The following is a 72089-nucleotide window of genomic DNA, read 5'->3' as shown; positions in this document are numbered from 1 at the left end:
ATGAATTGAAAATGGGGGACCCTGATGGAAACAAGACAAACGTCTTTCTCTGGTCTGCATCCCCTTAACAATTGTGTGTATTGAGCCGCACTGTATTGTACCCATTCTGCAATCTGTTAAATAAAGTTTTCATTCATTCATTCATTCATTCATTCATTCATTCATTCATTCATTCATTCATTCATTCATTCATTCATTCATTCACACAATAATAAATAATAATAACGTAGAACCATATCTGAATGGGGCAGGCCTCAAAGGTAGGCTACATATCAGCCTACATGTGGTGTTATTGACCATTTATCTTTTGTGAAATCTATAGATCTATAGATAGCAAGATAGGCCTACCTGCCCTATTAGTACATTTTACTCAAACGGAGTACATTTTACTAAATTTTTTTTGTCATTCTTATGTTGTGGCAGCAGCAGGGACGACGACTTCGTAACCTAGTTACTTTCAAAGTAACTAAGTTACTCTGATAATCAAGTAATCAGTAAAGTAACTAAGATTACTTTTTAAAGGAGTAATCAGTAATCAGTAATCGGATTACTTTTACAAGTAATCTGTGGCATCACTGGTTGTAGTCTTGTGCAGTAATTGACTGGGATCAAAAAACCTTCCTGGCATTTATGACATACAGCAGCTGCATTTTCAAACCGAACAGTAACCCCCATTTCTGACAAGCTACACCAAACGGGAAATCAGCACACAGCAAAATGATTGGTTGCCTCACAAAACAGATGAATCACTTTCAGTTATAAGGCTGGCAAAGCAAATGACTGGTACCCAAAACTGGCCTTGTATTGCCTTGAATGATTATAAGAGGAATGACCAACATAAACCTACATACTGTATGATAGAAACCACAAGCAGGGCCGCCTCAGGGGGTGTGCGAGCAGTGCGGTCGCACAGGGCCTCGCGGGAAGGGGGGCCTCGCAATTATTTTTTTATTTTTTTATTTATTATTTTTTTTAATTTAATTTAATTTTTTTTGCGAGGCCCCCCTTCCCGCGAGGCCCTTTTTCATCACAGACCTAAAATCTAGTTTTGCTTATATGCTTATATATTTCACATTAGACACGTTTGTAGAATGTTCCTGGCTCTGTGGCTCTGCAGCAGACATACTCACTATTGGAGCTCTGGGGCTCTGCAGCAGACATACTATTGGTTTCAACAAAGGGAGGGGTTACATCATGTGTACGCCGGCGTGCGTCAGCTGCGTTTGACTATTTCGCGCGTGCAGCTTTGGAGGTTATGCTTAGTTATGCCAGCCAAAACGAAGAGGACGGTCATTCAGCAGATGGACTGAAGATGAAAGTTGTTGCATGTTAGACAGTTCAGTCAGGCTAGCCATCCCGGCTAAAGGCAGGGACAGCTAGTTAGCTTTAGCTACGTTATAATATTGAGTGCTAACGTGTGGTTCAGTCGGGATAGCCATGATGATGTCGGCTAGTAGCTAGCTTAGCTAAAGGCTAACTAGCGTTAGCTAACCTAGAGAGAGCGCGTGCAGCATTGTTATGCCAAGATGAAGAGGACGGTCATTCGGCAGATGAACTTCGTCAACTCCACGCGGTTGTCTCCATCCTCTTGGACGTTTGGTGAGTTTTTAATGCACTCTATTCTATTCCCGCGTGGATATATCTCTCTCTCTCTCTCGGGAGCCAAACGGGCCGGCTAGCTGTTGTAGTAGCTAACGGTGTGTGGCCTGGTGTCAGCACCTGGTGCGAGGGAGGTGAGCTTGGTGTTTCATTATGAGAATATCTCCATGCTCAAGTCGGCTATAGTCCGCGATGGACTTGTTGCAGGCACCGCTATGGTAAACACCACTCTGTAGTGCAGGGCTGTACGTTAACTTTTTTTGCACATAGCACTGGTGCTACAGAGGTTGATCGTTTTGTAGCACAGGCCAAAATCTTGTAGCACAAGTATAAAATGTGTTATATTTGTAACAGTCACAAATGTGCCTATTGTATTTGTGTTATTTAGTTGCAGTGCCATGTTTGGCTGTCATTTTATGCTGACAAGTTGACTTCACACAGCCAGACACGTTACGTGTAAGGAATTATGGGATTTGGTGTTGGGTGTATGGACTCTACTAGGGGTGGGAATCACCAGTTTCATCACGATACGATACGATATAGATTCTTTGGACAACAATACGATATTTGCTGATATATGCCACGATATGATACGATGCAGGTGCCTGCAATCGATATGAGACGATATCATAACATAAGCCCATTTAACACAATCAGTAACATTTAGATCAACTCAAAAAAGGCAACGGAAATATCATTTGACATTTTTATTTTTGACCTCTTCCAGACTTTTAAAGGAAAAACAATCTATTGTTTTTAATACACATAGACCTCCTGTTCACTGTAAAGTGCCACGTTTTGATATATTGAGCTTTAAACTTTAAGTTAAATGTTTTGGAACTCGCAACACGCAACCGTTTTATGTTGCATGATCATGAATACATTTATTTTGTATTGTATTTTTTATGTTTAAATATCAACATTATCTGTCCACCCTCAGTACATTTACTATCAATATAATATACTCGTCTGACTTCATGTGATCTTTCCAAACGCACACACACACACACACAGAGAAGGGAGAATGTCTGCCCCCTCCTCCTCACTCTGCCCGTCTGCTGTTCTCTCTATATAAATATGGCTATGAACAGCTTGTTGTTAGCTCATGCTAACGTAACGTTCATTTCGGACTTTATGACGCGAGGATTGCAAAGCATGTTATATGCATTTGACCCGTTGCCGAATAAAACAGCAGGGATTTGTTTTGGGTTGCGACAACACTATCCACTAGCTCTGTTTCAATGTCCGCGTTCCAAACGCTGCTGAGACGAGTCCTGCTCACCTGCTGTGTTGTGAGCTGAGCCGAGCGGATATGAGTCACTGCTCGCAACTCGCGGGGATATTGTTCGCTAGGGATTATGGGATTTGGTGTTTGATATATGGAGTTTTACGCAGAAGGGACATTGTATTTAATCGCACAAGACTACAAGTACCAAGTGGATAGCGGGCCATCGCGGGCCATCGCACCAGTGCTATTGAAGTCAATCCTTTCATCGCACAGACTGACGTCAGTGTCGCACGTGCGACATATATATCGCACCGTACAGCCCTGCTGTAGTGGGACGTGTATTGCCTTCTTTTTCCCTTCTCTCTTCGGATGAGAAGAGGAAAACACAGCGGCTGTCTGAAGTGTTGGCCTGTATTGCTTTTCTCACGTTGTACAGTTTTTCAGTGGTAGCCGCATAGCTTGCTTCTGCGTTAGCTAGTGGTTAGCGATAGCTGGGTTGAGCTAACTGTTAGCCAATTAGCTGTTTAGCTACGACGTTAGCTGCTCGTTTTCGCTCGGCTGGGAACGTTAGCTTGATGCTATCAGTTAGCCTAGAGTTAGCTGTTAGCTTGTGCTACGACCATTGACATTAGCCGTGAGAATAGCAGGCCCTGGCACTCTGACTACGACATCATCTTTGACAGAAGATGTAGTCGGGCCTGCACCATGACAAGGCTCCGGCCATAGCTTCTTTTTGTCCCGCCAGCGAGAGGCCTTTCGTCAACGTGGAGACCTGTGTTGCGGCCTTTCGCCCTGCGTTCCTTGGTGCAGGTAAGATGTCCATTGGACATTACCCCACTCTTCCTTCCTTCCCCTCCCGAATGTTTTGTTAATAACAATGTTTTTTTCCAGGCAAAACATATGTTACTTCACAACATTTGGAGATACGACATGTGCTGTGTGTGAATTGTCTTGGTCGTTTGTGTAGCTTGGGTAGCGTTGGCCAAAGCTGTGTGTGGCCTGGTGTCAGTACCTGGCTACTCTATTTGCAGTTAGCCTATTTAGCTGATGTCGGCCATTGGCTCCTTGCTACTTTGTTTTCTCTGGTATAGACCCTCTTCTCTTTGGATTTAAGTGTTGATCTTTGTCCTTTTGGATCTATGTATATTCATGTTGCCTTTGTGAAGTTATCTTTTCCTTCTGTTTTGTTCTTCCATTAAAAGTTGAATATCCTTTAGGGGCTCATCTTTGCTTATCTCTCTCATACATGCTCTCTCTCTAACACACACACACACAGACATGCTCTCTCTCTCTAACACACAAACACACATGCTCTCTCTCTCTCTTTCTAACACACACCGACATGCTCTATATCTCTCTCTAACACACAAAATGACATGCTCTCTCTCTATATATTTCTCTCTCTTTCTAACACACATATACATGCTCTCTCTCTAACACACACACACAAACAGACATGCTCTCTCTCTATCTCTCTCTTTCTAACACACACAGACATGCTCTATCTATCTCTCCCTCTTCAATTCAAATGGGCTTTATTTCACATTCTTGTATTTCTCTCAGTAGGTATGTGAGTTTTGAGTTATTGTCGATGTTTTCAAAGTCTCTTTGGGTGTTTGCAATTTGTGGGAAGTATGTCTTGGTATAGTGGGCAGGTTGTTAAGAAGTGGAGCTCGGTTTCCACCTCATCTTGTGTGCAGTGGGTCTGTCTTCGCTTGGGAGCCAGGTCTGCCTATGGCGGCCTTTCTCGATGGCTAGGCTGTGCTCGCTGAGTCTGTACCTAGTCAAGGATCTTCAGTCACAGTGCTCAGGTATTCTGCCACTGTGTACTCTCTGTTTAGGGCCAAATAGCATTTCAATTTGCTCTGGTTTTGGGTTGTTTCTTTCCAATGTGTCTCTCTCTCTCTCTCTCTCTCTCTCTCTCTCTGGCCTTGCTCTGGTGGAGGGTCAGGGGCATTGCCGGGTCTGTGCAGCGATAACACTGTATATTGACTGTAGAACGGGAGCTCTCTCTCGCTCTCTCTCTTGCTATATGTTGACTGTATCATGCCCAGCCTCGGGCAGCGCTATTATTTAAGAATATGTTGACTGTATAAACTGTATTTTATGTATTCTCCCAGGCGGCCCTGACCACAATGACAATAAAACATGTAAACCACATGAGTGGAAGAGCAGGTGCACCTTTAATAGGGAACTGTGTGTGGATGACTAACATGTGTAATCTTGGAGGTGTTGTTACATTGTGACAACAGATGAAGGTATAACAGAGGTACATATTTATTTGGAAAATGTCATCACAAGTGAGAAAAACACTCCAGTGGAGGGGGGAACAGGAAATCTCCTAATTTCAGACTGCTTGCTGGTGGTGTGAACGCAGTGCAGCCTGGTGATGGAACAGAAAATCTCCTCATTTCAGACTGCTTGCTGGTGGCGTGAACCAAGCGCAGCCTGGTGATGGAACAGGAAATCTCCTCATTTCAGACTGCTTGCTGGTGGTGTGAACGCAGCCCAGTCTGGTGATGGGGGAAACCCCACATGGCTGCAGCAGCCAGTAGGATGGGTTGGGCGGGACCAGTCATGGGTAAAAACTTTTTTTTATAAATAATTGTATCATTTCTCTTTTAGTAAACATTGAAAACAGGTCCAACAGACCTGAACCCCACACAAGGGTTAAATTAATCAGTCAGGTCAGACTTCAATTCCTTATAAAATGTCAGATCAGATAGTTGGGAGAGGATTTTAGCTCGATATTTATCTGCATCCTGGACACAGCTGTCAGCAGGTTTGACAACCACATCTTTAGAATTCATTAGCTCTGTCAATTATCTTCTTCCTTTACTAGACAGGCAGTGGGAGACATGAAAAGGTTGAGTAGTAGTTTCCATTATGTCACGTTCTACCAGTGGCGGCCGGTGGGTACTTCGCCACTAGGGGCGCTATACCAAATATTTTGCAAACATGTACAGTACAGTACTGTACCACGCAAGACTCATGGCAAGACGTGAGCGATTCGACTCACGCTCACGGCAATGAATCGGCTCTTATGAACGAGTCGCTCAGCTGTTACTACAACAACACACAACCAGTCAAATAAAGTATAGTCTAGACTCTAATTCACAACTTGAAACACAATATAAATAGAAAAGTTAGAAACAAAACTCGCCCGTCTCCAAACACAGGCAGATCTCTCCCTCTCTCCTTCTCTCTCTCACACACAGCGCGACGTGGAATCGATTCGTTACACAATCAGACCTATTATATACCAAGAATAACTTCAGTATGAGTACAGGGCTGTACACATATTTTGCATATTGTTAAACGAGCCAAGGCTAGCTATTAAACTATCGATATGAATCGAAAATCTGGGACCCTGATGTAAACAAGACAAACGTCTTTCTCTGGTCTGCATCCCCTTAACAATTGTGTGTATTGAGCCGTACTGTATTGTACCCATTCTGCAATCTGTTAATAAAGTTCTCATTCATTCATTCATTCATTCATTCAAACATAGACGATATTGAACAAGCCATAATCCACGTATTTTCAATCCGAGAGAGCTGCAGTAGTTAAATCAATGAGCCATCGACATAGTCAGTGTGGTAAGTAACGTTATTATTGCATCCAAGATTGATACACGGCTGGCTAGGCAGTTGGTAGTCATAGTCTTGTGTTATAAAATAAATAAACAATCAGCAATGTCTCGCTTCATGAATGGCCAGCAGTAGCCTAACAGTACTGCTCCTAAAAAAACCTATTTACAAACGTTAACGTTAAGCACAGAGAGAGAGAGAGAGAGAGAGAGAGAGAGAGAGAGAGAGAGAGAGAGAGAGAGAGAGAGAGAGAGAGAGAGAGAGAGAGAGAGAGAGAGAGAGAGAGAGACTCACTGTTTAGTTGAAACGTCCAGGGCAGGAGAGCTTGATAAACGTGTATAATCCGCCATATAGCTTGTTAGCCAAGTGTTAGCTCGTTAGCACAACACTCAACAAGTACATTCCTTTGTCCATTTCCGCTCGAACAGACTGCAAACTACCTGGCGTTCTATCGCCATGCTCTAAGACAAACTCTAACCTTAACCAACTTTGAAAGAGTGCCTAAGCTTAACAGTCTAAAGAACTTGCAGTCACGGCACGCTACCTAGACCAACCTAGGAACCAACCTAGGAAGCTAGAAGCTAGAATTGGAACATTAGAAATTGGATTCGGCCAATCAGAGATCGTCTCTGTGAAATTCTGCCACGGAAAAAAATACTGGCGTCGGCCAATCAGAGAGCGTCTCCGCGAAATGCGGCTACAGATATTCTTGACGCTACTGGCTAGACCGCTTCAAATCGCGCCCGGATTCCAACATAATAGTCATATTTCAACGCACAACGCGTTATGCACTGATTGGCTGTGACGGATACAGCGATCAAACTGTGACGCGCACTCAGAGCGCTATCGCGTATAGCCCGGGCCGAGAAATACGAAAAAATAAAAAAAATAAAAAAAACGTGATGTCACTTCCTGCTCTGGAAAACGAGTGTTTTTTAATTGCGATAATAACGTTATATTGTGCATTGGAAATACAAACAATTATAGGGCTATAAAACAAAAAACAAAAAGATACCTTTTCTTGTTCTACTCTCATATAACCAGGCAGGGCCTGAAGGGGGGGGCGGCACCCTAGCGCCCCCCAGTGGCGGCCGCCACTGCGTTCTATTAGACGACCGAAAGTATTAATGGAAGCAATTTGACACAAAACCTGCTCTTGGGCCTAAAAGGGGGAATGGGGGGGGTTCTGAGGGAATAGACGTGTTTCAGCTTTATCTGTTGAAAACATTTAAAGAAATCTACTTTTAAAGCAAAAGCATTGATACCTCTTCTAGGGACAAATGACAGGCCCTTAGACAAAAGGTTCATTTGGTCGTTAGTCAGTTCTGTAGACAAAATATTGATTACCGCATCCTGGAAAGGCTGCGCCTCTGATTGATTAATGTGTCCTTTTGGTTTAAAAGTAGATTAATTTAAGTGTTTTCGACAGATAAAGCTGAAACACTTCTTCTCCCATAACAACGAGGCTGCAATTAGAACTCCTCCTTCCCCTCTTAGGGCCGACGGAAGGTCTTGAAGCCCTTAACGTCTCTTTACAGAATCAAGTAAATTATCCCAATGAGTTTGTCCGTGATTTGACAGGTTTTGTTATGAAATATAATTACTTTTGTTTGATGACTTCTATCTCCGCACATTTGGCATGAGCATGGCTTGTGCCTCAAATTATGCAAATTTATACATGAGTTTCTTTGTGGCTTTTGTCTTCCATCGAGACAAGAATATCCACTTGGATAACATATTGAAACTGTACCGTTATATTGATGATGTCTTCTGTATTTACCAGGGTAATATTGATGAATTCAAGGATTTTCTTACACGGTCGAACAATTTGGATTATAATATAGTATAGAAAAAGCAGTTTTTAGACATGTAAATGGACTGCATTCATAAATGGACTGCATTTATATAGTGATTTTATCCAAAGCACTTTACAACGTATGCCTCACATTCACTCACAGACGGCAGAAAAAATCATGCAAGGTGCCAACCTGCTCATCAGGAGCAGTTAGGGGTTAAGTGTCTTGCTCAAGGACACTTTGACACACCCGGAGGAGCTGGAACCAAATCAGGAACCTTCTGATTACCAGATGACTGCTCTACCTCCTGATCCACTGTCGCCCCTCATAACATGTGGGTTATGAGAAGCGGTGGTATGTTTATCCACAACCTTGTATAGAAGGTCATTATTCACCACCAGCTCCCACCCCACACCTCTGGGGAGGGGTCTCCCTAAAAGCCAGTTCTATAGGATAATTTGTCACATTTTATGGAAAAATCTAGTGAAATTAAATCAACGTTTGTTCAACGAGGATATCCTATGCCTTGGGTGGACCATGCTTGTACAACACAGCACTCCAAACACCTTGTACTTGAGAAACCGCAACTTGAGAGACCACTTGAGAATTAGACCTGCACAACCCATCCATACACTTCTCAGCCCCCTCCCTAATGGGAAACTGTGCACAATGTAGCAACACTTCCAAGATTACACATTGTCTTAGTTTTTATCATAATATTATATTATTATTATTATTATTATTATTATTATTATTATTATTATTATTATTATTATTATTATTATTATTATTATTATTATTATTATTATTATTATTATTATTATTATTATTATTATTATTATTATTATTATTATTATTATTATTATTATTATTATTATTATTATATTATGTAGGCTTACATGGCTTATTGTCCTCATGTTTTTATCATGTAGGTTTACATGTTGTGTTGTCCTTGTGGTTTATCATGTAGGCTTACAATTACATGTTTTGGGTCCTTGTGGTTTTTATATGTAGGTTTACATGTTGCATTGTCCTTGTGTTTTTATCATTATGTAGGTTTACATGTTGTGTGTCCTTGTGGTTTATTATGTAGGTTTACATGTTTTGTGTCCTTGTGGTTTATTATGTAGGTTTACATGTTTTGTGTCCTTGTGTTTTTATCATGTTGTCCTTGTGGTTTTTATCATAATGTTGGTAAAACCACTATAAAACTGAAGCAATGCAATGCATCAGTGAACACATCAGAGTGCAATATGCAGAAATGACCGTGACCATGGATTACTTTCTCTCTGGTCCCGTCCAGCAAGATCACTCTCTCCCTGATCCCACTGTCACACAGTTCTGATCCCAAGTTATGTCTCATTCACGTTATGTCTTATTCACGGAAGGCTACCTATTACACACAGTGGCGGCGCGGGGGAGGGGCTAGCAGGGGCTTAAGCTCCCTCTGAAAAAGTCTCAGCCCCCTCTAAGCCCCCCCTCCCCCCAGTAATGTTTTGATGAAAAATATTTATGGAATAAAAAATATAATAAATGAAGACATCCGACTGACTTATATGTAACAAAACTAAATCATCATATCATATTTTTTATTTACGCAAGTGATGATGACCGTTGACCTTTTCCGCTTGTTGTGTGATTTGATTGGTTGGTTCCTGCGTTAGATGTGATAGCTGCCGTCACTGGCGGAAAAAAACCTGGTGGTTTTAAACCAAGATCCAGCTGAGGGACAGAGGTGTTTAGGTATGATTTGTTTTGTCCGTGAATGTTTTCTTTCTGAAGCTCAGAAAGACTGTCTGAACTAGCTGCATTACCATATTCAACTCTAGCCAGTGCTAGTCATTTCTTTACGTGGGTAACGATATTAGAACTTGTTTGGCTTGTTAATGGCATGCTGCATTTTTAATGAGTGTTCTAGCAGCTACGATTCTGTGTGTGTCTGTCTGTATAGTGCTGAAATGTGCGTTTCGTCCAGGATATGGCTATAAGGTTTATCTTGGGCGTGGGGCATTCAATTGTTTTGAGCACGGCAGAAACATAAATTGGCGCCTATATGCTCACAGCATTTTGTAAATCCACAGATACTTTCTGTGGTGACTATGATTTGGATTGTTTGTTTGTGCTTGTGTCGCGGGTGGGGGTATAGGGGTATCTGTATGGGGGTGTGTATGTACCTGCGGGAGCCTAAGAGGAGGACGTGTCCCGGGATGTATGGAAGAGGACCTAAAGGCCTACCTGGCTGAGCCGTCTTGGGAGGATGGTGATTTTGTGCAGAAGACAGCTACAGCAGGCGAGTGCAGGACCACCAGGAGGGGGTAGCTTACATAAACGTCATACAGTCTACACATGTGTGCCCTCTTCTTCTTACGCAGCTGGGGAGCGGCGTTGGAGGGAGCGAGAAGTGGATTGGCTGGCTGGCGTGACGGGGGCGGTGCCCGGAAGTACTGGCGCTGCTGAAAGGAGGATCAATGACGGACAGTAGCAGAACGAAAACGGGAGTCGAGAGGACGGTAACAGAGGACGCGGGGCTGTAGGAGTACGAGGACACGCGACTCTTTTGTGTTGTGCTTTTTCCTCCAGTGGAACCAGTTCATATTGCCGACTGCGATGTTCCCCCCCACAGTGGAAACGGGTGGAGCCTCAGACAGGAGAGACATTATCGCCACACCGGCCGCCATGAGTAAAGGATGCAAGACATTATAATACGCGCCTGACAAGCGAACTGTTTCCAGAGTGGTAAATGAAGACATAGACGAACAGTGACGGCATTGGAATTAGGAATATTATTAGTAGCGTGAAGCTGAAGATTATCGGAATGGCATGCAGTAAGCCAGTAAAACTGTAGAAGATTTGAACCTAGTATTGTGGATACTCCATCCTCTGTGAACTACCTTTCTCTCTCTTTTCTGAATCATATGGAGGATATCTAATTTGTGCATTGTGACGAACCAGTGAATGGGGGGACCTTGCTATTACTGACTGTGCCCTCCATTGCAGGAGGGAGAACATTATTGCACGCCTGGTACGGACAGAACAGTTTTTAGCCCGAAGACGGGAGGGGCTACGGGAGCGGAAGGATGTGGCGTCCTTCCGGCCCTCACCTTCGGGCCCCGGTCATACTTAAAACCTTTGTTTTTAGTGTTTGTCAACTCAGCGCTTCCACTGCCCAAACCTAGGTTAGGGTATGAGAGGAGTATTCTAGGCCTAGGCCCTACCCCTAGCGGTGAGCAGCCCGTGCTATTTTATCCCAGCCCCCTTAGTTACTGTGTGACACTTAGTGTGTATTTACCTACCTATATTCTCTCTAATCATTTGCCGTGGCTCCCCGAGGGATGGTGTGATATTGTTGAATGTCGGATATTGCGTATTGGCTAGACATCATAACCTGGACTATACAGTATATAGAGAGAAGGAATAAAACGCTGTGAGACAGGATTCGTGTATCAAGGAAGCAACATTTTTATTTGTGAAGGTCGCTCTTATATACACACACTCAGCTGGTCGTAATGAGTCAATCACTCAGCTGGTGTCAATCAGTCAATCACTCTGAATGGATGACGGGAGAGCACACTCATTATTGTCAACACCCCCACTTGCTATCCTACTGACCTATCTAAACTGGAGAAGGAAAAATAATAACAAAAACAATTTAATAACAATCAGTTATTGTAACACTTTTACATTCCATTAAACAAACGAAGGCCGTCATTGATATGGTTCCTCTCCTGAGTGAAACAAGAACATAAGTCATTAGATTTCATTATTTACACAGTCCGTTTTTTCACTGGCACTCTTTTATAACTTTTGAAATAAACAAGAAAAACAAAAAAATGTGACCACTTGGTCACTACTCACACCAGTAGCGGCTGCTGGTTCTCTCTCCACTAGGGGCGCTACACCAAAACATTTTGCAAACATGTACAGTACCACGCAACCGACTCATGGCAAGACGTGAGCGATTCGACTCACGCTCACGGCAATGAATCGGCTCTTATGAACGAGTCGCTCAGCTGTTACTACAACAACACACAACCAGTCAAATAAAGTATAGTCTAATTCACAACTTGAAACACAATATATAAATAGAAAAGTTAGAAACAAAACTCGCTCCGTCTCCAAACACACGCAGATCTCTCCCTCTCTCCTTCTCTCTCTCACACACAGCGCGATGTGGAATCGATTCGTTACACAATCAGACCTATTATATACCAAGAATAACTTCAGTATGAGTACAGGGCTGTACACATATTTTGCATATTGTTAAACGAGCCAAGGCTAGCTATTAAACTATCGATATGAATCGAAAATCTGGGACCCTGATGTAAACAAGACAAACGTCTTTCTCTGGTCTGCATCCCCTTAACAATTGTGTGTATTGAGCCATACTGTATTGTACCCATTCTGCAATCTGTTAATAAAGTTTTCATTCATTCATTCATTCAAACATAGACGATATTGAACAAGCCATAATCCACGTATTTTCAATCCAAAAGAAAGAGAGAGAGAGAGAGAGAGAGAGAGAGAGAGAGAGAGAGAGAGAGAGAGAGAGAGAGAGAGAGAGCGAGAGAGAGAGAGAGAGAGAGAGAGAGAGAGAGAGAGAGAGAGAGAGAGAGAGAGAGAGAGAGACTCACTGTTTAGTTGACACGTCCAGGGCAGGAGGGCTTGCCTTGATAAAGTGTATAATCCACTGTTGATGTATTCCAGACCACTGTCCACTGTGTCCAGACTGCATCCGCCATATAGCTTGTTAGCCAAGTGTTAGCTTGTTAGCAGTTAGCACCACACAACACAAGTACTTCATTCCTTTGTCCATTTCCGTGTCGAACAGACTGCAAACTACCTGGCGTTCTATCGCCATGCTCTAAGACAAACTCTAACCTTAACCAACTTTGAAAGAGTGCCTAAGCTTAACAGTCTAAAGAACTTGCAGTCACGGCACGCTCTAAGACAAACAGCTGCATCTCACAACAACACAACTATCTCTACCACCAACGGACCAACCTAGGAATAACCTAGAATTGGAACATTAGAAATTGGATTCGGCCAATCAGAGATCGTCTCTGTGAAATTCTGCTACGGAAAAAAATACTGGCGTCGGCCAATCAGAGAGCGTCTCCGCGAAATGCGGCTACAGAAATTCTTGACGCTACTGGCTCAAATCGTGCCCGGATTCCAACATAATAGTCATATTTCAACGCACAACGCGTTACGCACTGATTGGCTGCGACGGATACAGCGATCAAACCGTGACGCGCACTCAGAGCGCTATCGCGTCTAGCCCGGGCCGAGAAATACAAAAAAAGAATAAAAAAAAAAGAAAAGTGAGTCACTTCCTGTTCAAGAAAACGAGTATTTTTTTTTTTATATAATAACGTTATATTGTGCATTGGAAACACAAACATACTTAAAATGAGTAAATAGTATTCATTTTAAACATGTTTATATTATTTATAGGGCTATAAAACAAAAAACTAAAAACTTATTTTTCTTGTTCTCTCATATAACCTGAGGGGGGGCGGCGCCCGAGCGCCCCTAGTGGCGAGCCGCCACTGACTCACACTGATGTGGTTTCTCTCCCAAACATAACCTTTGTGAACCTATTTAGTTTGTCCTTAGTTGCTGGTTTGGTAAATACATCAGCCACCATTTGATCTGTGGGACAGTATCGCAAACAGATCTGTCCATTTAGTACTGTAGATCTGATAAAATGGTACTTTATGTCTATGTGTTTGCATCTTTGTCTGCGGACTGGGTTCTTAGCTAATGCTATGGTTCCCTGATTGTCCTCATGGACAATGGGTGGTGCATATCATGCATCCATATGTGTCAGCAGTTGTACCAGGTGTAAACACTCTTGGGTGGTTGCAGCTAGTGCCATGTACTCTGCTTCACATGTGGACAATGCCACCGTCTGTTGCTTTTTGGTCTTCCATGAGACCAATGGACCAGTCTCATGTAGACTAACACAGTACCCTGTTGTGCTGCGTCGGTCTGTGACATCTGCTGCCCAGTCCGCATCACTGTAAGCCTGTAACCTCAAATCAGAATTACACTTCTTGTAACACAAAATGTTATCACTGGTGCCCTTTAAGAACCTCAATACATGTTTGACAGTAGCCCAATGTTCCTCAGTTGGTTTGTTAAAATGCTGAGACAGTTTACTCACTATGAAACACAGATCTGGCCTAGTACACATAGTAAGATAGATTAGGCTACCGACCACCTCTCTGTACCGGGTGACATTGTTCATTATTCCTGCCCCTTCAGTGTAATCGAGTGCCCGCTCACATGGTGTTGATCTGGGTTTACAGTCCTGCATGTCAAACCTCTCTAGCATGTTCTTTACACATTGTTTCTGTGACATTGTCACACATCCATCGCACTGTTCAAAGTCGATTCCTAGGAAGTGTGTCAATCTGCCCATATCCTTCATCTGAAATGTCTTTGTGAGCATCTCTTTTACAGCCTTCATTGCATTCTCATTACTGGCTGCAAGAACCAAATCATCAACCCATATAATCATGATTACCTTCTCATGCTCAGTTTCTCTTGTATATACACAGTGATCAGCAGGGTTTTGCACAAATTCATTCACAATTAGATAGTCATGTAACATGTTGTTCCAATTCCGGCCAGACTGTTTTAGACCATACAGTGACTTCTCTAGTTTACACACCAATGTCTCTGTGCCAGATGTCTGTTCATAACCCTCTGGCTGTTCCATGTATATCTCATAATCTATCGGTGCATGTAGGTAGGCAGTTTTAACGTCCATCTGATTTAAAATCAAATTTTCTTGTGCAGCTTTCTGCATCAATACTCTGACACTTGTCAGGTCGGCTGTGGGAGAAAAAGTCTCTCCATAGTCAACACCCCTTTTCTGACTGTAGCCTTTAGCAACATATAGTGCCTTGTATTTATCTGTACCATCTGCATTTTTCTTGATAGCATACACCCATCGACCCCCCACTGCAACTTTGCCCTGTGGCAAGTTGGTCAAAGTAAATGTACCGTTCTCTCTCAGTGATTGCATTTCATCCTCCATGGCACTGACCCATTCCTTTGATTCGGGTGACTTCACTGCATCACTGTAAGTTAAAGGTATGTTACACAACATTTTGTAACAATAATCAACATTAACCTGTGTCTGGGCTTGACTTACTTCATATACACTATCACCAAAATAATCTGGCTTCTTCCGGTCCCTAGAAGGATAGCGTGGAGACTCCTGTTTGACCTCCTGTTCCTCTCTAGCCTGATCCTGGCTGTTCTCTGGCCTGGTCACAGGAATCTGCTGTTTAGCAGTCTCTGGACTAGCATCCATTTGTTTGCTTGGGCTAGCCCTAAGTGGCCCACCAAAATCCTCATCATCTATGGATCTCTCAGTCTGTGTCTGCTGCTCACCTACTGTTTTTGGCATACATTTGACCAGCCTGTGCTTCCTCACCTTTCCACTGTCGGGGTAGAAAACCAGGTAAGCTGGGCTCTTCTTGTCATGCCCGACAAAGAAGCCCTTCTCACTCCTAGGGTCTAACTTTTTCTTGTGCTGTCTGTAGGCATAACACAGAGTTCCAAACTTATGCATCCTAGACATATTAGGACATTTCCCTGTCAGCAGCATGTGAGGTGTCTGTTTAGTGCGATTGTTAAAACATCTATTCCTTACTTGAGCTGCAGTCTGTACTGCATAAGGCCATAATGCTTTTGGGAGCTTGCTCTCTAATAGCATGCATCTAGCCATGTCGAAAATAGTCCTAAACTGGCGTTCTGCAGTACCATTCTGATGTGGCGAATATGGTGATGACGTCTCATGCTTTATACCATTTTTCCTCAGTAGCCCTTGGTACTCTTTACCAGTGTATTCTGTACCATTATCAGACCGGATACGTCTGATCCTCCCATATGAGGCGGTGTCAGCTATGAACTGCTCTGTTGCTTGCACAGTATCACTCTTATGCTTCAGATGATAGATAAACACAGTACTTGAGTAGTCGTCAGTAAACGAAAGTGTAAATCTATGCCCATCTATGGACACTGGATCAATAGGACCTGCTAGGTCTGTGTGCACCAACTCTAGAACCTTTTTGGCTCTCACATCAGGCTTCCTGTTGAAGCTTTGTACAAACTTTCCCTGAGTGCACACTTCACAGTTCAGTTTAGACTTGTCTATTTTCCCTTTAATAGTCATACCATCAACAATAGGCTGGAGTTTCTCAACATCAGCATAATTGCAGTGTCCTAGAATTTCATGCCATGTCTGTATATCAAAACAGCCCTTGCTCTGATCACATTGGTCATCCACCATGGGCAAATAATACAGCCTATTATGCTCATGGATGTGAAATTCAGTACCGTCTCTGTGCTGTAGGACGTATTCTCCTTGTCTGAAGATCACAGTGGCTCCAGTACCAGTGGTGGCTGCTCTCACAGAGAAGATGTCCTGCGGGAATGAGGGGATGTACAGCGCCCCTCTCAGTGTTGTAGTCAGTCGCCTGCCTCTGCTGTCAATCAAGTACACCTCCGCGTCCCCTCTGCGCTCTGCGACCCCGTTGCTCCTCGTGCCGTCAGCCAATCCGTCATCGAATACCTTGCACTTGGCCAGGTCGGACCGGTGTCCACCATCAGGCCCTTCTTCTTAACACCGCGTCCTGGATCGCCTTCCCTCGTCAGAAACGCATATGTGTTGTTGTTATGACAACTCACTTGCACAGACACGCCTCGCGCATCGTTCTGCTCCAGTCTCCGTCTGCAGGTCGCCCCTTGATGTCTGGAGCTTTTACAGTGGTGACACCACAGCTTGCGTCGACAGGTCCTTCTCATATGCCAACTTTGGCCACATCTGTAGCATATAATGTCTGTACGCTGTGCGCTCTGAATGCGCGCGCTCTGGGCATTCTGTGCACCCCGGTCTGACAGGGCTTGGGCTCGCATAACATTGTCATCCGATGTGGTAACGCGCATTTTCTCAGTGTCCTCAAAACTCCTGAGCTTAGTTTTAAACTCAGAAAACACTATAGTCTCATCACTCTGTGTGACATGTATCGCAAAAGGTTTAAATGCCTCGGGCAGTCCTTTTAATACCATAGCCACGAGTAGACTATCACTCAAAGTCTCATTTGCGTTTCTCAGTGCAGTTATTGCCCTTTCTGCCCGAATTACATATTCAGTCACCGTTTCACTGCTAGACTTGTGCAGTGTAGTCAGCTCTATATAGAGACTGATAATCCTTGGCTTCCCTGAACCCGCATAATAATTGCGCAATATTCCGATGGCTTTCCGTCCATCATCAGACGCTTCTCGCATTACCAGCGATAAACTCTTATCGTCCAGAAACTGGATGAGCTCTGCGTATATCAATGCGTTTTTCTCACCATCTTCTCTCAACTCGACAGCAGACGCCTCGTCAGGGAGATCCGTTTCGAGAGTGTCCTTTAGTCTCTGTAGCCGGAGATGGCCCATGAACTTAGTCTCCCACAGTTCATACTTTTGTTCATCTCCGTCAAACGCTAGACGAGACCAACGCGAATTCCCTTCCGATTGTCTGGTCGTCATGATTCTAGCGCTCTGGGCCCAGAACCTGTTGAATGTCGGATATTGCGTATTGGCTAGACATCATAACCTGGACTATACAGTATATAGAGAGAAGGAATAAAACGCTGTGAGACAGGATTCGTGTATCAAGGAAGCAACATTTTTATTTGTGAAGGTCACTCTTATATACACACACTCAGCTGGTCGTAATGAGTCAATCACTCAGCTGGTGTCAATCAGTCAATCACTCTGAATGGATGACGGGAGAGCACACTCATTATTGTCAACAGATATCGATACCTATTTCAGGCTGTTTGCAGTGAACCGAGTGGTGTGGTGTGATTCTAGACTAATGTTTGATAGTCATAGACCCGTGTGCAGGGCGGACCCTTTTTCTTTACGTGTGTAGTGCCTCAGGGGCGGGGATAGGTGGCGTGGGTGGGAGCAACAGTCTGGGGGTGGGTTTACAGGGCATTGAGCGCTTCCTCCTTTTAACTACCCTAGGCTTAGGAGGCGTGGGTCTTTTAAATAGGCTAACGACCAATTATTTATATAGAAGTATAACCCTTTTTTAAATATCAATTTTTCCTGCAATAAAAGCTTTCTTACTGTTTCTCGGCGCATTCTCCCGTGTCTGTTTGTGGTCCTGGGGAAATTCATGGTGGTAGGTCGGCTGGCCCCTTTGGGAAGAGTATCCGTGCATGTGCACACCTTAGCCTTAGACCTGGATACTTCCCGTGGGGGTCAGGTGACATATTTTGGCGTAGTCGGTAGGATTTCCCCATAGTCCACAGCAAACATGGTCGATGAGAATGTTAGAGAAACTGGGATGCAAGCAGTCATGATGCCCTGGTACTTGGGGTCGCATTGGGTTCCTAAGTTTAGTGGAGAACCGGGGACCACTAAATATAGTCAATGGCTAACCCAGGTAGAGGCCTTTTTGCGAGCACAGACTTTGCCCTCCCCACAGGGAATAGATTTCCTGTTTAGCTCCCTTGATGGCCCTGCACATAGAGAAGCTATGCTCCTCTCAGCCACTATTAAAGCTTCCCCTAAGGAAGTAATCAGGGCGTTAACCCTGAAGTACAGAGACCATAGGTCTTCTGATATCCTTCAGGAAGGTTTTTTTAGTTGTAGACAGGCGGAGAAGGAAGGGATAGAGGAGTTCACCCTGTGCCTTAGAGAGTGCCTGTACCTATGGAGGGTTAGTGACCCAGATGGGGCGGGGGAGGAGAATAAGAGGCTGAGGGCGCAGTTCACTAAAGGCCTACGGGAAGGCCCTATCAAGCGCGAACTCCTACGCCACCTGAGACGGAACCCAGAGACAACTTTTGAGGAGGTTCGGCAGGAAGCGAGCTCCATAGAGCGGGAGGAACGAGCTTCCACTGAGGTGGTGGCGGCTTGCCAGACCCGAGCTGCCCTAGCTATCCCACCTCCCGGCGTGGAAGCAGTATCCCAGAGCGGCCTACAACAGCTGAGAGACTCGCTACGGGTGGAGCTACAGAGGGAACTACGTGACCAGGTAGCCTATAGCTGTTCCGCAACCGTTCCTACTTCCGGGGTAGGCCTGATTGGCCCCGACAGGCACGTGACCATCCGCGGCCACGCCCCGCGGCAGCCCCAGGAGCAAGCGCGCTACTGCTGGAGTTCGCTTCGCCTTTCACATCGCTGCCGTTGGCGAAAGCAGACAAATGAATGACTAATTCGGTCAGAAATAACGTAACTAATAACGTTAGTAAGCACTGCTTATATGCTTATTATGTCTGCGGGGTACAGTAAACGTTTCTCCCGGTACATTCTGAAGAGCACACCGCTGTATGTTGGAGAACCAGCGGGCTGTATGTGCCAGAACCAGCGGTCTTCCTCACTCGAGTGAGACTAAAGCCGTGCACTGCACAGTCTCTAACAGTGTAACAGTAAGAAGCATTTTGGATAAAAGTATTCTGTACTTCTGTATGACAACAATGTATGCCTTTCAAATGTTAAATGATTAAATGATACACAGCGAAATCTACGCTCTCGCCTCTCATCCTGCTCTCATCCTGCTTTCGCCAACGGCAGCGATGTGAAAGGCGAAGCGAACTCCAGCAGTAGCGTGCTTGCTCCTGGGGCTGCCGCAGGGCGTGGCCGCGGCGGGTCACGTGCCTGTCGGGGCCAATCAGGCCTACCCCGGAAGTAGGAACGGTTGCGGAACAGCTACAGGCGACCAGGTAACACTGCTGGGGAGCACCCTTGCCGAGGAAATACGGAGCCAGATGTGGGGTTCTGGACCTGGACCCGAGTCAGCACAGAGGTGGGAACAGCCAGGCCCTTCAGCTAGACCCTCTGCCCGGCCGCGCCGACGCCCTGACAACCGGGAGCCGCGAAACTACCAGTGGGATGAGCAGGGTCGGCCCATCTGCAAGGAATGCGGGGAGGCAGGACATATTGAGAGGTACTGCACGCGTAGGACCACACTTCCCCCGGATTTTCAACAGTCCCGGTCACTACAGGGCAAGTGACCGGTTCAGAAGGTACGACGGAGGCCCTACAGAGACCAACCATGGTGGGTCGCTGTCCAGAGGTAGAGGTCCTGATTCGGGGCAAGAAGATACCCTGTGTGCTGGACACGGGTTCACAGGTGACTATGTTTGGCAAATCATTCTTTAAGCGCCATTTCGGGGGCGAAGGGTTCCAGGGGCCTGGAGGACTACCCTGGCTGACCCTGCGAGCTGCCAATGGGCTACAAATTCCGTTTGTGGGCTACGTGGTTCTGGACTTTACCATCGGCGGTATTGAGGTACTGGGTCGGGGAGTGGTGATTGTAAACGATGACTGTATTAGTACGGAATATGGGTTGTTGGGCATGAACGTTATCTCAGAATGTTGGGAGGGCATATTTCAGGGGGGACACCCGGGGCGGGAAGCTTTCACCTCCACTGTTCCTCCAACGGCCCGGAGGGTGTGGGAAAAGGCGTTTAACCTCTGTCAGCTGGTACAAAGCACCCCCCCAGCCGATGTGGCCAGTGGCACAGCTAGACTGCGGCGGCAGGCCCCTGTCCTGGTGCCCCCCGAGTCGGAGATCGTGGTATGGGCAGAGGTTAGTCCACGGATGAGTCGCCTGGACTGCCCGGTGTTGGTGGAAGACCACACTGACCTGGTGGTAGGAGAGCGTGGCTGGCGAGTGGCTCGGTCCATCAGCTGGGTACGGGGGGTAAGGTGCCATTGCGTATTTGTAACCCTCACCTCTCCTCTGTGCTGATCCCCCAGCGGTGCTCCCTGGCCACAGTGTCATTGGTCCCCCTGCAGGATATCCATGGGACCAACCAGCTGATTCTGAGGGACACCGGCCCTGGGGTGGTAGAAGTGAACGTGCGTCGAGTAGCTGAACCCCCCCTTGCCGACCACCCGGCCCTAGATCTGAGGGGAGAGGGACTGACCGGAGACCAAGAGGCTAAGCTCGCGGCCCTGCTGCGCCGATGGACCCATGTATTCGCTGCACATGAGGAGGACTTCGGACGTACCAAGGTGATTCAACATAATATCCCCACTGGAACCGCACCACCGATTCGGGAGAGGTACCGTCTGATTCCACCCAAGATATACGCAGAGCTGAGGACGCTGCTGCAGGGGATGGTCGACAGCAAGGTGGTATGCGAGAGCTCCAGTCCTTGGGCGGCCCCAGTGGTGTTGGTCCGCAAGAAGGATGGATCCTGGCGCTTCTGCGTAGACTACCGGAAGCTGAACGCTGTGACCCACAAGGATGCATACCCGCTGCCCCGGATAGAGGAGTCATTGACCAATCTGACCCAGGCGACCTGGTACAGTACCCTGGATCTGGCCAGTGGGTATTGGCAAGTGGAAGTGGCGCCGGAGGACCAGGAGAAGACAGCCTTCGCCACACCACTGGGGTTGTACCAGTTCGAGCGGATGCCCTTTGGTCTGTGCAATGCCCCCGCCACCTTTCAACGATTGATGCAGCGTTGCCTGGGTGGTCAGGTGAATGACCATCTCCTCATATACCTGGATGACGTGATTGTCTATTCCCCAGACTTTCAGAGCCACCTGGATCATCTCGAGATGGTGTTCCATCGCCTGCAGGAGCATGGTCTCAAACTCCAGCCAGGGAAGTGCAGGTTGTTCCACCGGGAGGTGAGGTACCTGGGACATATCGTCAGCGGCCAGGGGGTGGCGACTGACCCAGAGAAGACTCAGGCTGTCCGCAGCTGGCCTGTGCCCACCACGGCCAAACAGGTGAAGTCATTCCTGGGATTCGTGGGGTACTACAGGCGGTTTGTCCCTGGCTTTGCCCGGATCGCCGCCCCTCTTAACCGACTGCTCCAAGGCACTGCTGGACGACCGTCTGCGCCAGTGACCTGGGCGCTGCCCTGTCAGCAGGCATTTAAGGAGCTGAAGAGGAACCTGTTGGAGGCCCCCATCTTGGCCTTCGCTGATTACGGCCAGCCGTTCAGGCTCTACACGGATGCCAGCTTGGAGGGACTGGGAGCAGTCCTGTCCAAAGGTCCAGGGGGGCCAAGAGCGGGTCATCGCCTACGCCAGCCGTGGCCTGTCCCAGACCGAGCGCAACGACCAGAATTATAGCTCCTTCAAATTGGAACTGCTGGCTTTGAAGTGGGCAGTGACCGAAAAATTCAAAGATTACCTCTGGGGGGCCCAGTTTACTATCTTCACGGACAACAATCCGCTGGTGCATCTGGAAACGGCCCGGCTGGGGGCACACGAGCAGCGCTGGGCAGCCCAGCTCGCGAACTACTCCTACATAATCAAGTACCGGCCAGGGGCTGTCAATCAGAATGCCGATCTATTGTCTCGGTTGCCAGAGACGGGGAACACGACGGTCCAGGCAGTGGAAGGACGGGACCCGCTGGAGAGGGAGGCGGAGGAAGCTGTGGACACGGAGGCGGCAGCCACGGAGGCACGGGACTGGAAACAGAGCCAGCGGGGGGATCCGGACCTGCGACAAATCCATCAATGGCTGACCCAGGGGGCACCGCCACCTCCAGACCGCCGCCATCCCTTGTGTCCGGGCCTACGAGGTCTGCTGGCCGAATGGGAGTGCCTGAACCTCCACAGAGGGCTTATTGTGAGGAGAGGGGTGGAGCCTGATACCCACCTGACCACTGACCAACTGGTTGTACCCCTCAGTCGGGCCAAGGGTCTCTGGAAATACTATCATCAGGCCGCTGGCCATTCTAGTGCCGAGAAGGTACTCTCCTTGCTGCGCCGGCGGTTCTTCTGGACAGGCATGGGCAAGACAGTGCAGCTCTGGACCAAGGAGTGCCCCACGTGTGCAGTCAGCAAGGCCGGACCAGAACAACGGGCGCCTCTGAGCTCCATCCGGAGTAGCTACCCGTTTGAGGTGGTGGGTTTGGACTACTTATCCTTGGGGTGGCCGGCCGATGTCTATCCCTACATCCTGGTGATGACTGACCTGTTCTCTCGCTACGCCTTTGCCGTTCCCACCAAAGATCAGACGGCGTCCAGCACGGTCAAGGCGCTATGGACAACACTGATCCAACCCTTTGGGTGTCCAGAACGGTTTTTGACAGATCATGGGGCTGCATTTGAGTCCCGGCTGATGCAGCAGTTGTGTGACATGTATGGGTGCGTGAAGAGCCGCACGACTCCGTACCACCCTCAGGGCAATGGGGCCTGTGAGCGCGTTAACCAGACGCTGCTCTCTCTACTGGGCTCCCTCGACCCCAACATCCAACCAAACTGGCACCATCAGCTTCCATACCTCGTCCAAGCCTACAATAATGCCATACACGCAAGTACCGGTATGACTCCTCATTTTGTAGTGTTTGGTCGCCATGTCAGGTTACCAGTGGACTTGATACACGATGTCTCCCCCCGCAACGGAGAGCCACCCTGGAGGGATGGGTTCACGGCCATCACCAGACACTGACAGAGGCCTACGAGCGTGTACAGGCGAATGTGACCAAGAGGCAGCGGTGGGACCAAGCTCGTTATGACCGAGGGGCGCGAGCAGTACCCTTGCTGCCAGGAGAACGGGTCTTGATAAGGAACTTTCGTCGGCGGGCCCAGGGGAAGTTGGCACCCCGGTGGGTACCCAGACCCCATGTGATTATCGGACAGCCCCGACCCAACCAACCCGTGTATCTGGTTCGGCCGGAGGGCCTGGTCGCACCCTGCATAGGAACAATCTCCGCCCCTGTCCAGCGGGAGTGCCCTCATACCCTGATGAAGTACTGGAGGGACCGGCAGAAGGTAGTTCCCCCCTAGAAACGCAGGATCTCCGCTTCCCCTTCCTGCCGCCCCCAGCGACCGGCCAGGGCGGTTACATCCTCCCGGTCCCAGAGCTCCACTTTGGCCCCGCTGTACCGAGACCTGTGGAGGAACCCCGGTTACCTGTACAGCTGGAGGCAGCCGAGGCTGCAGTGGTCCCCCTGGAGGTGATACCGCCTCGACGATCCCGGCGCCTGGAGTCGAGTGGAATGCAAGGAGGTCCTGGAGAGATTGAGGTACCTGTCGATCCTGAGGAAGGAGGTCCTGGAGAGGTTGAGGTACCTGTCGATCCTGAGGAAGGAGGGAGCAGCCAAGGGAATGGAAGGGCCAAAGCCGGGCCTGCAGTGGTCCCCCTGGAGGCGAGACCGCCTCGACCATCCCGGCGCAGCAACTTGGGCAAACCCCCCATCCGCTTGGTCCAGCTGTGATGGACGGGACGGCCATCGAAATTGGGGGGGGGGAAATGTCGCGGGTGGGGGTATAGGGGTATCTGTATGGGGGTGTGTATGTACCTGCGGGAGCCTAAGAGGAGGACGTGTCCCGGGATGGTCTGGAAGAGGACCTAAAGGCTTACCTGGCTGATAGAACAGGCAAGTGAATATCGGCCTATGATGATATTTGAAGTACCGTCACTGTCCTGCACCATGCTGTCCCTGTTGTTTGTCTAGACGGAGTCCAGGAAGTCCCGGTGGGAGGGGAGAGAGCCGTCTTTGGAGGATGGTGATTTTGTGCAGAAGACAGCTACAGCAGGCGAGTGCAGGACCACCAGGGGGGGGTAGCTTACATAAACGTCATACAGTCTACACATGTGTGCCCTCTTCTTCTTACGCAGCTGGGGAGCGTCGTTGGAGGGAGCGAGAAGTGGATTGGCTGGCTGGCGTGACGGGGGCGGTGCCCGGAAGTACTTGATTGATTGATTGATTGATTGATTGATTGATTGATTGATTGAAAACTTTATTAACAGATTGCAGAATGTGTACAATACAGTACAGCTCAATACACACAATTGTTAAGGGGATGCAGACCAGAGAAAGACGTTTGTCTTGTTTACATCAGGATCCCCCATTTTCAATTAATCGTAACATTTATGACATACATGACATACAGATAAACAGTACTGTTACATCCAGACATTTATGACATACAAGATATACAAATATACAGTACTGTTTAAGAGACAGAGTTTCTAAAAGAGAGTATATACATTTGAGGGGGAAGAAACTGTACATTGGGGGGGGTTGGATGTTTACAGGGGCCAGTTTCTAATTGCTGCCTCCCGTAGGTGCTCTTTGAGAGCGGTTTTGAAGGTGGGTAGGGCGTTCCACATTGATGTGGCATAATTGCAAAAGCGTGTCACCCATTAGTACCAGGCTAGTGCCGTCTTCTGGGAAGGAGCTTAAAAGCATGTCCAGCTCATCTGGAAAGTGTCCGAGGGGACTTTCTCTGTTTGATATCCACAGTTTAAAACTTGACAGTCTTCCCTCCTGTTTGATACCCACTTTGACCCTTCGAACCTCCCACTCAGGGAAAACCTCCCTCTCAGGGCGCAGTTCCATCTCTCAGTTCTAGGCCTGGGTCCTACACAGTTTTATAAGTAAGGCTCTACGTCTGTATGTTGATTTCTCTGAGTAGGTCATCCTTCCTTGGGGAACGTTCAATGGCGCTGCTGAAAGGAGGATCAATGACGGACAGTAGCAGAATGAAAACGGGAGTCGAGAGGACAGTAACAGAGGACGCGGGGCTGTAGGAGTACGAGGACACGCAACTCTTTTGTGTTGTGCTTTTTCCTCCAGTGGAACCAGTTCATATCGCCGACTGCGGTGTTCCCCCCCGCAGTGGAAACGGGTGGAGCCTCAGACAGGAGAGACATTATCGCCACACCGGCCGCCGTGAGTAAAGGATGCAAGACATTAGAATATGCGCCTGACAAGCGAACTGTTTCCCGAGTGGTAAATGAAGACATAGACGAACAGTGACGGCATTGGAATTAGGAATATTATTAGTAGCGTGAAGCTGAAGATTATCGGAATGGCATGCAGTAAGCCAGTAAAACTGTAGAAGATTTGAACCTAGTATTGTGGATACTCCATCCTCTGTGAACTACCTTTCTCTCTCTTTTCTGAATCATATGGAGGATATCTAATTTGTGCATTGTGACGAACCCGTGAACGGGGGGACCTTGCTATTACTGACTGTGCCCTCCATTGCAGGAGGGAGAACATTATTGCACGCCTGGTGCTTGGAGTGCCTAAAACACCCCAGTACGGACAGAACAGTTTTTAGCCCGAAGGCGGGAGGGGCTACGGGAGCGGAAGGAGGTGGCGTCCTTCCGGCCCTCACCTTCCGGCCCCGGTCATACTTAAAACCTTTGTTTTTAGTGTTTGTCAACTCAGCGCTTCCACTGCCCAAACCTAGGTCAGGGTATGAGAGGAGTATTCTAGGCCTAGGCCCTACCCCTAGCGGTGAGCAGCCCGTGCTATTTTATCCCAGCCCCCTTAGTTACTGTGTGACACTTAGTGTGTATTTACCTACCTATATTCTCTCTAATCATTTGCCGTGGCTCCCCGAGGGATGGTGTGATATCGATACCTATTTCAGGCTGTTTGCAGTGAACCGAGTGGTGTGGTGTGATTCTAGACAAATGTTTGATAGTCATAGACCCGTGTGCAGGGCGGACCCTTTTTCTTCACAAGTGTAGTGCCTCAGGGGCGGGGATAGGTGGCGTGGGTGGGAGCAACAGTCTGGGGGTGGGTTTACAGGGCATTGAGCGCTTCCTCCTTTTAACTACCCTAGGCTTAGGAGGCGTGGGTCTTTTAAATAGGCTAACGACCAATTATTTATATAGAAGTATAACCCTTGTATTAAATATCAATTTTTCCTGCAATAAAAACGTTCTTACTGTTTCTCTGTGCATTCTCCCGTGTCTGTTTGTGGTCCTGGGGAAATTCATGGTGGTAGGTCGGCTGGCCCCTTTTGGAAGAGTATCCGTGCATGTGCACACCTTAGCCTTAGACCTGGATACTTCCCGTGGGGGTCAGGTGACACTTGTTGTCATAAACCTTTTGTATGCATTTGATTAGTTCATTCTAAATTCACGGAATGAATTGTGCTTGCATTGGTGTATAACGCTAAACATTTAGTAACATGCATTTTCAATTATGTAGCCTATATTAGCCTGGAATGATTGAATGCTGTTATTTAGTTTGTTATTGTTTGTTGCATTAAAATTCATTAGCACCTGCTATAAACAATCCAGCCCCCCCGTAGCTCCCCCAATCACAATTATCTGGCGCCGCTGCTGATTACACAATGCAACCATTTTGAAACAACAGAGAATGGCCAGAATTTCATTCAGAATCAAGAAAACATTGCATTATTCATGGTAAATTCAGAACAAAAGAAATACAGTATTAATATTTCCCATCTTGCCCATTCCCATGGATTATTTCCCCATTCCTGTCCTGATCATGGGATTGATCCCTATGTCACTCACTATGTCACTCACTATGTCACTCACTATTTCACTCACTATGCTCAACCATCTACCCACTCACTACTTTAAGTGTTTCTTCTCTAAAAGCCATGAAGCCTCTTAGGGATAACTATCTTTCAGTCTCTCACGGCACCCAGATTCCTGTGGACTCACCTGCTTCTACTCTCTAGAACATGGTTAGGTCACGCTACATTAGATTAGGTTTCTACCTTTGGAATTACATACAAAGGTTTTAAGATATGGAATTCACGTCGTTCTTACTTTAATAACCTTATTTTTGGCGCTGGGAAAGGAGGGGCCAGAGGACTTCGGGTTCCCCCCACTTTCAAGAATTATGGTAATTTTTATGATTATTACATTCCCCTCTATTAGATACATTAGTGGATAAACCAGTGGTTCTCATATGAGGAGCAGCATGGTTTTAGGCCTTGTCCACCAGTAAACATAAAACATAGTATTTTCTCTATGTTTTGGTCTAACTTCACTTCGACCTTAAGCCGAGAGAGTGTTTATATGAAAAGAACAGTCTATTCTTATTTCTGTCTAATATTATGTCAAAATGGTCAACATTTTAGTTAGCTAGACTAGATAGGTATCCAGTCTCTCGCAGGGGGAACAAATATAAGTGGACAGAGGTTGTGTTGAATTTTAAGGCGCCAGAAAGCGAGATAAGTAAGGAGAGATAACAAATGGCCATATTGTGCCAGAGAGAGAGAGATAATCTTGTTGTCTCTTTTGTATTTCACCTTGGAGGAGAGAAGGCTTCTTCAGACTCCTTCTTCTGTATTCAGCTCACACAGAGAGAACCTGAGAGCAACCTAATTGTTACTATTTTGCTGTTTATGCCAATCAACCTGTGTTAAGAAAAGTCTGCATGTTGTATATTATAGCAAGGGAAGATTTCATTCGAGTGACTTTACTTCAACATCCAACAACAGACGCAGAGTCTATCCTGAAGGAAGACAGGATAAGTAACAGTAATTGTCAACAAAATCTAACACTGTATACACGTGGACGGGTGAAACTGAGCTAAATCAGAGCTATTAGAAAACGTTAACAGCATGACCAATGCCCCTGTCTGTCATGGCTAGACGTACTGAACCCTGCAGACAGGTCTTGGTATAAGACAAATAACGGGTGAATTTATTATAAGAAAGGTCAAGTATACAGGTAGGTGTAGGTCATCGACGAAGGGGGTTCTCATACAGTCCAGGGCTTACGTGGTGGAGAGTAGTCAGACAGGCAGGGGTCATATAGGGAACCAGGTTCTCAGACAGTCCAGGCAGTAGGCGAGTAGAAGGGTAGTCAGACAAGTGGGGGGTTGTAGAAGGAACCAAGGGAATAATACAAGGACGAGCACTATAACTATGACTGACGATCTGGCAGCATGATGACATCTGCGCCAGGTCTACTGTATGTAGGAAGCGTAATCAGCAAACAGATGCCGATCAGCTGCTCCTCTGGCTCTCCCACACCTGACTTTGTGCCTGTAATTAGCGGAGGGAGAGAGAGAGTAGACCGGCAGTGATAGAGTGTGACACTGTCCACACGTATTACAGGTATTTTCTCTGCAATCAGGACCATGTAGAGATCCCTGCAGCCTGCCATCAGGTCAATCAGGACCATGGAGAGATCCCTGCAGCCTGCCATCAGGTCAATCATGCCCATGGAGAGATCCCTGCAGCCTGCCATCAGGTCAGTTCATGTGAGCTTATAGCGTAGTTGTTATGGTCGGAGAGATCCAGTTTGTGTGGACAGGAATTTCCTTTGAAAACGGAGGGGTGAAAATTGTTACGACGGGGTAAGGTGGTGAGGGTGGAGGTAGAACCCAGTGCAGCAGGCAGAGAGCGAGAAGAGATATGAGGCAGGAGACGACGGTCACGATTTAAAGAGCTTTACTTAGCAACGTGACAAATGTACATTGAAGCACAAACAAAAGGGTGCAGCCGAGCTGGCACTGAGAGAAAACAAAACCTAACCAGAAACCGGACTGAACACTCGAAATAAAAGAGCAATAAAACAGAACACTAATATACACTTACTTAGACAGAACACAACTACAGGGCAAGGACGACGTTGACAAAGACATCACAGGAACAGGTTTAACGGAGGAATGATGCCACAACCAAGTGAAGACAACCCACACTTAAATAACAGACTAATTACAAATTGACAACAGCTGGCAAGCCAGTCTAAAACAAATCATCAACCACAAGGACACAAAAGCATAATTACCTAAACATAACCAGACAGGGGAACAACATCAAACAAGGGGAGGGAAAGTTAACAACAACACAGACCATGAAACCACATTAATCATACTATTAATTATATTCATTACATTTGTGAACATGGTTAGTGTGCCGGCCTGCACCATCTGCTGGTGACCACTAGAGGGTGGTATGAGACCATTGTCCACTCCTTGTCTGTGGTGTTGACTCTCTCAGACTTGAGCTGGTCTGGGAGTGTAACAGTCCCCCCTCCTAACGGGGGGCTTCCAGACCCCCTAGAACATCGTCCGGACATGTGCGAAGCAGGAGGCCCTGGAAAAAACCGAGGATGATGACCCGGAGAACTGGGACCGGGAGTCCGAGGAACGAACCTAGGAGGGGCATAGCAGCCAGGGGGGTTGAAAACGGGTGCAGAGGCCCGGAGAGGGGGGGTGGGGATGGGGACAGAAGCCCGGAGAGGGGGGGTGGGGATGGGAACAGAGGCCTGGAGAGGGGGGCTGGACCCGGGGACAGAGGCCTGACGAGGGGGGGTGGGGACGGGGACAGAGGCGTGGAGAGGGGGGCTGGACCCAGGGACAGAGGCCCGACGAGGGGGGGTGGGGACGGGAACAGAGGCCCGGAGAGAGGAGGCGGGGAGAGAAACAGGGGGCCGGTCAGGGAACCTGGAGCCAAGGGGCGAGGGTAAGGACCCCGGAGCAGGATCCCGGATGAGGGACCCTCCCGTCGCTGGACTAGGAACCGGATCGGGAGAGGTGCGACGGCGACGGAGGTGCGACGGCGACGGAGGTGCGACGGCGATGGAGGTGCGACGGCGACGACCCCCGGAATAGGATCCAGCGCAGACCACGGCGCAGACCACGGCGAGGACCAGGGCACCGATCACGGCATAGGGCTGGACCAGACGGGGAGCCAGGACCAGTCGAGGAGCCAGGACCAGACAGGGCGCCAAGACCAGTCGAGGAAGAGCCAGGATCAGACAAGAAGCCAGGATCAGTTGGGGAGCACCTGAGCTGGGCATCCTGCCTCCTCTGGCCCCCTGCCGGGGAGCACCTGGGCTGGGCGTCCTGCCTCCTCTGGTCCCCTGCCGGGGAGCACCTGGGCTGGGCGTCCTGCCTCCTCTGGCCCCCTGCCGGGGAGCACCTGGGCTGGGCGTCCTGCCTCCTCTGGCCCCCTGCCTGGGAGCACCTGGGCTGGGCGTCCTGCCTCCTCTGGCCCCCTGCCGGGGAGCACCTGGGCTGGGCAGAGCGTGGAGACTGGACCGGTCTCGGCGGCGAGACGTGGCGTAGGGGCTGGAGAAGGAACAGTAACAGCCGGAGTTGCCCTAGCAGGAACCAGGCTGGCAGTGAAGGTTTGGTTAGCTGCCTGTGCAGTGCTCTGTACCTGCACTGTGCTACCCGCAAGGGCTACGCTAGCCGGGGCTAAGGAAATAGCTACCGGAGCTACACTAGTGGCAGGAGCCAAACTAGCTGTAGGGCCAACGCTAGCTGTCTGGGTTGTGCTAGCTGTGGGAATTTAATTTCTGCTAGCTGCAGGAGCTATGCTATCTATCAGACGGGGCGCCAAGACCAGTCGAGGAGGAGCCAGGATCAGACGAGAAGCCAGGACCAGTTGAGGAGCCGGGACCCGGCTTAACAGCCGGACCAGGTGTAGAGGCTGGGCAGAGGCGTCCTGCCTCCTCTGGCCCCCTGCTGGGGAGAACCTGGGCTGGGCGTCCTGCCTCCTCTGGCCCCCTGCCAGAGGAGGGGGCCAGAGGCTATAAGCTAGCAGCTCCGGTCATAATAACCCTTTTAGACTTGCTAGCCTTCGGAGGCTGACTAGCTGCACATGCTACGCTAGCCATAGAAACAGTAATAGCAGTATTCTTATTTCTGTCTTATTTCTTCTTATTTCTTATTTCTGTCTAATATTACGTCAAGGGTCAACATTTTAGTTAGCTAGACTAGATAGGTATCCAGTCTCTCGAACAGACCATGTTGAATCAGAGAAAACCCGAACAGCGGGTATATTTATTAGGAAAAGGGAGAATACGGTAACCAGATTATCAGACAGTCCAGGGAGTAGGCGCATAGATTTCCTTTTTCATTTCAACCTTTATTTAAAATCGTAAGCTTCTGAAGTTTCCCTCATTTACAGAAACGACGATTGTACAATGTAAACAGTACATAATACAAGCAATATTCACAAAAATATCAGCTAAAACAGTTACAGGTCTGAACACAATGGTCTGAAATCATACGTTTAAACATACCAAGGGAAGGGAGAACCTCCAATTTCAGAGAGAGTTGGAGGACATTCCATGAGTTAGAGGCATCAAAGGAAAAAGCTGACTTCCCTAGATCAGAACAAACTTGAGGGACCCTTCTTCTTCTGGCGTGTGTCTTTAGAAAAATGTCATCAATGACAAAACTGAGGAAAACAAAAATAAACCATGTGAACTTTGGAAATTACTCAATAATCAACTAGGCTGCAGTAAAAAACTTAAAACCAGGTTCTCAAACATAAACATAAAGACGGACAACACGCTCATCACAGACAAACTGGATGTAGCCAATTACTTAAACACTTTCTTCACAAACATAGCCACAACACTGGTAAACAAACTACCCTCCCACTCAGGGCAGTATGGGGTAGAACACATCCCACTCCACTGACACATGCCTTCTCTATTTGAACGACCACATCAAGCAAGAGGTGGACGCGGGTAAATACTGCGGCATGGTCATGCTAGACCTACAAAAGGCCTTCGACACTGTCAATCACACCATTCTGATTGACAAGCTAAAAGCAATTGGTTTTGATAGTTTATCAGTGAGCTGGATACAATCCTACCTGGAGGGGAGAGAACAGATGGTGGAGGTAAACGGTACCCTATCCCCCCCCCTCACAGTGAACTGTGGTGTTCCACAAGGAAGCATACTAGGACCACTACTGTTCCTAATTTATGCAAATGACATGTCGTCAGCTTGTGACTGCAACTTGTTCCTGTTTGCGGACGACTCAGCCCTGCTGGTCTCTGACAAGAACAAGTTACAGGTTGAAAAAACCCTCAGCTCGGAACTAGGCAAAATCTGCATATGGCTCGCCGACAACAAACTATCATTACACATGGGCAAAACAGAGTCCATTCTCTTCGGTTCAAATAACAAACTCAGCAAGACCGACGGCTTCTCAGTTACAGTGGGTGACAATATTGTCACAAGGAAAGATGAAATTACCTACCTGGGTTCCATCCTAGAGGCTAATCTTTCCTGTGACAAAATGGCATCCAATGTAATAAAAAAAGTCAATCAACGAACTCGATTCTTGTACCGGATCTCCTCCCTGGTAAACAAGAATAACCTGAAGACTCTGGCAGGAGCACTCATTCAAGGGTACTACGACTATGCTTGCACCTCATGGTACCAAAGCACCTCAAAGGCACTAAAAACCAAATTACAAACATCTCAAAACAAACTAGTCAGACTACTGCTTGACCTGACTCCTAGAACCCACCTCACCCCTGCACACTTTGCCAACCTAGGATGGCTTAGAGTAGACGACAGAGTACAGCAACTTGCAATGGGCTTGGTCTACAAGATACACTACACGACCAAGGTGTGGGACAAAGTGAGACTATAGCCTCCAATCAAATACCATGTATGTAGATATTATAATTACTATGTTTATATTAGCGCTGACCCCTATTAGTCGAATAGTCGATTAATCGGTCGAAAGGAGCCGTAGTTGACTGCCAACCTCTTAGTCAAATACAAAAAAAATTTAAAAAATTAAAAATAATTATACATTTGTTTTCATTCTTTCCAAAAGAAAAGAGGCCTAGAAGCGTGGCTAACGCTAATGGCACGCATACCAGAGGCTAACTGCCTAAGAAAACAGGCACAGAGGCACTGAAAGAGGATTTCACCCATCTATATGATTATGCATGTACGTACTGGTAGGCCCTATAGTGGTGTTACAGTGGAAAGTAAACACAGGCTACAAACCAGCCAAAATAAGACCATACGATTGGTCCTAAATCTGCTACCTCGAACCCATATTGAGCCATGTCACTTCAATGAGGTGGGATGGCTCCCTGTGGAGCAAAGGGTCTCCTTTCTGAAACTGGGACATATAAATCTTCTTAACCCTTTCTTTGTGATTTATTGTATTCTTCTTGGGACCATGTTGGAAACAAGTCGACAGACTTTCACATGTTATCCTTGTACCCCTTGTTTTTATACTATTGTATAAATTGTATGTACTAAATAAAAATCAAATCAAATCAAATCTAATGAACACACTAGACTAGACAAATATCAAGATGTATCCATCAGTGGACAAATTGCATGCTTTTGCAGAGGACAAGAAGCCTTCAGTCGACTCCTTCAGACATTAAGCACCCCCCACAGCCCAAATGGAATGATACAAAAAAATAAACAAAAAATATATATATATTATATATATTTTTTTTTATAGTCGACTAATAATAAATTTCGGCCAATCATAGTCGACTATCCAAATCCTTAGTTGGGGACAGTCCTAGTTTATATAGTGGATCATACAAATACAAACACAATAGATGTTTTGGAACTTTTGATATGTATTGCTCCTCAACAGGCCACAACTGGGCAACATTAAATTATGCTTGTTAAGCAATATACCAAAAATAAATAACAAATATATACTGATTGATTGATTGATTGATTGATTGATTGATTGATTGAAAACTTTATTAACAGATTGCAGAATGGGTACAATACAGTACGGCTCAATACACACAATTGTTAAGGGGATGCAGACCAGAGAAAGACTTTCGTCTTGTTTACATCAGGGTCCCCCATTTTCAATTCATAATGACATTTATGACATACACAACATACATACATACATATAAGAATCTAATCTAATCATCTAAACTAATCTAATCATGACATTTAAGACATACATGACATACAGATATACACTCTTTGTAGTGCAAATAAAACAAAAAAACAAATGTCCACAATGCTATTCGCAAGAATAGTAATCTCAATCTCTCTCCATCAGAGCTCTCTCTCTTCCGGTAAACTAGAGCAACGGCATCACTGACAGCAGCGCTGTGCTCCAATAGGAAGGCATTCGCATGCATAAATGAATAAATTTCCAAACGCAGTATAGTATCATTTCGAAACTCTACTACTAATACCAGTATACCGTGCAACCCTACTTTGGATAAATGCAGTCCATTCATAACTGCTGCCTGGTGACACACACTTAACATTACCTTCACATGTTACTGTACATGTTATAACTGCTGCCTGGTGACACACACTTAACATTCCCTTCACATGTTACTGTACATGTTATAACTGCTGCCTGGTGACACACACTTAACATTCCCTTCACATGTTACTGTACATGTTATAACTGCTGCCTGGTGACACACACTTAACATTCCCTTCACATGTTACTGTACATGTTCTAACTGCTGCCTGGTGACACACACTTAACATTCCATTCACATGTTACTGTACATGTTCTAACTGCTGCCTGGTGACACACACTTAACATTCCCTTCACATGTTCCTGTACATGTTCTCATGTTTTCATGTTAAGGACCCCACATTGAGAGTTAATAGGCCACCCTGGAGGTCCCCAGACCACACTTTGAGAGCCACTGTCCTTGAAAACCTTGATTTGATCAAACCAACACACTGATTGTGATTTATTCACAGAAAGGAAGAATACGGAAGTGACAATTCTATACTGTATACTGTACATATTATTTACACAAACTATGTTCAGTGTATGCATTGGCATGTGTGTGTATGTGCATGTATGTGCGTTTGCATGTGTGTGTGTGCGTGCATGTGTTTGCCGTCTTTTGTGTATTTGCTTATGTGTGTATATGTATATTGATGTTTACTATGCAATCATTGTCTTACTGTACCATGTGCTTGCATGTACTGTATGTGTGTGTGTGTGTGTGTGTGTGTGTGTGTGTGTGTGTGTGTGTGTGTGTGTGTGTGTGTGTGTGTGTGTGTGTGTGTGTGTGTGTGTGTGTGTGTGTGTGTGTGTGTGTTGTCAGGTGTCCAGTATCTGTCAGTGAGGAGAGATAGTAGCCTCCATATAGAGAGAGTGATCTGCAATCTGCTTGGGTTGGAGGTGCAATTCCTAACAGGCTCAACCATATGGATAAAAGTACTCATATTATGTGCATTACAAGAACCAACAAAAAATGGAGTAGGGACCGCACTCGAGGAAAATCGTTGTTTTTATTTTAATATGCACAAGTTGTATAACGCACAAAACGTTTTCAGCCATCCGGCCTTCATCAGTGTGCAATGATAGTTGTGACAAACAAACCTTAACTAGGCTGTACTTGACAACATGCAGGTGGGAACAATCGGCAATCAGCAAACAGGCTAGGTTGACGTCATGATCAGTAATTAGCAGGGCTAGATTGACAGGTAGATATCATCACTGTATCACATGAATGCGTATAATGGCTATGTATGAAACAACACATATTACAATACAATATTTACAAATCTGTATGGAACAAAAAAACAGTACATTGGGGGTAGCAGGTTGTTAGACCGTTCATTAATCAGTGTACTAGTTTTTGTTTATACAGTAGACAACTTAGGATAGCTTTCAAAAGGAATGGAGCCAAATTGAACTCTTCATTCATCCCAGATGGATATATAGATTTGAGCCGATGAATTCATACACATTCCCGTTGTAAAAGAAGTTGTTCATGGTTACCACCCCTTCTATTAAGAAAAACCATCTCTAGACCTATGCACTTGAGGTCATTGATTTTATGATCCATTTAGTTAAAATGTCGTGATTTTATTGATTGTCGATTACACATTACACGAACCAAAAACAGATATTGTCGGAATTACTAGAAGAAAGAAACATCACCACCTTTGGCTGATAGTAATTTATTCATTTATTAGGATTTATTTTGGACTGGTCTAATAAATGTTTTAGTTTCTTAGATGGATCCCCCCGCTGCCTCTTCCTCCTCCTCCAGGGGTCACTTCAGGGCGCCACGGGGAGCAGCGTACTGGCTCATGTTAGGCAGGCCATGCATTATGCAGCAGCTTAGGCCTCTGCGGCGGATCTCCATGTCCTTGGCTACAGTCCACTTGTCGCTGCTCTGGTCGTAGTGCTCCACGTTGGCGATGGAGGTGAAGCGATTGGAGCGTCCTCCGGCCACGAAGAGCAGGCCGTCCAGCACCCCGATGCCAAAGTCGCTGCGGGGGGTGAGCATGATGGGCAGAGCACACCAGGAGTCAGTCAAGGGGCTGTAGGCCTCCGCGCTACGCAGGTGGTTTACACCGTCAGACCCTCCCACCTGAGGACAGGACACATGAGAGGAATGTTTTAGTGTGTGGTTAAGGCAGGCAGGCATTCCACTTAGGGAAATGAGGGCACCACAGCAGCATTGCAAGTCAAATGATACATATCTATAAAGATATCTAGTATAAAGCATTTGTCTCCGTGTGCACCTACCACATAGACTTGTCCTCCGTATGCAGCGACTCCCACTCCTCTACGCCTGCTGCTCATGGGGGCGATCAGAGTCCACTGGTTGGTGTCTGGGCTGTAGCACTCAGCTGTGAGCAGACACCCCCTCCCGTTGAAGCCACCACAGATGTAAACCTGTAATAAGAAAGAATATTCTAATTTAGTTTATATATTCCATTTTATTTCATTCTACTTTAATTGTCTGTTAATGTATTTTCTTTTATCCACTTTTTCTCCCCATTTTTCTATTTTTTCTCCCATCCCAATTTCGTATATTTCCAATTCTTCCATCCCGTCTTGAACATTGCTAGACTATGCCTCCCACTGGTCGGCTGTAGTGAGGATAGGAGCCTTGCATCACGTGTCCCCTCCGGTACACAAGGAGGCAGCCTGTCGCATCTTTTCACCGCAGCAGCTCGAACTCTCAGTGGCGAGGAGTAACACGTGGGAGGCTCACGATGCCCCCGATACTTCCTGTTTCCGCCGCACCGGCGTCACCCAACCGACCTGTAGGAGTCGCTGTCCACAACATCCAATCCCCACCCACCGGCTTTCCCACCCTCTAACACTGCCAATTGTGTTAGTATGACGGCCGGCCAAGCCGGTAGCAACGCAGAGAGCTGGGCTCGATACCAGCATATCCTGCGTTAGTGGCGAGCGCCTTGCCCACTGCGCCACTCAGCCGCCAATTGTCTGTTAATGTTGATGTACCAAAGGACCAAGACAAATTCCTTGTATGTGCAAGCTTACTTGGCAATAAAGACATTTATGATTTCTGATTCTGAATGATACCAATCGCTTATTTTTTAATGTGAACGTTCCTTGGGTTCATCTACCACCTTGTGTCCCTCAGTTCCACCCACCTTGCCATGGAGGGTTGCTGCGCCGGCTTTGCTCCTGTGCTCCAGCATGGATGAGATCACTGTCCACTGGTTGGTTTCAGGCTCGTAGCGCTCGGCGCTGTTCAGTCTCACGTATCCGTCGAACCCTCCCATGGCGTAGATACAGCCGTCCAACGCGACCACACTGACGTAACATCGGCGTGAGTGCATGGGAGCCGCCTGCAGCCAGCTGCGAGTGACGGGGTTGAACCTGCGCACACTGCTGAGATACTCTTCGTCCAAGCCACCGACACAGTAGACCAGACCGTGGAGATAAGCGGTGTCATGGTAGGCCCGGGGACTCTCCGCCTCAAGGCTCACGTCCATCCATCCACCGGCTCGGATATCGTAAGCCTCCATGGCATTGGTCGAGCTGCCGCGACTCCAGCCTCCGATGGCCAATAGGACCTCCTGGGGCAGGCGTGGGCGGGTCAGGGGGTCTGGGAGCCTGTCGGAGCCAGGGGAGTTCAGGGCGCTGAGGATGAGGGCCCTGCAGTCGTGGCTGTCCCTCACCACAGGGTTGTTCTGGACGTTGTTCAGGAAGTAGTCAGGCCTCATCAAGCCCATGCGAACCTGGGAAGAGACAAGCAGATAGCGGGTACAACTTAGACAGCAGTTGTAGACGGTTTTACTGGAATTCTGTTGCTAGGGAACAGTTTGGACCCAAAATGTAATGTTTGAGAACCACTGTACTAGGGATCCTAGTGTTGTTTTAATGTAATTTCATATTTCAACCTTTATTTAAAATCGTAAGCATCTGAGGTTTCCCTCATTTACAGAAACAACTATTGTACAGTACATAATAAAAACAATATTCAAAGAAATTTAAACACCAAAATAAAAGACTTTTCAAAATAATTTAAAAAGATCAACTAAAACAGTTACAGGTAGTCACACAATGGTCTGAAATCATACGTTTAAACATTCCAAGGGAAGGGAGAACCTCCAATCTCAGTGTGAGTTGAAGGAGATTCCATGAGTTAGAGGCATCAAAGGAAAAGGCTGACTTCCCTAGCTCAGAACAAATTTGAGGAACCCTAAGAACCATCCAGTCATTCGATCGAGTTGAATAGGTTCCAATATTCCAATCTAACAGTGAGGAGATATAAACAGGTTGTTTACCAATAAGGGCTTTAAAAATAAATAAATACCAGTGTTTGTTGCGCCTTTCTGCAAGAGAATGCCAACCCACCCTATCATACAGGACACAGTGGTGAGTATCATATCTGTCACCAGTTATAAATCTGATAGCTGAGTGATATGCAGAATCCAGAGGTTTAAGAGTTGATGCCGCAGCATGCCTATAAATTACATCACCATAGTCCAAAACTGACAAGAAGACTGATTCAACTATTCTTTTTCTACTAAATAGAGGAACATTGGATTGGTTTCTGTACAGGAAACAGCAGTTTAGAGGCAAGATTGTCCACATGGAACTTAAATGTTAATTTCTCGTCAAGCCACAAGCCAAGATATTTATACTCATGACTCTCTCTATACAAGAGCTACTGACAGTAGATATCCTTACATCATCAAAGTTAATATTCCTTGCTCTTGAAAACTAAGACATAAACTTTGTCTTACTAGCATTAAGAACCAATTTAAGACTAGTAAGGGCATCCTGTAGAGCAGGGGTCAGCAACCTTTTTGACATGGAGTGCCTGTTTGAAATATAGTTGTAACTAGTATGCCTCAACAATATTCCATGCATCGTAAATTTTTTTCTCATAATCAGGTCTTTTTAATGTTATTTATTTATTGTTATTGTTATTATTAACTATATTATTATGATGGTTGTATCAACCCTAAATCTGAGTTGGGAGGGGGGGGGGATGCAATGCAGACAAACAGCTGCATACAGTGCGACCATTTCACTCACATTTGCCCATTCATTTTTGGACACATCACACGCCATCGGTGTGTGTACTGTACGTGTGCTGTCATAGCTCCACCTACAGGCCTAATGGAGAACACCAGGAAAACACCAGGATGTGAATGGAGGGTGAATGTGAGGTATATCGTGTAAATACATTTTGATTGATCGCAAGACTACACTGTAAAAAAATTAATAATGATAAGTTAACCAGAACTTAAAAATATTGAGTTCAGTTACTGTGCATTAAGGTTTTCTGTCACGCCCCCGGTCCTAAGGGACCGGTCATTGGACTTGCAGCACCTCTCATGAACATTACACCACTGCATTTGTGTTTATCTATGTTTATTAATTTGTTATCTGTTGTGCTCACTTGTTTGTTGTCTGTGTATCTGTTGTGCCCCATTGTCTAGTCTAGTGTATTCTCCCCCTGTTTGTATCTATGTGTTATTTAGTCTCCTCATGTTTCAGTATGTTACCCCAGGCTGTTCAGTCTTTCCCACACAGCTGGGTCTTGTTTCCAATCACCCTCATGTGTCAATTAGTCTGTGTATATAGTGTTGCTGGCCCTGCTCTCCTGGGCTCGGCCATTGTTCATGTTACCCTCGTCCTGCCTGTTGTCAACCTTTTGTTTCTTCGTTCTTATCAGTGAGTCAGTTTTGTATTGTTTGCCACGTTAAAGTAAAGTGCTTTTTACTTTCATCCACGACTCGTGCTTCATCTGTTTTCCTCCTGCACTACCTCTCCTCGTGTTAAATCTGCATACCGGGTTCTACTTCTCTCTACCATTGACATGCCAGCGAAACGCTCCAGGAATCGTAACAGAGACTGTCACGCCCCCGGTCCTAAGGGACCGGTCATTGGACTTGCAGCACCTCTCATGAACATTACACCACTGCATTTGTGTTTATCTATGTTTATTAATTTGTTATCTGTTGTGCTCACTTGTTTGTTGTCTGTGTATCTGTTGTGCCCCATTGTCTAGTCTAGTGTATTCTCCCCCTGTTTGTATCTATGTGTTATTTAGTCTCCTCATGTTTCAGTATGTTACCCCAGGCTGTTCAGTCTTTCCCACACAGCTGGGTCTTGTTTCCAATCACCCTCATGTGTCAATTAGTCTGTGTATATAGTGTTGCTGGCCCTGCTCTCCTGGGCTCGGTCATTGTTCATGTTACCCTCGTCCTGCCTGTTGTCAACCTTTTGTTTCTTCGTTCTTATCAGTGAGTCAGTTTTGTATTGTTTGCCACGTTAAAGTAAAGTGCTTTTTACTTTCATCCACGACTCGTGCTTCATCTGTTTTCCTCCTGCACTACCTCTCCTCGTGTTAAATCTGCATACCGGGTTCTACTTCTCTCTACCATTGACATGCCAGCGAAACGCTCCAGGAATCGCAACAGAATGACCGAGCCACACCTGAACCCGGCAGAGAGGAGAGACGGAGCGAGCTTCGCGCTCGGGATCCTGGGCGCTTCGGTCCTGCGTGCCGACCAGGCGACTGCTCGGGATCTGGCACCATGGGACGCAGTGGCCGGACCAGCGGCGCTGATGACAATGGGTGCTTGCGCCGCGGTCACTGCTGTGCTGGATCCCTGGGTGGGGAGTCGCCTGGTCCGCAGGGGAGCGTCGGGGAAGGGGCGCGGATCCCGACGCCACAGCCCCAGGGGAGGGGGTTCCCAGGACTGCAGGTCTTCCTCGCCAGCCTGGTCGAGGTCTCCGCCGCCCTGGGAGGTTCCGGAGGATGAGATACCACCATGGCAGACCTGGAGGACGACGCCGAATTCCGCTGCCGGAGGGACCCCGGTTGGGGGTCCTGCACCGCGTCCTGCCGCCAGGGAGCCTCCGGTTCGGGGTTCGGCGGTGGGTCTCGCCGCAGAGGAGACCCCAGCCCCAGGTCCTACTCCGGAGCCGTTGCCTTCACCCTCCATCCTTCCCTGCTCCAGCCCTCCTCGTCAGTCCCCTCCCCCCGACCCAGTTCCCAGGAGCCCCGTTCCTCGACCCCCCTTCCTCCCCCCGCACCTCTGCGCCGACGCTGCTACCCTCCCTCCCACCCTTCCCGTTCCCGGGGGGCCTGCTAGGCCGAGCCCCGTCCCTCGTCTACCCTTCCTCCCTCTGCACCTCTTCGCCGGTGCTGCTCCCACCCTTCCCGTTCCCGGGGGGCCTGCTAGGTCGCCTGGGAGTCAACCTTTGAGGGCGGGGTACTGTCACGCCCCCGGTCCTAAGGGACCGGTCATTGGACTTGCAGCACCTCTCATGAACATTACACCACTGCATTTGTGTTTATCTATGTTTATTAATTTGTTATCTGTTGTGCTCACTTGTTTGTTGTCTGTGTATCTGTTGTGCCCCATTGTCTAGTCTAGTGTATTCTCCCCCTGTTTGTATCTATGTGTTATTTAGTCTCCTCATGTTTCAGTATGTTACCCCAGGCTGTTCAGTCTTTCCCACACAGCTGGGTCTTGTTTCCAATCACCCTCATGTGTCAATTAGTCTGTGTATATAGTGTTGCTGGCCCTGCTCTCCTGGGCTCGGTCATTGTTCATGTTACCCTCGTCCTGCCTGTTGTCAACCTTTTGTTTCTTCGTTCTTATCAGTGAGTCAGTTTTGTATTGTTTGCCACGTTAAAGTAAAGTGCTTTTTACTTTCATCCACGACTCGTGCTTCATCTGTTTTCCTCCTGCACTACCTCTCCTCGTGTTAAATCTGCATACCGGGTTCTACTTCTCTCTACCATTGACATGCCAGCGAAACGCTCCAGGAATCGTAACAGTTTTCAGTTTTCAATCCATAATAAGTTAACAGAAAAATAAGTACACAACCACATTATTTCAACCTAATAAAACTATGTTTATTGTCATTGTTTTAAGAACACAAGTTGACTTGGTAATACTCACATTTTGAGTAAAATAAATGGCTTTTAACATGTGTTGATTAATCCCACTGGTCACAATGGTGACCGTAATAATGTTTTTGTTATAAGGCTCTGCAAATGTTACTGAATGATGTAGCAATGTATTTCCAGCTAAATTGAAATAACAAACAAATAAAGGGTCTCAATTAAATATGTGGTAGTAAAAATAACCTGTGGGAGGATTTCAACAAGATAAATGCGACAACAGTGCAAAATATTTCACTATAATATTTCAAAAAAAAAGAAAAAAAAAATTGTTATTTTTTTTTATGCTGCCCCCTGTGCCTATGAAAATGCCCCCCCCCCGCGTGCCTAGGGTTGCCTACCCATGCTGTAGAGCATAAAAGGAAAGTTGCGATTTCTCAATGGCCAACTGTACAGAGTCTGCAATACAGTACACAATTGTGTCATCAGCATACAAATGGGAATGACATCCATACAAAGAAGAAACAAAATCATTAATATAAATTGTAAAAAGGACAGGACCCAAAACTGAACCTTGTGGCACACCTTTAGTCATGGCCAAGAATTCAGATTGTGCTTGACCTAACTTCACACATTGCCGCCTAGAAGATAGATAATCCTGAAACCAGACACAGGCATTATCATCCAACCCAATGTTAGATAGTTTAGAAGTAAGTAGTGATCAACTGTATCAAATGCTTTTGATAAATCAACAAAGAGGGCAGCACAATGTTTCTTCTTATCTAATGCTGAAATAATGTCATTTGTAACCAAAGTGATGGCTGATGTTGTACTATGTTTGGCTCTAAAACCAGATTGTTGAGAACTAAGTATGGAGTTAATTGAAAAGTAAAATTTGCTTACTAGTGTTTCCAAGACTTTAGCTAGGCAAGGTAGCCTGGAGATAGGACGATAATTATCTAAGTTATCCCTATCACTAGGGGTGGGCAATATATTGAGTATACTCGATGTATCGCGGATTGTTCTACCCGAGATGTAGTACTGTACTATATCGCAAACATCGAGAATTAGTTTATATGGCGCCGCCCGCGGCCGAGAGACACTCGCAGTGCTTTCCTCGAGAAGGGACGGCGGAGCTATAGGCTAACGTTAGTGTACTGGTCCCGAGTGTAGCAGGGACGGCGGAGCTATAGGCTAACGTTAGTGTAGTCAGGGCTGTACAGTGCGATATAATGTTGCGGTTGTAATTTCATTAGACAGACCAGCGCGGACCTTTAATAACATGCAATTTAATTGACACGAGCAATGAGCTAACGGTAGCTGCTAACCAAGGTATCCATTAGGATTATGCTAAGCTAACTAGCGATAGCTGCTAACCCTGGAAAACGGTCAAAGTGGACTCCACAAGACTAGTTCCATTCGTGAGGAAAGGGGGTGGGTTATATTGACAACGCTTGACAACAGAAGTTTAAACATAACTTCATATTTATTGGTTATTCGTTTCTGTATATCATCCAATTTCCATCTCCGTGTGTCTACATCTCCATCTCTTCCTGTTTACATTCGAGTGTGACGTCATCACCTACGGCAGCTTAGACGATCAAAACGCGAACCTAGAACAAAACCTGAGGGGGGGGGCTGGCTCTCTTGTTCATTCTCGCCCCCTCTCTCTCTCTCTCGCTCTCTCTCTACATTCAGTAGCCAAACATTACAGACAGTATAAATACTAACTGGATAGTTGATGATATAAACATTTAATTTCATTATCTGAAATATTCTAAAATCATTAAGTCTGCTATAAGCCATTATACCTTTGTGTGTGATTGTGTGTGATTATTAAAAAAAAAAAAAAAAAAAAAAAAAATCTAACCCCGACTAACCTTACTGTCATGCACTTGTCCTAATAAACTAACCTACACTGTAACACGCAACACTTTGATGAACATTGTTACTCAGCTGATAGAGTTATACCCTTCTTGCTGTCTTGTCGCACAGAACTTGTAAGTCGCTTTGGATAAAAGCGTCAGCTAAATGACTAAATGTAAATGTAAATATATATGTGTGTGTGTTTGGCTAAAGTGGATAGAAAACACAGTACTGTGTAAAAGTCTTAGGCACCCAAGAGTTTTTATATAAATTGTCTTAGATGTAAAAAAAAAATTTATTAGTGTGTCAGTAGACTACTCTTACTACATTTTCATTAAATAATTTTTTAAAGCATCTTCATGGTTTAATAATGCAAACATATGTTGCAGGGACTTATTATAATCATCATATTGGTGTGACTGTATGCATCAAAGGGTTAAATCAAGCATTTTTAAGTGCTTTAGAGGAAATGTCAAAATATCGCGATATATATCGTGTATCGCGATATGGCCAAAAAATATCGCGATATCATTTAGAGGCCATATCGCCCAGCCCTACCTATCACCTCCCTTATGTAAAGGAATCACCCATGCAGATTTCCAAACTAGAGGAAATCTACTTGATGAGATAGAGAGATTAAAAATATAAGTCATCTGTTCAGCGATAACTGGTGCAGCCAACTTAATAAAAAAATACTCTAAGTTATCCTCACCTGTAGAACACTTTGCATCGATTTATTGCAAAGCATCAAATACAGCTGACTCAGTGGCGGCTGCTGACCAAATTCTTTGGTGAAGCACAAATTATTATATTATATATTAAATTATATTTTTAAAACATCCCCCACTGTGTGTGTCAGTGGTCAGTGGACACAGATGAAAACATATTAACATTAGGTGACGGCGCACCTGACCAGACACAGATGCAAAAAATGACATATTCGGTGACGGCACACCTGACCAGACAGATGAAAACATATTAGGTGACGCGTGACGGCACACCTAACCAGACACAGATCAAAACATATTAGGTGACAGCTCACCTGACCAGATCAAAACATATTAGGTGACAGCGCACCTGACCAGATCAAAACATATTAGGTGACAGCGCACCTGACCAGATCAAAACATATTAGGTGACAGTGCACCTGATCAGATCAAAACATAATAATAATAATGCAGGACCTGTTGCAGAGGTCTTTATTTGGCATGCAACGACACTCAATGTTTTAGCGGTACACACATCGGTTAGTTTAGCACACACACCGGAACACACACGCATGCATTGTCTCTTTAGAATCGCCGATTAGGTGACAGCGCACCTGACCAGATCAAAACATATTAGGTGAAGGTGACAAGAAAGCCACAGACTCATAAACCGTGTAGCCTTTTTACAACGCATCTGCATTTCCGGGTTCCCGTTTTGCGCTCTGATTGGCCACTGACCTACGCTAGTACGCCCCCCTCGCTATGAGCATAGAGGACGGACGCTGAAATCGAACAGATGTTGGTCATAGTACACTGCCAGAACCCATTTAACGGGGGGGCATATGGTAATTTCGGGGGGGCATACATTCCCTAAATAAAATATAGGCTTCACGAATTTCCCGCAAACCAACACACATTTCAAAACATGAGTGCACACACCCCTTCCTGACATAGAGCGACACGAGCGAGCGACCGAGAAAAAGTTATTAAAATGTATTCGTTTCAATCCTGACCTGCCGGCTGCCGCGAGCGACAGTGAACTGAGCAGCGATGTCGTTCACCCCTCAAATATTCGCTCACTGTGTCTCTAGTTGAGCGATTACGCGGCAGAGTCCCGCCCCTAAACACTTTTTATTGGTTGAGAATCGCAGGCTGCTTTGCCCCCGTGTGCTTCCAGCCCAGGTAACACACACACAGACACACTCGGACACGCGCTGCGTCATATCAGGACAGCGTCGTGCGCGATTTCGTCTCCAATTCGCTCGCTCTTTCTTTCTCACGTCACAAACACACTCGCGTCTCGCGCACACACACACACAAATTAAACAGTATGAAATATAATAATTGCCCATGACGTTTGGAGGGGCACAGTGCGCCATCTGGGGGGGCATGGCCCGCGAATGCCCCCCCATGGCGCCGACACTGTACTACTGGCTATATGGCGCTGGCTACCGTTAGCATTATGTCTACTGTCGTGAACCATTTTAGATCGGGCATGTAGAGGAGTTTGGGGAACGAGTAAAATCATATGCAGGTCCTCTTCTCAAACCTGTGGGGCAAAGCACTGCACACGCATCATGCAAGCTACACGTCGCGGCATGTTGATAGCACAATAGTAGCCCACTCGGTGCATCACAGTCAGTGACTGTGATGCACCGAGTGGGCTACTATTGTGCTAGCAACATGCCGCGACGTGTAGCTTGTTAGCCGGCATGAATGCCCGATTTAAAATGGTTCTCTCCTCGTTGTATACCTTTTTCCTCACAAGTATTCTGCCAGGGAACTTATGGACACGACAATATTTACATTTACATTTACATTTAGTCATTTAGCTGACGCTTTTATCCAAAGCGACTTACAAGTTCTGTACGACAAGACAGCAAGAAGGGTACAACTCTATCAGCTGAGTAACAATGTTCATCAAAGTGTTGCGTGTTACAGTGTAGGTTAGTTTATTAGGACAAGTGCATGACAGTAAGGTTAGTCAGGGTTCGATTTTTTTATTTTTATTTTTTTTATTAATCATTTCAGATAATGGTTGAAGAAGTGAGTCTTTAGTCGACGGCGAAAGATTGGACGGGATTCGGCTGTCCTAACTGGGATGGGTAGTTCATTCCACCATTGTGGGGCAAGGACTGAGAATAGGCGGCTTCTCTTTGATGACCCTCCGGGAGCTTGGATAGGAGTAGGTCTGAGGCGGCCAGAAGATGCAGAGCCTAGGGGTCTTGAGGGTGTGTAGTTAGAGACCATTGACCGGAGGTAGGCGGGAGCGGTTCCCTTTGCCGCACGGTATGCTAGGTCGAGGGCCTTGAAGCGGATACGTGCAGCAATGGGGAGCCAGTGCAGGTCACTAAGAAGTGGGGTGACATGGGCCGACTTCGGTAGGTTTGAGATCAGGCGGGCCGCTGCGTTTTGAATGAGTTGAAGAGGCTTGGTGGCAGTGGCCGGGAGGCCAGCTAGCAGTGCGTTGCAGTAGTCGAGGCGGGAGATGACTGTTGATTGGACGAGGAGTTGGGTGGCTTCTTTTGTCAGGAAGGGGCGTATCCTTCTGACGTTGCTCAGGAGGAATCTGCAGGTTCTGGTTGTCGCTGCGATGTGAGCAGAGAAGTTCAACTGGTCGTCGAGGACAACACCAAGGTTCTTGGCGGTCGGGGACGCGGTCACAGCTGCATTCTCGACTGTGATGGAGAGGTCGGTCAGGGGGGAGGATTTGGCCGGCAGGTGGAGCAATTCTGTTTTGCTTAGGTTCAGTTTGAGGTGGTTGGTCGTCATCCAGGCGGAGATGTCGGACAGACAGGCCAAGATCCGCTCAGAGACGTGGATATCTGAGGGAGGGAAGGAGAGGAAGAGTTGAGTATCATCGGCATAACAATGATATAAGAAGCCATGAGACGTGATAATGTTACCCAGTGATTTAGTGTAGAGGGAGAAGAGAAGGGGTCCTAGGACCGAGCCCTGGGGGACACCTGTCCGGAGGGGGCGGGTGGCCGACAGAGTCCCTCTCCATGACACTTGGTAGGAGCGGTCGTTGAGGTATGATGTCAGCCATGTCAGCGCAGATCCAGCCACTCCCATTCCTGCGAGGGCCGCGAGGAGGATCTGATGGTTGACTGTGTCGAAGGCTGCAGATAGATCTAGGAGAATCAGGACAGAGGAGAGGCCTTTCGCTTTTGCTAAGTGAAGTGCCTCTGTGACCGCAATGAGGGCCGTTTCTGTGGAGTGGCCAGTCCGGAAGCCAGACTGATTGGGGTCTAGGAGGTCAATAGTAGTAGTTATAAGGTGTTTGATCATTGTAACGTTAGTTAGCTCATAGCTATCGTGGTAGCCAGTTTCGACGAATCACGCCACTCAATATTACCCTTGAGTTCATGTTATGGTGGTAATCAACCCTTTTCTCCTCCATCTCCATTAATCATGTCTGTGCAAGTGTACATATATTTTTGTTGGTTCTTGTAATGCACATAATATGAGTACTTTTATCCATATGGTTGAGCCTGTTAGGAATTGCACCTCCAACCCAACCCAAGCAGATTGCAGATCACTCTCTCGGGGAGACCGGGGCACAGTGGCTCAAGGGGCACAGTGAATCAGTGGCTATTTATAGAAACTTGTACATAGGAACGCCTTGATGATGTCATCAGTGTGTGCCTCTGGTTAATTCATAGCTAAAAACGTGCTTAATTTCCAGGCAACACACCTTTGTGAAGAATTGAAAGGTAATCCCTGTTTTGTACCATCAAATGTAAAATTTCGGGTTTCTTTTGTTTTTGTGATTTAGTATAGATCATCTAGGAATAAGAAACCAAGCACATGTTGGTAATTTGAGGGATATTTAATGAAGTTTTATGAGCATGGGTCCTCTCTGCTGCTAATGGCCTTGATTGAAAAAATGTCACATCATTGCACATAGTGCATGCAGGGCACAGTGAATTGGGGCACAGTGGATCAGTTTTTCAAGTAATTCACTGTGCCCCGGTAAAAGGAGGTCGCTTTGTTTGTTGACTAACGGCAATATTAACTCCTCAATTTAACTATTTTTTATTCCAAATATAACTATATATATATATATATATATATATATATATATATATATATTAATTCTCTGCCATATTATTGCATGCTTTGTCTGGTTTCAGAAAAATGGTACGCAAGAGAAAACGATAGGTTATGTAGATAACCTAGTTATATTAGTATTGGCTAAGCGTCCCGCTCTGAGCCTTACGAGATACTCTATATCGCCTGTGATACCTAATGTATCTCCCACGAACAAAAACACATGCACCCCACCTGTATGGGGCCCCGCCCCTTATGGTGGTACCACCCATATAATCATGACTCTGGTCATGACACACCCTTCCTCGCCAAAAACCCGTCCCAGGAAAAGATCCCTCAAGAGGGAACTCAGGGCGCGCAGAGCGGGACGCTTAGCCAATACTAATATAACTAGGTTATCTACATAACCTATCGTTATATTTCGTATATAGCATCGCGTCCCGCTCTGAGCCTTACGAGATAATGGGGAAGAGCGGGCGCGAGACCCGACAGATGTACCCCCTGAGGACCCGTAAGCCCACATCAAGGGGTGCGGGGAGCCCTGTCACCCCACCCTTCCTAACGAAGGGGGGGCGCAGTCAACTCCACCTGAATGCGAACAAGAGGGAGCCAGAACCCCTTGAACACACCGTACAGGCGGAACCACGTGTGACTCAACACACTGCGGCCCATACCCATACACTCCCGCTACCCGACCAAAGGACGGGAAGCAGGAAAGGCCACAGACCCCAGAACCGCCTGGGAGACAGAACCCCCGGTCATGTCCATGAGGTAAAACCTTACAAAGGGGCCCGGTGAGGACCATGAAGCTGCAGCACAGATGTCCTCCACCGAGGCCCCACCCAGGAGAGCGGCAGAGGCAGCCACCCCACGAGTGGAGTGCGCCCTGACGCCCCCAGGGGGATCCTGCCCAGCCAACGTGTAGCAGAGGGCAATACCCTCGCACAACCAATGGGACAGGCGCTGCTTCGACAGTGCCTTACCAGCACGAGCCCCACCGTAACAGACAAAAAGCTGGTCGGTAACCCTGAAGTCCTGAGTACGGCTGAGGTAAAACCCCAAAGCACGGACTGGACATGACAGGTGAAGGCCCGCATCTAACTCACTAGTGTGAGGAGGAGGACGAAAAGCCTGAACCACAATATCCCGGGAGCGGAAGGAACTCCGGATATTCTTAGGCACGAAAGCAGGATTAGGTCGCAGAGTGGCACCGCAATCGGTCCGAAAAGACAGGCACTCTGGACGTACCGAGAGAGCACAGAGCTCACCCACGCGTTTAGCGGAAGTGACAGCCAGTAGGAACGCGGTCTTGAAAGACAGCCGTCCCAACGGCGCCTGCTCGAGCGGCTCAAACGGGGCCAAGGACAACCGACCGAGGACCAATTGAAGATCCCAAGTCGGAGCCAAGGAGCGTTGCACCGGCTTAACGCGTCGAGCGCCAAGCAGGAAACGCTTCACAAGAGGGTGGCTGAACAAGACATCCCCCTCAAATCCCTCATGATAGGAGGATATAGCTGCCGCATATACCCTCACTGTCGAAGCCGACAGACTATCAAGGAGAGACTGGAGATAACCCAGAACAGCATCCAGGGGGCAGGAGACTGGGTCCCAGCCCCCCCCCTTACACCATTCTTGGAACGCACGCCACCTGCCCGCGTAAACCGCGACAGTGGAGGGAGCATGCGCACACCGGATGGTATCAACCACTGCGGGATCCATCCTCTCCAGACTCACCTTCCCACCAGCCACACCACCAGGCGTTGACCCAACACCGGAGGCTGGACAAGCACTCCGTTGTGCTGCGAGAGGGCCGTCGCTGACCACGGAATGACCCAAGGAGGAGCGACCAGAAGCTGGATTAAGACCGGGAACCACACTGACGTGCCCCGGTCCGGCGCGACCAGGATCACCGTCCTGCGCTCCCTCCGTATCCGCTCCAACAGCTGACCCAACAGCTGTACAAGAGGGAAGGCGTACAGAAGACCGGGCGGCCACGGAAAGGTCGAGAAGGCATCCACCCCCAAGGGTGGATGATCCGCTCGACTGAGCGAGAACCACAAGGGGCACTTGTGAGAACGTCGGCACGCAAACAGATCTACCGAGGCCTCCCCGAACCGATCCCAGATCTGTCTGACTATGTCGGGGCGGAGTTCCCACTCGTCGTGACGAGGACCGCCCCGAGACATTATATCCGCCGCCACATTTTCCGTACCAGGAACGTGGAGCGCCCGCAGACTGCGCAGCCTGCGGGATGCCCATAGCAACAGTTCGCGCGCCACCCGGAGCAGGCGGGCGGAACGAGTCCCACCCTGCCTGTTGATATACGCCGCCGCCGTCACATTGTCCGTCCTGATCAAAACATGCTGGCCTACCACCAGGTGGCCGAGCCGTTTGAGGACCAGGAGGACCGCCTTCAACTCCAACACATTGATATGCAGGACAGCTGGGTCGGCATGACCCGTCCAGCTGCCCCCCACTGCGTGGGTCCGAAACGCCCCTCCCCAACCTGTGAGAGAGGCGTCGGTGAAAACCGTGACGTGGGAGCCTCTGCTGCCCATGGGGACCCCAGCGGAGAGGATACCCAGCCTCCCCCAGTGGGCGAGATCCCCCCATATCGACAAAGGAACCGTCAACCGTCTCCCTTTGCCCCACACCGGATCTATTCTCAAAGAGAGAAACCACCTCTGTATCCGCCTCATAAAGAGGAGGCCAAGAGGAACCACCGTGTGGGCCGCCGACATAAGGCCCAGCAGACGCATCACCTGCAGCGCCGTAACCGTCCCTCCCAGACGGAAACCCCCGAGCGCGTGACGGAGATCCCCCCGACGCTGCTCCGAGAGGGTCGCAAGCATGGGCTTCGACCTCAATGTCAAGCCCAAGTACTCCACCTGTTGACTGGGAAGAGGGGTACTCTTCTTCCAATTCACAGCAAAACCCAGGCTGGTGAGGAATTCCACCACCAGTCGAGTATGAGACCTGGCAACCTCCTCCGAACGGCTGAGGAGCAGAATGTCGTCGAGATAGAACAAAACTCGTATCCCCCGACGACGTAAAGGCCCCAGAGCAGCCGCCACGCACTTGGTGAATGTGCGGGGAGCCAGAGAATAACCGAACGGCATTCTGTGGTACTCGTACGCTACGCCCTGAAACAGGAACCGTAGGAACTTCCTGTGAGGAGGGAAAATGGGTATGTGAAAATACGCATCCTTCAGGTCTATGGAGGTGAACCAGTCCCCCCTCCTGACAGCAAGCAGAAGGAGTCGGACGGTCAACATCCTGAATGGTCTCACTACAATCAACCGATTGAACATGGACAGATTCAGTATAGGTCTGACCCCCCCAGTTTTCTTGGGCACCAGAAAATAACGGGAGTAGACGCCTGACATTGCGTCCTCTCTCGGGACCACAACGACGGCCTGCTTCGCCAACAGAGATTGAATCTCGTCGGCCAGGGCTGTCACCGCGCCCGACCCTAACAATAGGGTCGGCACCAAACCTGAGAACGGAGGATGGGGCCGCGCAAACTGCAAAACCAGCCCCACCTCTAACGTTCTCCTCATCCACCGATTCAAGGGACATTCCCGTCGCCATATGTGAATATAATCCCACAGCGCCCCCGCCGTCAACTGACGCTGGGCCGCAAGGAACAGCAGATAATTGGCCCGGTCCCCCCCGTCGTGCAAAGCACCCAAGGGGGGACCCCGACAGAAAGGGCCGGTTTGATACGGGAGGAGCGGTCATCAAACTTGTGGACACACACTCACCCCCTGAACACCCCTCCAGCACACGCTGAGGAGCCGTTCCGCAGCCAGACACGCAAGGCCTGAGGACCCCATGGGCTCCTACACGCCGAAGCCCTGCAGTGATATTGCTACCACTCAAATCACGCCAGCCTCTCCTTTGCAGACCACTGCCGGTTTGACGGGAGTGGGAGGCAACAGCGCGATACCCCGCCTGGCGAGGGCGAAGCCGGGGTAACCCCTGCTGAGCATTCAACAGAAGAGGCACCGAGTCCCCCTGCTGACCACTGAAGCTAGTGGCAGCTGCAACACCAGGTTCCACCCACCCACAACCTGCGGTGTAGGAACCACGCGACGACGGAACATTCTCACGGACAGACCCAGGCTCAGCCATCAACTGGGTGTCAGCCCCTGTCTCCATGAGAAGTGAAGAATGGGGCCGCATACGCTTCAAAGAAGGTTCGCGGCCCGCAGCCAAAGGAGAACGCTCAAAGCCCCGCTTCTGGGGATACCAGAGAGAGGACTGAACGGGGAGCGGGCTGCTCGCGGCAAAATGACGACGGGGTGGTTTACCAACCCCGAAATCACCCAAAATGGCCGATCCCTCGGCCGCCAAGACTGTCGGCCTTGCGAAACCCTGTCGATTCTCCAACCAGGGCACCACTGGCGGGGGAAACATGGCCGCCTGTCGAGGATCTCGCCACAGTCGTTGACGAGACCGTGCTCCCACCCCTGGCTGCACAGCGTGAGGCGGTGTAGGACCCGAATCAAAAACCGCCTGCGCCTCCACAGAACGCCCAAAAAGACTATCTGTGGAAAAAGGAGTCGTGAGGAGAGAAAACCTATCCTCTTCCCCAAGAGGAGACTGCTCCAACCAAAGATGCCTAACAACCAAAGTCGATAGCATCCGAATCCTCCCCGCAGTTATAGCTTGCGACTGAGTCAAGATCTCTATAACACCACAAACATGAATCACGTTCATAGTGTCGGTTGGACTCAAAGACCTACAACCCGACGCCATCTTGGATAGGAAAGTAGCCAGCTGAGCCACAACACTGGCCGCCGCTAAATGCCATCCTGCAGCAGTATACCACTCATTCGTCCATACTGCCACCCTCCGAGCCGACATGCTATCAAGCAACGGCCGGGCGGAACGTCGTTCATCCCCGCCTGGGCACAACAAAGAAGCTACCTGGCTACTTAGCCAAGGTACCCCCGGGCTGCACCCCGTCGTCAGCCCCTTCACCCGCAAAAAAGGTAAATAGAGCTCAGCGAACCCCCCCACACCCACCACCGACTGACCTTCATCAATGAAGGTGGCAAGAGGAGGGAAAAGCGGAATCCCGCGGCGGGGATTATTAGACATTCCAGCGTCAACATCAGCGTTAGCAGAAGAAGCAGCAGTAGCATTAGCATTAGCAGTAGCAGTAGCATTAGCGTCAACAGCATGTTCCAGGATCGCCAAGACATCGCCCACTACAGTGGAACGATCGCCAAGCCGCCCCGGCCCTGGTGCCGAAACATACTCCACAGCACGACCAACACCGACATCGACGCCTACTGACACAGACCTCACCTTTGTACAAGCCGACCCGATAGCCAAACCTTGTACGCTGCCCCTCGGTCCGTCGCCGTCAGCCGAGGAACCACCAGCATAGGTCTGCGTCGTCGAAACAAGCTCCGGAGAATCCAGGGAAACACAATCCTCCGGTAAGCCCTCAACATTATTAATCTTCCTTAATCTTTTCATTCCGCTAGCTCGCATGGTGCATAGCATCCAGTACGCTGGGACGAAAATAGAGGAAGGGTGTGTCATGACCAGAGTCATGATTATATGGGTGGTACCACCATAAGGGGCGGGGCCCCATACAGGTGGGGTGCATGTGTTTTTGTTCGTGGGAGATACATTAGGTATCACAGGCGATATAGAGTATCTCGTAAGGCTCAGAGCGGGACGCGATGCTATATACGAAATATAACTGGACTCCAGAAAAATTGGGAATACCGACAATGAAAAAATGAAAGAGGCCGTCAAGAAAGTACTTGACACGGGACAAAGTATTCGCAATGTTTGTAAAACAGACGATATAAAGTTCTCAACTCTACGTAGATACGTGGAAAAGGCACGAGATGCTGAAAGCAAAGATTCAATGGCATACTCACCAAAGTACAATTGCCGCCAGGTTTTGACGCATGCCGAAGAGACACTTCTGCAGGATTATCTGATCAAAGCATAACAAATTCAGTATGGACTGACGCGAAAACAAGTTTGTGTGCTGGCGTATGAATTTGCTGCTAGAAATGGAAAAACATTCCCAGAATCCTGGAGTACAAATCGTTTGGCTGGCGAAGATTGGTTTTCAGGGTACATGAAGCGCTTCCCGAACCTTTCGCTACGTCGTCCTGAGGCTACCAGTTTATCACGGGCAACAAGTTTTAACAAAAAGAATGTGAAAGATTTCTTTGACAACTTGGAGAAGCTTATGAAGAGACATAAGTTCGGCCCAAATGACATATACAATACAGATGAAACTGGATGCATGACCGTCCAGAAAGTTGGCAACACAAAAGTGATCGCCTGCAAAAATAAGAAGCAAGTTGGGAAGATTACCTCAGGAGAGCGAGGTACTTTGGTAACAATGCTTGGTACAATAAATGCTGCTGGAAATTCCATTGCTCCATTTATGGTATTCCCTCGAGTGCATTTCAAAGATGCAATGATACATGGTGCTCCACCAGGGACTGTTGGAGTTAAGCATTACATCACGCGCAGGAGTGGTTTGTGAACAATAAACCATGCCTAGGGGTGGTCGTTAGACCCCCCTAGGCATGGTTTATTGTTCACAAATCACGACTGCAAGTGGTGTAAAGCTTTTATACAACTGCCAGATTCATCCAACCTTATTTCTATACAATAAACACACATTAATCGAAGATTTATTGAAAAAACCATCCGCCAGAAAAAGTAGTTCCCACAACTACAAAAAAGACAAGTTGCCTCCATGTGGAAGCAGCTTGAAGTGCATCCAACCAAACTAACACATCCAACTGTGTATTATTGGAATGATTGAGAGAAGTTGCCTCATGTGGAAGCAGCTTGAAGTGCATCCAACCAACTAACACATCCAACTGTGTATTATTGGAATGATTGATTGAACATTTTATTACCAGATGCAGAATGGGTACAATACAGTACGGCTCAATACACACAATTGTTAAGGGAATGCAGACCTACTTTCCATAGAACTTCATTCTTAGATGCTTCTATATAAAGTAGGTAAAACAAATTAAAAAGTTTTCTTTGCCCTATAGGAAAAAAACGTTTTCTTCGCCCTATTCTTTTATTTATTTTTTTAAACCTACTGTAGAGGGCCTAAACTTAACCAGTTGGAAACCAAGCGTACAGTAATAAAATTAGCAATCAATCAATCAATCAACTCAATAGGCCATGCTCACTTAGAACAGCGCAGCACCCAGCTCTCTGACTATCCCCCGCGTTGCAGGCAGAGTGTGTGTGTGTGTGTGTGTGTGCGTGTGTGTGCGTGTATGTGTGTGTGCGTGTGTGTGTGTGTGTGTGTGTGGGGGGGGGGGTGTGTGGCGGTGGGTGGAGACTAGAGCGAGCGCTGACAGTCGAAAGGAAAAAGAAATTGAAAAAAAAATTGAAAATTAATCAATCAATCAATCCGCGATTTTTCTTTTGTTACAGAATGATTCAAGACCCATCAATTACATCATCCAACATTGTTTAAACAACTAAGACATTCGCTGTGACAGAATCGCTTGATATTTAGTCGTTTAGTCGCTATCAACATATCCATTTGTAAAGATTATTGTCCACCTTCTTGTGATCCGGCGGAGTGATGTGATGTGGTTCGGTTGTGGGCGGGTCCTGGGCCAGCAGCGTGGAATTGTTGCCAATAAAGACGTGTAAAATGACTGTTTCAGCCAATCAGAATCGAGAAATTTGCATGCCGTTGTATAACTGCCCATAATACAGGATGGATGACTACTGAGAACTTCACAGCATTCATGCGACACTTCATCCAGTCAACCAAGTGTTCCAAGGAGCGTCCAGTTTTGCTAATACTGGATAACCATGACACCCATCTATCGATTGAAACCATTGATCTTGCCAAGGACAACGGTGTGGTTATGCTAACTCTGCCACCACACTGCAGCCACAAAATGCAAACATTGGATCGATCTGTGTACGGACCCTTCAAGGCATTCTTCAACCAGGCAGCAAATGCTTTCATGCTCAACCACCCCGGTCAAGCTATCACAATCCATGATATCGCTCAGATAGTGGGCGATGCTTACCCGTTAGCCTTCACTCCAAAGAATATCACATCCGGTTTTCGAGTATCTGGCATCTATCCATTCAACCCCAATATCTTCAGCGATGATGATTTCCTCAGTTCATATGTAACAGATCGACCTGTTGCAGTAGAATCTGCAGAGCCAATCGCTGAAGTCCCAGAACCACCTCATCCAGCTGAACAGCCTCCACAAAGAGCACCAGAGCTTTCAGACCCAGATCCAGAACCTCCACAACCAGCCAAAGAACTTCATCGACCTGCACCAGAAATTTCACATGAAGCCCCAGATGACACCGCAACATCTTCAAAGGCACTCGAAGCAGTTGGTTCAACTTCAACAGAATTGAGTAGGCCTATCATCACACCAGAAGAAATCAGCCCTTTTCCAAAGGCACCACAGCGCAAAAACAAAGGTGGAAAAAATAAGGGAAAAACCCTTGTTCTGACAGACACTCCAATCAAAGAACAAATCAGGGCAGCCAACGAGCAGAGCAAAAGGAAGAAGAATAAACAAGGCAGTCAACAGTCTAAAAAGCCAAAAGTAGCTAAAAAGAAGGAGCGGAAGCTGCAATTCGATGATGATATGGAGGGAGACACGTCAAACTCTGACGCGGATGCTGATGCGAGAAGACTTTGTGATGACACATCAGATTATGATGACCTTGATGATGGCCAACTAGAGGATTTAGAATTGCCGGATAGCAATGCTCTGAATGCAACAGATTTTGTGTTGACAAAGTTTGCAACAAAGAAAACCAATGCAATGTATGTAGGGCAGGTCCAAAGCCGCATTGTGGATGCTGATGAAACCACATTTGAAGTGAAGTTTATGCGACGTGAGAAACCAAAGTCATTCACGTTCATTTTCCCAAATATCGATGACATATCAGAAGTTTTGTTTGAAGATGTTGTAGCAAAGCTGCCCAACCCCATTCAACATGGTGGCACAGCACGTGTTGCACGCCATATGATATTTCCAGTCAATTTCTCCTTGTATTCAAATATGCTGCACTAGGTATTGTAAAACAATTCAGCATCTGCAACTGATGGTTTTCAATATTGAATAATATGTTGAAGCACTGTTGTGCATTTAGTTTGCGATGCATTTTTTTCATTATAACCATGAAAATAATACAATGTTAGGTGTTGCCGTGATTATCTTGTTCACAGATAGGAATGTAGCCAGGAGGGGTCCTTTGTACATCAGTAAACCTGGACAGACAGAAGTCAGAGACCATGATGTATCATTCACATTCATTTTCCCAAATGTACAGGATGTGTCAGATGCATGTGCGAAAGTTCCCAGCACTACGCTGGGTTTTACATAGGCTACTAGTAGGCCTATAGCAAAACATTTCATATTGTTTCAGTATTTTCAACTGTTGGTGTGGTTGATATGTCTATTGTTGACATGTCTTATTTGTACATGAAAGTTTTGCTTCGTTCACACAATAAAGATGCTGTTTGTGAAAAAATAATGTATCATATCTGGACTGATTCAGAGTGCCCCAGGTAGCGATCCACTGTACCCCGTTACTGGGGCACAGTGGATCAAATATATTTTTACATTCAACCCCATCTCAGCATCTCATATTTGGCAGTTGGCAGGATATGATAGACATGTTTTATAGAGAACATATTCTGCTATCAATTCCACAATAGACCAGAACCATGCTGTCATCAAGCCAGGAAAAAAGCTGAAATATAAGATTTCTGATCCACTGTGCCCCGGTCTCCCTATGGAGGCTACTATCTCTCCTCACTGACTGGACACCTGACACACACACACACACACACACACACACACACACACACACACACACACACACACACACACATACACACACACACACACACACACACACACACACACACACACACACACACACACACACACACACACACACACACACACACACACACACACACACACACACACACACACACACACACACACACGCACAGACACACACACACACAAACACACACACACACACAGCGGCATCACTTATGAAAAGTTATTAGGTTTTTAGGTACTCACCATTCGACGAATCAGAGGCCACGCTCAAGGACGTGCTTGCAGACACGGATTGGGATATGTTCATAGGAAGCGCCAGTGGCGTCAGTGAACTAGCAGACACAGTGGTGTGCTACATAACAACAATAGCTGATGGTATTGTCCTCAGGAAAACGGTGCGGATTTTCCCAAACCAGAAACCGTGGGTGGATAGCACTATTAGAGCAGCTCTGAACTCTCGTACCACCGCCTACAACCTGGGTAGAGAGTCAGGAAACATGGAGGAGTATAAGGCTTCAGTCTATACTCTACGCAAAGCTGTCAAACTTGCTAAGAGGACATATGCTGACAAACTGGAGACACAAATGGCACAAAACGACACAAGAGGATTATGGCAGGGACTGAAGACAATAACTGACTATAAAGTCAGCGCCCCCTCAATGGGGAGCGACGACGCCTCCCTCGCGTACAAGCTCAACACCTTCTACGCTCGGTTTGGTGTAGACAGTGGCGCTGCTGGCTCTCCGGCTAGTGACGTCACTGGCGCGCCGGCTGTTGTGGAGGGGGGGGGGGGCAACCGCGAGGGGGGGGGGACGCTCTCTCGTTGTCGGAACACAGTGTGAGAAGAGCATTTATGCAGGTGAACACCAGGAAGGCTGCTGGCCCAGATGGCATAACAGGACGTATACTCAAGACCTGTGCCAACCAGCTGGCCCCTGTGTTCACCGCCATATTTAATCAATCACTGGCGGAGTCAGTGGTCCCTGCCTGCTTCAAGATGTCTACCATCATCCCTGTGCCGAAGAAACCCTCCCCAGCATGTCCAAATGACTACAGACCGGTGGCACTCACCTCTGTGGTCATGAAATGTTTCGAGAGGCTGGTCAAGGACCACATTTGTGCCTCCCTCCCCAGTGATATGGACCCTATGCAATTTGCATACAGGACAAACAGGTCCACCGACGACGCGGTCTCCCAGGTACTGCACAGCACCCTCTCGCACCTTGACCGTCAGAAGGGGGGCTATGTGAGACTGTTGTTCATTGACTACAGCTCAGCGTTCAACACCATAGTCCCCACCAGACTGGTGGACAAGCTGATCGAGCTAGGTCTGAGCTCCGCCCTGAGCGCCTGGGTACTGGACTTTCTGAGCGAAAGACCCCAGGCGGTCAGGGTGGGGGGTCAGACCTCCAACACCATCACCCTGAGCATCGGGTCCCCCCAGGGCTGTGTTCTGAGCCCCCTGCTGTACTCACTCTACACACACGACTGTGTGGCCAAGTTCAGCTCCAACTCCATAGTGAAGTTCGCAGATGACACGGTGGTGGTGGGGCTGATCTCGGACAACGACGAGAAGGCCTACCGGGAGGAGGTTGAGGTACTGGAACGCTGGTGCCAGGACAACAGCCTGCTCCTGAACATTGGCAAAACCAAGGAACTGATCGTGGATTATAGGAGAGGACAGCAGGAGACACACACACCACTGATGATAAACGGGGCTACCGTGGACAGGGTGAGCAGCTTCAAGTACCTGGGGGTCCACATCTCAGAGGACCTGACATGGTCAACACACATAGACACAGTAGTAAAGAAGGCGAAACAGCGTCTCTACCACCTGAGACAGTTAAGGAAGTTCAGAGTATCGGGGAAGATACTCCAGTCCTTCTACTCAGGAGCTGTAGAGAGCATCCTGACCGGAAACATCACTGCCTGGTATGGAAACAGCACGGCACAGGACAAGAAGGCCCTACAGAAAGTGGTGCGCTCAGCCGAGCGTACCACGGGTATTGCACTACCCCCCCTGCAGGTTCTATACAACAAGAGGTGCAAATCCAGAGCCTGCAGGATAATGAAAGACCCTCACCACCCCAATAACAGCCTGTTTCAGCTGCTGAGGTCAGGCAGACGCCTGCGAACCCCAGCTACTAGGACAGAGCGGCTTAGGCTCAGCTTCTTCCCCCAGGCCATCAGAGCCATGAACAATGAACATTGAGTGCTCAGAACATTGAACTGTCCACACACAAGCACACATGAACACACACACGACACGCACACTGTGCACGCTCACACACGAGCAGCCACTTAACACTTTAACATGAGCGGGCACACACTCATGTCGCACACACGCACACTTATGGCCAAAGGAAAGGACACTTTAAATTAGAATAACAGGAACAGTGTATTGCACTACCAAAGCTAACTAGCATGTCACACATGCTCTGTAAATAACTATGTACAGATACCGAGATGTCACTCCATGTTACCTACTACCTGTTACTGCACAATGTTGTTTCTTCTTTTGATTCTATTATATGTACCACTGTATTGCACATCGTTGCGGGCAAGACCACCCGCATTTCATTGTATACCTGTATGCCGTGACAATTAAAACTCTTGACTTGACTTGACTTGACATTGTTGCAGCTGACGCGCCTTGGTCCAAATTAAGTAAAGTAAAGAAACTCGTCGACAAAGTTCTCCAAGTCCTGTGGGTATTCTCCTAAACTGAGCGAATTTCAGGTCTCCTCAATGAATTAATCCGAGAGAGGAATCCGAATTTCAATCAATCAAACAATGCTGTTTGTTTAGACATTGTTATGGTTTGACACCGACCCCAAACGCAACGACACCAGAGAGTAGGATTCAGAGTTGCCAAAAACAAGGGCTTGTTTATTAAGACTAAATAAACAGCACAGACTGGGAAGGGTTCAAACAAAGACTGGAATACAAGCAAGGATGAATGTTGCTGCTCTGCAGCTTCTCCCGGGATGGTAGTCAGGGGAAGCAGACGCTGACATCAGAGCCGCTCTGAAGACTTCTCTCGGAAGAATCTCCGAGGTGGTTGCGGGACCGAGAGAGAGAGAGGGAGCGAGTTAACTCAGCGTGCAGGTGGAACAGAGCAGGTGAACAGGAGAGGTGACTTGTACCCGAAAACAGAGTTATCCAAGTGACTGAATCTTCGGTGTAAATACACACTGTGAGTAACGTTCCAAACACAATCCCAAGTGATAGATATCTTCGGTGCAAAATAAACACTGTGAGCGAAGTCCCAAAATACAAATCCAATGTGATAATATCTTCGGTGTGTAAACACACAGTGGGAGATGTTAGGCCAAAATATTATCCCAATGAAACAATCCAAAAAAGGCTAAACGCTGGGTGAGTGACTGTCTGATAAAAAGCTGGAAATCTTCAGTGTTATATAAACACACGAAAAACGGAATTGGATCAAAGACAGTCATAAAAAACTCACCCAGGCGTTGTGCGTAAAGAGCGTTGGAACAGAATGGAGCGAGCGCGTCACCTCGGGGAAAGGGTGTCCAAGAGAAATGCTTCTTGAATATCCTGGAGGCAAAGCACAGGGAAACAACAGCAGGCAGCAGGAACGGCGAATGCAACAGAAATATCAAAACGATCCAACAAAACTTGAATGGGGAAACGGGGTATAAATAATACGGGAATGCTTAATTGACAAGCAGTGACAGCTGAGGGATGTGATTGATAAGCGTGTGGACGGGGGAGAACCAATCAACGACGTCTCTGGGAAGAAGCGTGTGAATAGGGGAATGAAATGATTAACAGAAAACAAATGGAAAAGAGCGAGTAGGCTTAAAGGAACAGAGCGAGTAAGTGAGCAAAGGACAAAAACCTCACAGTACCCCCCCCTCCACGGGAGCCACCCGGCGACCAGGCCGACCCGGCTCGTCAGGACGGGCACGATGGAAGTCAGTGATCAAGCCGGGATCCACGATGAGCTGCCGGGAGACCCAGCTACGCTCCTCAGGGCCGTAACCCTCCCAGTCCACCAGGTATTGGAACCCCCGGCCCCGCCGACGAACGCCCATCAACCGGCGGACCTGCCACTGGGGGTGACCATCCACCAACACGGGAGGCGGAGGATCAGGAGCTGGAGGCATAAGGGGACTGAGGGAGACGGGCTTAACCCGGGAGACATGGAACACAGGGTGAATGTGCATGGACGCAGGAAGTTTCAGGCGCAGGGCCGCCGGACTGAGTACCTTCAGGACCTCGAAAGGTCCGACGAAACGGGGGTTGAGCTTCTTGGCCGAGGACCGAAGCGGGAGGTCCTTTGCGGAGAGCCACACCCTCTGCCCAGGGAGGTAAGTCGGCGCAGGAACCCGGCGCCGGTCGGCACCACGACAGGCGCGCTCAGATGTCCGGAGCAGCGCGGTCCTGGTGATCTCCCAAACTCGTCGGCAGCGGTCGAGGTGGTCCTGCACGGAGGGAACTGCCACTTCCGCCTCCTGTGCGGGGAAAAGAGGGGGTTGGTAGCCCAGGGAAACCTCAAATGGTGAGAGGCCGGTGGCGGAACTGACCATTGAATTGATGGAGTATTCAACCCAGGGAAGGAAACGGCTCCAGGATGCCGGTCTCTCGGCTGCCACACACCGAAGAGCAGACTCCACGCTCTGGTTCATCCTCTCCGTCTGTCCGTTAGTCTGGGGATGATAACCAGAGGAAAGACTGACCATCGCCCCCAATCCCTTGCAAAAGGCCCGCCATACCTGGGAGGTGAACTGGGGCCCCCGGTCAGAGACGATGTCCTGGGGAAACCCATGAAGGCGGAACACGTGGTGAGTCAGGAGGTCCGCCGTCTCGGCCGCCGAGGGAAGCTTGGAAAGGGCCACGAGGTGAACCCCCTTGCTGAATCGATCCACCACGGTCAGAAGGCAAGTGTTCCCCTGGGAGGAGGGAAGACCTGTGACGAAGTCTAGCGCCACATGTGACCAGGGACGGCTTGGAACGGGAAGTGGATGTAAGAGCCCGGAGGGTGCCTGGTGTGAGGCCTTGCTGCGGGCACAGACCGCGCAGGCCAATACGAACTCCTTGACGTCGTTCCGCATGGTGGGCCACCAGAAACGACGAGCCAGGAAGGAGAACGTGCGATGGACGCCAGGGTGGCAGGCGAACCGGCTGGTATGGCCCCAAAGCAGCACCCGGGACCGGACAGAGTCGGGGACGAAGAGACGATGAATCGGAACGTTGCTTGGAGCACGCTGGAAGCGTAGGGCACGTCTAACCACACCCTCGATGCCCAAGGTGATGGCTCCAACCACTCGGGCCTCCGGGAGGATGGGAGTAGGGTCCTCAGAGGGTGGAGCCCCCTTGGAGTGTAACCGGGACAGGGAGTCGGCCTTCGTGTTGCGGGAACCGGGGCGGAAGGTCAGCGAGAAGTCGAACCGACTGAGGAAACTGGCCCATCTCGCCTGCCGACCGTTGAGGCGCCTGGAAGCGCGGATGAACGTCAGGTTCTTGTGGTCCGTCCAGATGGTAAAAGGCTCCTCGGCCCCCTCTAGCCAATGACGCCACTCCTCCAACGCAGCCACGACCGCCAGCAGCTCCCGATTGCCGGTGTCGTAGTTCCTCTCGGCAGGGAGGAAACGACGCGAGTAGAAGGCGCAAGGATGTACCTTCTGGTCCGAAAGAGAACGTTGGGATAGGACAGCGCCCAGTCCTGTATCCGAGGCGTCCACCTCCACAATGAACTGTCTCTTGGGGTCAGGGTGGAGCAGGATAGGGGCGGAAGTGAACCTCTTCTTGAGGGAGCGGAACGCAGCACATGCCGCTGGGGACCAGTCGAACGGCAGAGCGGGGGAGGTCAGCTTGGTAAGTGGCTCCGCCACTTGACTGTAGTTCCGGATGAACCTTCGGTAGAAGTTGGCGAACCCGAGGAAACTCTGTAACTCCTTCCGAGTGGTGGGTTCAGGCCAATCCTCCACAGCTTGGATCTTGCGAGGATCCGCTCGGGTCAAGCCCTTCTCAACGATGAAGCCCAGGTAGTCGACGGAATCGGAGTGGAAACGGCACTTCTCCGCCTTAACGAAGAGCCGATTGTGGAGGAGGCGCTCCAGCACACGGCGGACATGCTGGATGTGTTCCTCGAGGGTCCTGGAGAAGATGAGGATGTCGTCCAGGTACACCACCACGAACACCTCCAGCATGTCACGAAGGACGTCGTTCATGAGTGCCTGGAATACCGCCGGGGCGTTGGTGAGGCCGAACGGCATCACTAGGTACTCGTAGTGGCCCCTGGGGGTCTTGAAGGCGGTCTTCCATTCATCGCCCTCACGGATACGGACAAGATGGTAGGCACTCCGGAGGTCCAGCTTGGTGAAGACGGAGGCCTGGGTCAGTGGCTCGAAGGTGGAGTTCATGAGAGGTAGAGGGTACTTGTTCTTGATGGTGATCTCGTTGAGCTGGCGATAGTCGATGCAGGGTCGCAGGTCCCCATCCTTCTTACCAACAAAGAAGAAACCGGCCGCCACCGGGGAGGAGGAAGGCCGAATGAGTCCTGCTTCCAATGACTCAGAGATGTAGAGATCCATCGCCTTCTTCTCCGGAACGGTTAGACTGTAGAGGCGGCTGCCGGGAAGGGGAGCCCCTTGGCGGAGGTCGATGGCGCAGTCATAGGGGCGGTGAGGTGGAAGGGCCTGAGCCCTGGATTTACTGAAAACCTCCAAGAGGTCGTGGTACTCGGGAGGTATGAACGAGAGGTCCGGAGGCGACTCACCAGCGGGCCTCCGGGGCGGGGGACAGGACGCCGCCTGCAGACACAGGGCGTGACAGGAGGAGCTCCAGCCCTTGATGGTACCGGAGGACCAGGCGATGTGGGGCTCGTGCAGCGCGAGCCAGGGCCTACCCAGGACCACCGGGACAAGGGGGGATTGGGTGATGAGGAACTGGATTCTCTCGACGTGGTTCCCAGCGATGGTCAGCACGACTGGGCCGGTGCGTTGAGAGATGTCGGCCAGGCGGTGTTGGTCCAACGAAAAGATCTCCAAGGGCCTCACAAGGTCCTCAAGTGGAATGTTGGCTCGGGTAGCAAACTCGAAATCGAGGAAATTCTCGTCTGCCCCAGAGTCGATGAGGGCCTCCACCGTGGCTCGTTGGTCCCCCCAGGCCAGGGTGACGCTCATCAGATGGTCAGGTGGTGCGCGGCTCTGGGAATGGGAAAAACGGCTCACCAGGATTTCCCGGGGTCTCGGCGAGCCTGATCTTTTGGCCGGGTGGGGCAGTCGGCGATTCGGTGTCCCTCCCTTCCGCAGTAGAGGCAGAGACCGGACCTGAGCCTTGCCTCACGCTCCGCCTGGCTCAGATGAGAGCGTCCCAGCTGCATGGGTTCCTCCTCGCGAACCGAACGGGAGGACCCGCTACCACCAGTTGTGTTGAGGACAGGGCGTCCAGGAGTGACGTCATGCGTCCGGGGAATCCGGGGTACCTCAGGAGGTAACAGTCGGGTCCTCTCGCGCCTTCTCTCCTGGAGGCGTCCGTCGATGCGGATGACGAGGCTAAACAGGTCCTCGAGGGAGTCGGGCACCTCCCGGGTAGCGAGCTGGTCCCGGACTGCGTCACTGAGCCCCCTCAAGAAGGTTAGGCGAAGTGCAGGGTCGTTCCATCCACTCTCCACCGCCGCCAGTCGAAACTCCAGGACGTAGTCAATTACCCTGCCGCTCCCCTGTCGGAAGGTCCCCAACCGGGCTCCAGGGTCCAGACCTCGGGCTGGATGGTGGAACACTCTGCGGAGTTCCGCCACGAAGTCTGGATAGGAGAAAACAAAATCTGCATCCATTGCCCAGGAGGAAGTGACCCACTGGGCAGCATGGCCTGAAAGCAAGTTCGTCATATAGGCCACTTGGGACCCTCTAGCAGTAAAACAGCTTGGTTGATGACGGAAAACCAACTCACATTGCATGATGAATGTGGCACACTCCTCAGGATTGCCGTCGAACAGCCGTGGGACGGAGAGACGGGGTTCCCGAGGTGCGGGATCTGCTGGGGCTGCGGGGAATGCTCCTGAAGGATGTGAGGGAAGTAAAGCATTAACGGTGTCGCTCAGCGAGTGAAGCTGAACGAGAATACCAGATTGTTGTCCCGCCAGAGCAGCCAGTGACCCTTGAATAGGCAGGACCTGTTCCCTGAGATCCTGCACCGCAGCCGCAGCCCTCTCTAGTTGGTGGCTGTGATCCTTGGTCAACTCGACTTGAATAGCAAGTGCGGTTCTGACCCTCTCTGTGTCGGCTGGGGTCGTCATTTTGGTTGGATCGTAATGTTATTGTTTGACACCGACCCCAAACGCAACGACACCAGAGAGTAGGATTCAGAGTTGCCAAAAACAAGGGCTTGTTTATTAAGACTAAATAAACAGCACAGACTGGGAAGGGTTCAAACAAAGACTGGAATACAAGCAAGGATGAATGTTGCTGCTCTGCAGCTTCTCCCGGGATGGTAGTCAGGGGAAGCAGACGCTGACATCAGAGCCGCTCTGCAGACTTCTCTCGGAAGAATCTCCGAGGTGGTTGCGGGACCGAGAGAGAGAGAGGGAGCGAGTTAACTCAGCGTGCAGGTGGAACAGAGCAGGTGAACAGGAGAGGTGACTTGTACCCGAAAACAGAGTTATCCAAGTGACTGAATCTTCGGTGTAAATACACACTGTGAGTAACGTTCCAAACACAATCCCAAGTGATAGATATCTTCGGTGCAAAATAAACACTGTGAGCGAAGTCCCAAAATACAAATCCAATGTGATAATATCTTCGGTGTGTAAACACACAGTGGGAGATGTTAGGCCAAAATATTATCCCAATGAAACAATCCAAAAAAGGCTAAACGCTGGGTGAGTGACTGTCTGATAAAAAGCTGGAAATCTTCAGTGTTATATAAACACACGAAAAACGGAATTGGATCAAAGACAGTCATAAAAAACTCACCCAGGCGTTGTGCGTAAAGAGCGTTGGAACAGAATGGAGCGAGCGCGTCACCTCGGGGAAAGGGTGTCCAAGAGAAATGCTTCTTGAATATCCTGGAGGCAAAGCACAGGGAAACAACAGCAGGCAGCAGGAACGGCGAATGCAACAGAAATATCAAAACGATCCAACAAAACTTGAATGGGGAAACGGGGTATAAATAATACGGGAATGCTTAATTGACAAGCAGTGACAGCTGAGGGATGTGATTGATAAGCGTGTGGACGGGGGAGAACCAATCAACGACGTCTCTGGGAAGAAGCGTGTGAATAGGGGAATGAAATGATTAACAGAAAACAAATGGAAAAGAGCGAGTAGGCTTAAAGGAACAGAGCGAGTAAGTGAGCAAAGGACAAAAACCTCAGACATTAAGACTCACATAACGTTAGCTAGCTATCTCCGGGGTTCCCTCCAGCCTAAACGTATTGTTGTTTTGTTTCGAACGTGGCCGCGAGGCGTGTATATTTTCCCCAACACAGTTTCACGGAGGCGATGACGTCGTCACATTTAGCTTTTAATGTGATTTGATTGGTGACCAGTGGAGGTTATTCCATGACAACACGTGAAACACAAATTCACTCATAATTCATAATTATTATTAATTTACATATATATATATATATATATATATATATATATATATATTTTTTTTTTGTATTATTATAAAAAAATATATATATATTAGAAATGTTTTCAATGTTTTTCAAAAATGGCCAAAAGTGACAGCTCTGAGCTCTCTGATCAGGCCTGCAGTCAGTAATGGCTAGCTGTCAATCACTCAAGTGCAACTTTCCCTGCACGGGTTGATCTTTTTATTCTATTATCCAATCAAAATAGGCTATTTGAGTCATCTAAGCCCTGCCCGTGCAACTTTGTGCACGCTACTCACGAACGCGGGTTGAATGATTGACAGCCCTCGACGGTCTGAGACTCAGAGAGGAGCTGCGAGACATGGCATAGACCACTGCACTTCCACGTTACCTGGAGCTCGTGAGTAGGAGGGGGGCAGGGGGACGAGAGCAGAGCGAGTAACAAGACACTTTAGGGAAATGAGGAAGTAAGGAATGATTCCCAAGATGTGATGAGGAGATATCAATAGAGAAGGAAAGAAGGAAGCTGCAATATTCAATGGAAGATGAGATCGGTCACTGCTTTGGCTGTTGTGTGGTGAGTGCATTTAAAATGTATATATTTATTACATGGCGTTTTCACATTCGCCGAAATGCTTGCTTGTGATTGGTCAATAGCGCTCGTCAGAGGTCCGTTATTACTCGATAACGGACCTCTGCCGAACAATAATGACCGCTGTGCGCAGCTGTTCGCAATCAAGCCCACTGACACACTGCATCAGTGCAGCCAATCAGACACACCTGCCGGCTGCACTGACAGCGGAGTGTGTGTGACGATGACAGCGGGAGCGACAGAACAGAACTGTGTCTGCATTTGATCTCGTCTTGTTGATGTAAAATGAATTAGGTATATTGTTAGTAAGTTAGCCATGTAATAAGCGGGATAATGTATAGCTATACTCGATCATTGTCGCAAAATAATTGACCTTCACTAACGTTTAAAACACCTCGGCGAGGCGCCTCGGTATTTTAAACTCTGTCGGTCAATTATTTTGCGACAATGACCTCGTAGCTATACATTATCCCTTACATATTTTACAGTGATTATGAATTCATTGGCCCGCTGTGGCCTTGCGTGTGTAATACATCAACACGGTTCGCGCGGGCACCAGGTAGCCCCCAAGGACCACATGAGTCGCCGCAAGCCTTGCTTGCGTTTCTAATCAAATATTAATATCGCCGTGGGGAGGGGGGGGGGGCATAATCCCACGGGACAATGGGATTGACCGATATGTTTACCAATATTCCAATGTACAGTTTTGCTGTACCATTGACTCAGAATGGTCTGTTTTATTGAAATCGTCACAGCAGTATAGTTTGTTTATACTTCAGAAGTATGATATTTAAACATGGTCCCCAAAATGAATGGAAGCGAATGAGGAGCCTGACACCTGGGAGGAATGGGGGTGCTGCAGCGTTGGGGTTGTTTAAAAAATATAATTTAATATATAATATAATATAATAATTTTGTGCTTCTTTTGTGGTAATATTGACCTTGAATTCCATAACTAATATGTGTGAATAATTAGAAAACCATAATATTATGCCTTGTATACTTTTTAGCAGCAGAGTGGGTTGCAGGGCTAAATGAGGAACGATTCTAGAGACAGTTGCATCAGATAACAGCAACACAAAGGAACTGAAAAGTCACACCCAAATGTTAGCAGATGTCAGCCGACAGCAGAGACCAGATAACTGGCTCTGATAAGGATAGTACAGGACTAAAGATCATTAATCAATAAGGACATGTTTCAAAGTTAAATGAAAAAGCATGATACTTGATTGGCTTTGATTGGATTGACAACTCTATAAAGAAACCAATACAAACATCTATATAGATATTTAGAATTAAGAATCCTGGTATATGTATCACAGTTATATTACAGAGTTTCAGTCTGGTAAATAAAGGTTGGTGTAGTCTCATATGATGTCTGGTATCAGCCTAGAAAGCAATGACTGTACTTGGGTGATATTAGACATCATATGGGTCATTGCATGAACCATATAGAAGGAATGTTAAAGTATTGGATTCATTCAGAGGAGACTTGAGCAGCCAAGGAGGGGGGTCATCAAAAGCGCCCTCCTCTGTACGCATTAAGATGCCACACCGACGGGGGCCACCAGCAGACCCCCCTGTTCACTGAAGGAAGACACCGACGGGGGCCATCGCGCGGCCCCCCCTTCTGTTTACTGAAGGAAGACCCACACAGGAGATCGATTTGGGGACAGCCCCCACAGAAGAACCAACCGGATTGGACCAAACGTATTATTAAAATGTGCTACTATTGGTGGGAAATTATAGTATTTAAGAGCAAAACAGTGTTAATTCAGGAGCCCAGACCGCCCCCAGGTCTGCGGCTCCCCGCTCCCAACCCAGAGAATGCTGTCGGCTGATTTTCATGTAAGTAAGCTGGATGGTCCCATGGTTGGTTAGAATAGAATGTAAAGATACTTATCTTAGAAACCAGGCTTACTCATATGAAAAGGGGCTTACAGTAAATTCTCTATTTTCATCGATGTTAACAATGACTGTTGTATGTACATGTTGGGGTTTTGAGATGCAAACCTTGTTGATCCTTTGTACAAAACAGACATGTTAATGTATTCTGATAATCCTTGTATGTGAAAAGCAACCTTTTTATTCACTCTTGGCCGCCGAGACAAATAAATACATGAGTTTGAATTCGAACTCTCCCGTCTGGACTGCACGTTTATTCCTTGCTGGCTATATTGGAAGTCAGATGAGGAGACCAAATTCTATCACTTATGATCTTTTTCCTCCTTCCAGTTAGCGACCTCCTTGTGCTGCAATTAACCTTAGGTTTTCATTAAGATTATACGACAAGGTCACAGAATATTCCAGCATTGTCATAGTGCAATTAGACCGCCGAGTCAGAAGAGGCGCTGTGCAACAGTTCGTCTGACTTTTTATCGAACTAGTAGATCAACAACAGATGAACCACAGATGATGACGCTGGCCGTGGATGCGACTATATGCCGTGTGTGTGGCTAGCAGAACGTATCTGAAACGTTGATGGATCCTTGAGGTCCAATAAAAATATGTACACACACACAGAATAATAATAAAAAAAAACGCTACACGGACCCACGGAGGTATTAAGCCAAGTCATGACGAGGCGTAAGTGACATAAAAGTGGCATAAAAGTCATAGATCATTTAAACAAAGCTATC

The 72089-nt window shown here is 48.0% G+C and overlaps 1 protein-coding gene across 1 annotated transcript; it reads right to left on the bottom strand.

Annotated features, from left to right (window-relative positions):
• Positions 1–29992: 29992 nt before the first annotated feature.
• Positions 29993–57788, bottom strand: LOC311228726 (uncharacterized protein; the record flags this gene model as incomplete). Its single annotated transcript, XM_084314665.1, has 5 exons — positions 29993–30088; positions 36826–37041; positions 37200–37349; positions 38078–38597; positions 57598–57788. 5 exons carry the CDS (start codon positions 57786–57788, stop codon positions 29993–29995), a joined length of 1173 nt encoding a protein of 390 aa, XP_084170791.1.
• Between the last annotated feature and the right edge of the window lie 14301 nt (positions 57789–72089).

The sequence above is a fragment of the Notolepis coatsorum genome (genome assembly GCF_963971535.1).
Source record: "Notolepis coatsorum genome assembly, chromosome: 1".
NCBI classification, from domain to species: Eukaryota; Metazoa; Chordata; class Actinopteri; order Aulopiformes; family Paralepididae; genus Notolepis; species Notolepis coatsorum.
The sequence above is the reverse complement of the archived record's forward strand: the minus strand, read 5'-3'. Positions and strand labels throughout refer to the sequence as shown.